The 62,493-nt window shown below is 54.8% G+C and overlaps 1 protein-coding gene and 1 long non-coding RNA gene across 15 annotated transcripts; both read left to right on the top strand.

The window, feature by feature from the left end:
- Positions 1 to 21,212: 21,212 nt before the first annotated feature.
- LOC123636422 lies at positions 21,213 to 22,871 on the top strand. The gene is made up of 3 exons (XR_006734528.1): positions 21,213 to 21,379; positions 21,750 to 21,961; positions 22,577 to 22,871. It is a non-coding gene; the product is annotated as an uncharacterized LOC123636422 (long non-coding RNA).
- Positions 22,872 to 24,642: 1,771 nt separating this feature from the next.
- LOC123636638 lies at positions 24,643 to 45,756 on the top strand. Of its 14 annotated transcripts, none has more exons than XM_045549116.1 (7): positions 24,643 to 25,834; positions 25,951 to 27,040; positions 30,906 to 31,348; positions 35,206 to 35,404; positions 41,810 to 43,090; positions 43,594 to 44,811; positions 45,549 to 45,756. In XM_045549116.1, the coding sequence occupies exon 6, from the start codon at positions 43,716 to 43,718 to the stop codon at positions 44,718 to 44,720; it is 1,005 nt and encodes a 334-aa protein (XP_045405072.1). In that variant the 5' UTR covers positions 24,643 to 25,834; positions 25,951 to 27,040; positions 30,906 to 31,348; positions 35,206 to 35,404; positions 41,810 to 43,090; positions 43,594 to 43,715; the 3' UTR covers positions 44,721 to 44,811; positions 45,549 to 45,756. The 14 variants fall into 14 exon arrangements, with proteins under 14 accessions (XP_045405072.1, XP_045405069.1, XP_045405066.1 ...); XM_045549113.1 differs by having other exon boundaries at positions 30,586 to 31,348; XM_045549110.1 differs by having other exon boundaries at positions 30,568 to 31,348.
- The last annotated feature ends 16,737 nt before the right edge of the window (positions 45,757 to 62,493 follow it).

Below are 62,493 nucleotides of genomic sequence, written 5' to 3'. Positions count from 1 at the left end.
TCTCAGAATTCTGCATCCTTCCTTACTCTGGCTCCACTCGACTTGTCATTTTTGAGAGTATCCCACCCTGATGATGGTTTTGTCAAATCCTCCTGAGAGTTGTCTGGTGCCAGTCCTGGCTGAGGGTCCCAGCAGTCTCTGGCCTGGTCTCGGAGAGGTGCTGACGTCTCCTGTGACGATGTGACCCCACATTAGCTGAAGGAGCTGGCTTAGCAGGGAGCAGGAAGGTGCTGCTCATGGTACTGGGCTCATTTTTCTTTTTCTTTCTGTTTGTTTTTGTTTTTTTTTATGGTGGCTCAAGCCATTGCCTTCACAAAGGTGCCTGGCCTCAGGGGCATACACAGCAGGGCCGGTGCTTCCAGGATTCCCCTCCAGCTGAAAGGGGAAGGAGCAGAAGGTCCTGCCCACAAACAGGGTGGCCATGGCTTGCCAGCAGGCTCCACCTGCCACGGAGCCAGGGGCGCTGGAACACCTGTGTTTCTTGGATGGCCACCAGTTCTCTCTGGGCTCCTGCCAATCAGGTCAGCAAGGGTTGGGGTTTGTTTTCCCTGTGTCTAGGAAGACACAGACATAGCTCTTCTCAGCGAGCCTGACCTCTTAGGCTTCCAAAAGCCAGGTACTTTTCAAGACCTCAGTGTTTATAGGGTGCCCCCCTGGCTCCGTCATGCTCAGCCTATGGAAGAGGCCCAGGGGGAAAGATGCTGCCTGACGAGTTCCAGGTGAGTGAGGCACAGGAACTCCTCTAAACACTCTTAGTTTGAAAGATAGGGCACTTAACTGGGGAGTGGAGGGCAGAAGTGGGGACTAGAGGGTGTGGGTGTGGCAAAGGCTGGAGGAGAAGTGGTTTCCGTGGGGCAGCAGAGTGATCAAGGGCAGGAGCCAACACCCTGGAGACAGTGGGCAGATGAGCCCAGGAGAGTCAGGACAGCACTTGGTGACAGCCTGAAAGCTTTCCCTAGGATCAGGAACAAGACAGGGTGCCTCTTCTGCTATTTCTATGCAACATCGTATTGGAAGTTCTAGCCAGAGCAATTAGGCAAGAAAAAGACATAGAAAGCATCTAGATAATAAAAGAAGTAGTGAAACTATCTCTATTTGCAGATGACATGATCTCACATGTAGAAGAATCCACAAAAAAACTATTATAGCTAATACATGAATTTGACAAAGTTGAAGAATACAGTATTAACACAAAACTCGGTTATATTTCTGTACATAACATAAAAGGGAAATTAAGAAAATAATTCCATTTGCAATAACACCAAAAACAATAAAATGCTGAGAAATAAATTTAACCAGGGAAGAGAAAGGCTAGTATGCCGAAAACTATATAACATTGCTAAAAGAAATTAAATAAGACTTAAGGAAATGAAAAGACATCTCATGTTCATGGATTAGAAGACTAAATATTGTTAGAATGGCAATAATCTCCAAATAGATCTACAGATTCAATGCCATCCATGTCAAAATCCCAATGTTATTTTTTACAGAAATGGAAAAGTTAATCCTAAAATTCCTATGAAATTGCAAGAGACCCCAAATAACCAAATCAATTTTGAAAAAGAACAAAGTGGGGGACTCACCCTTCCTAATTTCAAAACTTATTACAAAGTTATAGTAATCACCACAGTGTGGTACTGGCACAAGTGTAGATATATAGATCAGTGGAGTAGAACTGAGTACAGATATAAACTCATACACTTGTGACACTTGATTTATGACAAGGGTGCCAAGACCACTCAATGCCGATAGAGAATAGCCTCTTCAATAAACAGTGTTTGAGGGGATAGTCACATGTAAAAGAAAAACAGTCCAACCCTACCTCATACCACATACAAAAATTAATTCAAAATGGATCAAAGACTTAAATAGAAGAGATAATGCTATAAAGCTCTTAGAAAAATAATATGGGGTAAATTCATGACCTTGGATTTGGCAATGGATTATGCTATATGACACCAAAAGCACCCCCCCAAAAAAGATAAATTGAACTTTATTAAAATTAAAAACTTTTGTGCTTCAAAAGATAACATCAAGGCCGGACACGGTGGCTCACGCCTGTAATCCTAGCACTCTGGGAGGCCGAGGCGGTGGATCGCTCGAGGTCAGGAGTTCGAGACCAGCCTGAGCAAGATCCCATCTCTACTAAAAATAGAAATAAAAAAAATTATCTGGACAACTAAAAATATATATAGAAAAAATTAGCCAAGCATGGTGGCGCATGCCTGTAGTCCCAGCTACTCGGGAGGCTGAGGCAGCAGGATTGCTTAAGCCCAGGAGTTTGAGGTTGCTGTGAGCTAGGCTGACGCCACGGCACTCACTCTAGCCCGGGCAACAAAGTGAGACTCAGTCTCAAAAAAAAAAAAAAAAAAAGATAACATCAAGAGAATGAAAAACAACCCAGAGAAGGGGAGAAAATATTTGCAAACCATATATCTTATAAGGACCTAGTATCCAGAATATATAAAGAATTCTTACAACTCAACAATAAATAACTCAATTAAAAAATGGGCAGAGGACTGAAATAGGCATTTCTCCAAAGAAGATACATGAAGGGCCAACAAACACATGAGAATATTCTCAATGAATGTCATTAGTCAAAAAAATACAAATCAAAACCACAATGAGATACCCACTTCTATCTACTTGGATGGCTAGAATTTTTTTTGAAGAAAAATAACAAATACTGGTGAGGATGTAAAGACATTGGAACCCTCACACCCTGCTGGTGGGAACGTAATATGGTGTAGTCACTCTATTCAATGGTTTGGCGGTTCCTCAAAAAGTTAAACAGAATTACTACATGACCCAGCAATTCCTCTGCTAGGTATATGCCCAAAAGAATTGAAGACAGGTGTTCAGACAAAACTCACAAAAGAATGTTCACAGTGGTACTATTCACAATAGCTAAAAGGCAAAAATAACCCAAACATCCATCAACTGGTGAATAAACAAAATGTGGTTTGTCCCTATAATATAATATTATCCAGCCATAAAGTATTAGTACACGAAGTACTGACACATGCTACAACGTGTATGTGTCAGTGGATGACACACGGGTGAGCCTTTAAACCATTAAGCTGAGTGAAAGAAACCGGTCACAAAAGGCCACGTATATTTATATGAAATACCCAGAATAGGTAGATTCAAAGAGATGGAAAGTAGATTAGTGGTTTCCAGGGGCTAGGGGGGAGGGGACTGGGAAGTGACTGCTTGGTGGACATCGTCTTTTCTTCTGGGGTGATAAAATGTTCTGGCAGTAGATAGTGGTGATGGTTGTACAACATTGTAAATGTACAAAGACCACTGAATTGTACACTTTAAAATGGTTGTAACAATAACTTTCATGTTATGTGTATTTTACCACCATAACCCCCCCTCCAAAAAGTATGTGTAGGGCATGATAAAACAGGCCCACAAAAGAAGGTGGCCTTGCCTGCCAGGCCGAGGCCACGGAGTCATCAATGATGTGGGGCAGCGAGTGACGTGGGAAACCTGGGGGATGTGGTGGATGGAGGGCGAGAAGCAAGTCGGGGCAGGGGCAGCGTGTTTCTGGGGCTGATGTTGAGATCCGGGTGAGGAGAGGGGCTGGGAGCTGCAGGCCTCCCAGGTTTAGGAAGCTTCGTGTGTGTTTGTGCATTTCCTGTGAATAATATGAGCTGGGACTTGTCTTTCTTGGCTGCATCTAAGCTGAAGACAAGTTCTCCCCTGGTTTGGCAGGAAACATCTGAAGCTCTTGCCAAGACATCTGTTTCATCGTTCTTGGCAACAAAAGGCATCCTGAGAGAGATACTCAAGGCTTAGAACTGGGAACATCCATAATTCCTTCTCCTTTCCTCCCGTGGGACTGTAAATGGACGCTCCCAGCCTCAAGGAGCCGGGCTGCAGAGAATCCAGCATTTAGAGAGGGAAACGGGTGGGGGTGGGAGGGCAGGCAGCTCACCAGGGGAGGCCCAAGAGTATCCTGAGAGTCCAGACTCCGGAGCAGAGCCCCCCTTGCAGGGACAGGGGCAGAGGCGTGTCCTCTTCTCTGTGCCCTGCTTGGCTTCTGACCTGGGAAATTGGGGGAATGCGTGCGTGTCAGGAAGGCCGGGCTGAAGCCCAGCTTGCTTACTTGGAGCGACCTTGGGCAAGTCTGTGTTCTCCCCTGTAAAAAGGGAAAATGACATCCACCTCAGGTGCATTGTTGGAATCAAGTGCGGGGACGCCTGTGAAACATGAGCAGAGTCTAGCACGCTGGCGGGGCCCTGGAAATGCTCCCGGAATCCTCTAGAGAACTGGGCTGGACAGGCCGCTGTAGCTGGGCCTGCAGGTCCCTGTGCCTAGGTCTCCTTGTCTCTAGCACGGCGGGGGGGGGGGTTGGGGGGGGCCTGACGCTGACTTTCTACAATCTTATGACTGAGAACTCCAGCCCCAGGGCTGTCCCTGGAGAGTCTTTAAAAGCAGGGTGCTTATTCAGAGGCTGAGAGAAGCAGGGTGCAGGGTGTAGACTAAAAAGCTACTGATTGTACAGCTGAGGCCCAAGCAGTTACATGACCACTGAAGTGTGGACGGCCACCTCTCAGACCATCCCCGAGGCCCCCTGGGGGATGGGGCAAAGGAGGTACCCTCAGCTATGCTGCAGCTCTTGCCTTCCAGAACCTTCCCTGTGTTTCCCAGACTCATAAAGTCTGATGAATCGCTATTTAAATATTTAAACATTAACAAGACCAATGGTAGTTAGTTCCCATAAAGGGACTCTGCAGGCCCCTCTTACGTAGGAAGTTTGGCCCCTTCCGAGGGCGGGGATCTTGCAGGACCCTCTGGGAAGCAGTGTGCTTGGCTCCTGCTGGGCATGGGACCCCCGGACCCAGCACGAGCCCACCGTGCATCAGCTGTCATTGTCTCCCCTTTAGGAAGGTGAGGTGCTTTGTCTGAGGAGGTGACACAGCTGGGAAGTGGCCAGACACATAGGCCTGGGTTCCCGGGAACACTCAGTCTGCTGAGTGGGCCAAGCGTGGAGATGTTCCAGGGTTTTTTTTAAACAGCTTTATTGAGATATAAGTCACATACCACACAATTCACCCATTTAAAGTGTTCAGTTCAATGGTCTTAATTGTATTTACAGAGTAGAACAGAGTTCTACAAGTACCACCATAAGAAGATTTTTATCACCTCTAAAAGAAACTCCACACTCCTTAGCTGTCACACCCTGTCCCTCTACCCCCCCAGCCCTAAGCAAATAACTAATCTGCTTTCTGTCTGTATATATCTGTCCATTCTGGACATTTCTATAAACGGAATGATATGTAGCTTTGGGGTAATTCTGACTTCTTTCACCTAGCATGTTTTCAAGGTCTATCCATGGTGTAGCATTCATTCCTTCCTATGGGCAAAGACTATTCCATTGTCTGGTTCTACTACATTCAGTAGTTGATGGATATCTGGGGTTTTTTTCCCACTTTTTGGCTATTATGAATAATGTTGCTATAAACATTCACGTAGAAGTTTTGGTGTGGACCTATGTTTTTATTGATCTTGGGTATATACCTAGGAGTAGAATTGCTGGGTTATATGGTAATTCTATGTTTAGCTTTCGGAGGAACTTCCAGAGTGTTTTCCAAAGTAACTGCACCATTTTACATTCCCACCGGTAGTGTATGAAGCTTCCTATTTCTCCAACCTCCTCACAAATGCTTGTTAATATCTATCTTTTTGGCTACAGCCATCAACACGACTGTGGAAATGTGTCTCATTGTGGTTGTAATTTGCATGACTAATAATGTTGAGCAGCTATTATGTGCATATTAGCCATTTGTATATCTTCTTTGGAGAAATGTCTGTGTCTATCTTTTGCCCATGTTTATATTGGGTGGTCTTTTTATTACTGAGTTTTAACAGTTCTTTATATATTCTAGATACAAATCTCTTATCAAATATATGACTTTGCAAATATTTTCTCCCATTTGGTGAACTACATTTTCACTTTCTTGATAGTATCCTTTGAAGCATAAAAGTTTTAAATTCTGATGAAGTCGCATTTATCTAGTTTTTCTTCAGTGGATTCAGACTTCCCAGTTTTTTAAATCAATGTTTAACATAGAGAAATTTGCCCATACCAAAATAGTCATTTGGTTTAAAAAAAAATCTACTGAATGAGCAAATCGTAAGGACTTGAGAATCTGTTCAAGAGCTTTGGATTTTTTGTTTTTTCACGCTCAGACATTTAAAAAATTATTTCATGATACTCCATTCCAAAAGTAATTTGATGGCACTTGCGAAAATTCAAATAAGACCAAAAGATACCATAAATAAAGAATTCTGGGCAAAATGAAAGTGTGCATCTGAGAGGAAACCAAGTGTAAAGTCAGTATGTAAAATTACATACACAGAGCTTCCCAGTGACCAAAGCAAAGAGGAAAATGCAGTTATCTATAAGACTTGCAAGCCCATGACATAAAAATATACCTATAGTTTAGGGGAGGCATTGTTCTTCCTGCCACGGAGACCAGAAATAAATTTCTCCCGTGGCTCCTCTTAAAGGGAGAATGTGTTTGGATTTATCAGCGAGAAGACAGCACTTATGAAATGCTCCTGATAACCTATCACAGCCCAATCTCCTTCTCTTTGCGTTTCCAAACCCACATGTCTCTGTCTTCCTGCCAACAGTTTTGCCACACATAAAAATTGTCTTTGTCACAGTAATCTTTTAAAAAACATAATTATAAGCACCTCACTTCCCTTCTTGAAGTTCTTCAATAACTCCCAACTGCTCTCAGGATAAAATCCAAACTCTTTAACATGACTTAATGATATTTTGTAATTTAGCTCCAGCCCACGAGAGCCATCCATCGTGGATTCCCCCTCACCCTGGGTCTCAGCTTGCTAGTGCCTTCACTTTGAAGGCTCGCTGAGATCTATGTTCGCTTAGTTTATTCACACTTCCAACAAGTATATGTGTTTTTCCAGGACAACAGAATATTAAAAGCACCAAACCAGAAAGAATAGAAAAGAATTACTGCAGGTGGAATACTGAGAGACTGATGGCTTATCAGCAGTAGAGGAAATTGAAAAATTATAAAAAGCAAAGCTAAATACTCAGGAAGTGGAATATCTGACAGCACTTAATGCAAGTACAAACACTTCTGTTCGTCCAATAGCCCCGAAGAGCAGAATAGTACGTGATACGGTAGAATCTGGACCCTTCACGATACTAAAGCTCGTGATAAACTATTTTTATTGTACTCTATTTTAAGAAGGCAGGAGAAAATGCAGTGTTGTTTTTTCTTGTACTCGTTAATGTAAAACAGTTTTTAAGTATTAAGACTTGAATTAATAAGATATTAGTTATAAAGAAAGCTTGACTCTTTAAAACAGTGCTCTCTCATGAGTTTCATTAAGTTTGACTCCAGAGGGAAAGAATAAACACCCTCTAATTCTCTGCACCAATTTTTAAGGAAATAAGTTTTTAAAAATACAAGAGAAATACAGGTTCATTATAAAAAATACAAATAAACCAAAAGAAAACGTTACACATAATCTCACTTTTCAAAGACAACTACTGCTAACATTTTGAAGTATTTTCTTGCACATTTTTACTGTCTATATGTATGTATATTGTTTTTTCAAAAATGCTGCTTATTGATATGGTTTTTGTGAATTTGTTTCCATGTGTTATGAGGATTTTCACGTGATGTATATAATCAACATCACCATCTGAATGAGCTCAGCCTGTGCTATCACGTGGCCGTTTCGTGCTTTATGTAACTGTTTGCCGGACATGTGGGTTGTTTCTAGCTTTTCACCTCCTCCTCTGATTCTGGGGTGACTTTGCGGCTGATGCTGGAACCATTCTCTTTGGTTTGCTGGGTTCTCTGTGACTTGAAAGCGTGATGCATCTCCTGGTAGGGCCGTTGTGACTTGTAATAATGGCGCTTTGTGGCTTAATGAGAACAGGGCTCTATGAATCCCTCTTTGTCTGACCTCGGCCAACCTCGCCCTCAGTGGAAGCAGGATTCTTAGGCCCTTGGGACCCCATTGAGCTGTTGTCATAGTGATCGGTGCTGGGGGCAGGGTCACTGGGCCAATGTCCCTAACCAGACTGTCTCTGTCTTAATGATACCCGTAGATCACGGCTGTTCAATGCCTGGCATGGGGAGAGCAGTCACTAATGGCCTTCGAGGCCAGCGTCTGGTCCGATGCACTGGGACTGGGGCACCCTGACGTTTCCTGGGGCCTAATGTAAATCTCCCAGGGAAGGAAGCTCTGCTGGCCTGGCCAAAGAGCCCCTGAAGCTGCTCTGGTCTTGCCCACGGCCCTGGAACCAGTCCCGAGCCCGTGAGGGCTGGCGTGTCAGAGGACCCTGCGTGTGAAATCAGCTCTCGCACTGCCATGAAGGCCTGCCGGGATCCCAGGCAGACAGGCTGTCACTTCCCAGAGTGAAGCCTCCTGTTGCCTGATGGCAGCGCTGGAAGGGCCTGGGAGATTATCGGGCCTGTCTCCTTGTAGTACAGGTGGGGAAACTGAGGCCTGAGGAGCAGGAGCTGATTTTAGACCATTCAGTAAGTCCAGAACTCAGTGTGAACCAGGCAATCTTCCCTGCCTCCCACCTCTGAAGAGGAACATGTTTGGAGTCTCTTGTAAAACAATTGGCATTTTTACAGTAAGTTCTTTAAATCTGATCTTTTAAAAAAATAAAGTGTTTTTTTTAATTACACAAGAAGTCCATAAACACATTTTTCTTGAAAAAAAAAAATAGAACATTGCAGATACGGCTCAAAGCCCCTTTGGCCTCTGCCCACAATCCCGGCACTCTCCCCAGGGACAGAATCCTGGTTTGGTGGGGATCCAAATCTGATTTTAAAGTACCTAAAGCTTATTTGCTTGGCTTGGGTGGGCTGGACAATTGGGGTGATGCAGGTCCATGTCCCCAACTGGGCAGGAGCCCAGGCAGCTCGCTGGGGCTGTGGGTGTCCCCTCAGCTGCCCGGAGCTGGCAGGATGGCCCACACAGGAGGTGCTGCCCTGGCCCTGGGCAGCGGAGGAGGGAAGCCACAATGGGGGGTGCTGGCGGGGCTTTGTCCTCACTCAGCCCGGGGCCAGGACAGCTCCTCCATCTTCTTGCCCCAGTTCCTGTTCCAGATCCTAACAGCCCCTGCTGCTGGCCTGGACTGGGTGCCGGGAATCTGAACAGAAAAATAGAAACTTTTGTACCAGGTTTAGCAATCTCTCCAGCGGGCTGCAGGCCCCCAGGGGCAGTGCGAAGGCCGCAGACTCCCGTGCCTGTCTCTGGTTTCCACCCCCTCGCCCCATTTCTGCCACTCCCCGTGCCCCCGCCCGACTTTCCTAGCATCTGTCCCTTCCCTTCCAGGCACCCGGGGCCCCCTGCCAAAGAGAAGCTCAGCCCACCATCTCAGTACCCTCCGGAGAAGAAAGAGCGTGGTTTACGAGAAGAGTTTAAAGAGCACAACGATAGATCCAAAGAAAGAAATTTCACATGGAAAAAATCCTGACATTGAAGCCAAGTCATAGGGAGGAAAGAGGCTTTCCTGGCATGCCAAATGGGGGGCTTTACCCCCAAATTTTGGCTGCCTGACCCCCCCAGCTGGGGCCATCTCTCCCTACCTGGGGCCGAGGCTGGCCCCAGACATTGAGGCATGAGTGGGAGGCAGGCTGCTCCCCTGCGGGGTCCTCTGACCGCAGCCTAGGAAGGATAATAAGAGTCACGAAAACAGCAACAGGGTTTATGGGCTGGGAAACAGGAAGCAGGTCTTCTTCCTTCAAATTCTCCTAGTCCTCATCTATGAGAACCTTCCGTGATTTCAGTGCATGCTGTATAGACAGAAATCATGCCAGCAGTTTTCACGTTTTTCTTTTTAATCAGTGAAAATCTTTTTTTTCTCAAGCAAAAAATCTTACCTAGAGCCTTAACACGTATGACATGTAAAATCCATGGGAGGGTTTCTCCAGGTGAGATGTTTTGCTTGGCAGAAGCAAACCGATGTTCTGTGGAATCTCTAAGGTTCCTACAGCACAGTTTGGTCACCTCTTGTCGAAATCAACTTCCTGTTTTACAGCTGAGAAAACCAAGGCTGGAGGTGAAGCATTGCTGAAGCCCCCTGGCAAGGCGGTGACAGAACCAGGGATGTCCAGGTCACCTGGAGATCCACCCAGGGTCTAAAACCAGCACAAGGCCTTGGTTAGCCTGAAAGGATGAATTTCGACAAAATCAGAGCCTTTGAGGTCCCTTTGCTAGTCCAAGGCTGCCAAGGGAATGGTGTCGCGGTGGTTACCCCGGCCCAGGAAGCCACCTTGCTCCCGAGTCCTGGAACACATGCCTGTTTCCCAGTGGGCTGGGGGGAATGGCCAGGGCTGTGGCCTGAAAACCCCGTGTTCTGAGGCCGTGTCATAAACACGGAGGGAGCCCGGGCCCTGGGGTGGGGGTGAGGCACCTTTGGGTGGCGGTCCCATGGCCCGTGTCTTTCCTGGTCCTCCCTCCCAAGGGGGATTAGAGACGACTCCGGCCCAGCCCCACTGTGTGGTCTCCACGGGGGAGCCGTGGCTGGGTCGAAACACATTCAAGTGGCCCAAATCCCACCCACAGAGTCCAGGGCCCCAAGACCCCCAGTGGCTACTGGAGTCTGCAATGGGCAGTTTTGATGTGGCACCTACAGGGGACGAGGGAACACAGGTGAAAACACCAGGCCCTGAAGGAGCCTAGACCAGGTGGGGGACAAACAGGGAAATGAGCACTTCGGACACAGTGGGAGGAAGGCTGGGTATAGGGAGGACGGAGCGCAGAGGGGAAGAAGGGAGCGCTTTGCCCATGTGTGGGGGAGGGGAGGAAGCGGTCAGGTGGTGTCTCAGTTCTGTCAGGCTGCTATGACAGTGCCACAGGGTGGGTGGCTTATCAACAATAGAAATTTATTTCTCACAGTTTGGGAGGCTGGAAGTCCAAGATTAAGTCTCCTGTCGATTCAGCGTCCGGTGGGGGCCTGCGTTCTGGGTCGTAGATGGCGTCATCTTGCTGTGTCCTCACATGGTGGAAGTGGCAAGGCAGCTCTCGAGGCCTTTTTTATAGGGGCGTGAATACTCCTCATGACCTGTCTGCTCTGAAAGGCCCCACCTCCTAATACCATCTCCTTGGAGATGAGGTTTCAGCATATGAATTTTGGGGGAACACAAATATTCAGACCATAGCAGCAAGCTTCTCGGGGAGGTGGTATTCTAGCTGGGGTCTTGAAGGATGATGAGGAGTTTTCCAGAAGAACGGGAGCAGGGCATTCCAGGATGACAAAACAGCTGGTATCAAAATACCTGAGGGTGAGGGCAGGAGCAGGGAGTGTCTGGTATGGCCAGAGACAGGCTGGAGAGCCATCGGGGGAGTGGAGGGAGGCTGTGAAGAGCTTTAGAAGTTTTGGCCACACCCTGTGGGTCAGTGGTTTTCAAGCTACTTGTGCCACAAGGAGCCCTTGTATTTGGTGGCAGCGCTTCCGGGCCACAGAGAGGTGGGCAGGGAGGTGAGCTCTGGGTCACTCTGCTGGGTACTCTGGGCTCCACACAGGAAAACCGTTGAACTAAGGTCCCAGTGATTAAGAAACAACCTGGGAAAACCATTCTGGAAGCTCTTGTTGATTAGTTGAAGGCTCTGCCTCCTGGCTGTGGCCACTTAGAGCCATCAGGCTCCCTGGGCAGCCTCCGCACCTGGCCGAGCCCTGAGAGAGAGGGAGGGCCATAGTGGGTGGATGTGACCATCATCTCTGGCCACTTCCCTGCCCAGCCAGGGACTGTGGGGACAACCCTGGCCAGAGGCTTCCTTGGCTTTGAAGTTGGTTGTCTCTTGTCATTTGCGTTTATGTCACAGAATAGCCAGCAGGAACCGAATGCAGACATAGAAAGAAAAGAAAACAGTCATGCTGGGAAAGGGCCACAGCCCCTTCTGGGGACAGCAGGCTGGCAGGCCTGGGCTATGGCCAGAATCACTGGGTGCTACGGGCCCTGCAAGGCCCTGCTCACTGCCCCCTCCTCCAGGAAGCCCTCCTGGGGCCTCAGGAACAACTCCCTCTTTCTGTGCTTACCTGCCTCTGTTAGAGCAGGAGTAAGTGTGAAGATGATGATGGTGGTTCTGCTCCCGGGAAGTGCCTGCAGGAGTTTTCTGTGCATGACCTGGAACCCCAGGGCTGCCACTAGCCCCCAGGGCACCTTTGTGCAAATTAGAAAAAGGTGCCCCTTCCTCCAGGTAGGCACAGCTCTGCCCCAGAGCATCGCCTTTCCTCAGGGCATAGCCACACCTGCCCAGCTGAAAAGTGGACAGCTGCTGTGATCGCCACTCCCAGATGAGAAACTGAGGCTCTTGTCACATTGGGGCGCCTCCTCCCAAGGCCACCGAGGCACTGACAACCCAATCAGAGCCCACAAGAATGCCTCCCTGGTCAGGGAAGCGTATGCTGGGCTCTGCGTCGGTCCTGAGCAGGTGCTACGGTCTGAGTGTTTGTGTCCCCCCAACATGCAGATGTTGAAATCTTTACCCCCAAGGTGAAGGTTTTAGAAGGTGGGGCCTTTCGGAAGGGATAGGTCATGAGGGCAGAGCACCCATGATCTGGATTAATGCCTTTATAACAGAAGCCTGAGAGAAACCCCCTGCCCCTCCCATCACGTGAAGATGCAGCAACAAGGCACCTGCTAAGAACAGAGTGCAACGACCTGGCCTCCAGGATGGAGAGAGAATACATTTCTGTAGTTAAAGCCACCCAGTTTGTGGTCACTTGTCATGGCTGCCTGGGAAACTGATACCGATGGGAGTGCCTGGAGGGTCTGGAGGGTCTTGGGCCAGGGACGTGCTCTCCCGTGTTTAAGGGAAGGGACCCTCCTGCTGCTGTCGGGGGAGTCTCAGCTGGGGCGAGGACAGAGCGGTCAGGCAGTTACTCTGGGACGCCAGCATCGAGCAGCTGTGACCTGGGAGGAGTGAGGAATGGAGGCGGTCAGAGGGGGGCTCAGTCTCAGCTGGTGAAAGCAGAAGTAGGACTGGGCCAGCCAAGCCACGGGAGGTGGCGACAGGGAAACCCACGAAGCCCAGGCCTAGGGCCCCTGAGAGAGGGCAGGGGCTCTGGGGCTCTGGGCGGCTGGGAGCAGGGAGCATGTGCGACAGAAGGGCCCTGGAGAGCCGGTGACCAAGGAAGGGGTCCTCCCAAAAACCTCCACACCAGCCTGGGAGCAGAGGACAGGGAGCAACTTCCTCCAGGGTGAGCTTTCTGGCCTCGGTGCCAGGGCTGTGGTGTCCTTGGACAGTCTAGGGGACATGATGTTGAAATGTCCCCCCAGGACCCACTAGCTGCTGTCAGATCTTACAGCCTCCCCCACACAGCTGCCTGTGGCTGTGTTCACTGCTCAGAAAGTCTCAGATCACTCAGGGCCCCGAGGGCCGAGGGCGTCAGCAGGACATTCGCCGTGCACGGCTTTGACAACAAGCACCCAGCCTGAGGGCTGCGGAGGCTTCCAAGTCTCAGAGCTCTCTGGGGCCAGTGGCCACGCTCCTGTCTGAGGCTTTTTGCAGTCTGGGGGAGCACAGCTTCAAGCAAGACTTAACCCTGTTTCTGTGAAGCAGAAGAGAGGCCTTGGAGTGCGCAGGGAGTGCGTGCCGTGGGACGGCTGCTGCCCATCTTGCCCGGGAAGACGACAGAAGGCTTCTCTTTCCTTGGCAGCTCCCACAGAGGAAAGGGCTGGTGGCACCACAGGGACAGGGGCACAGATGGAGGCGTCCCCCTTCAGTGGCCAGGGCAGGCTTTGATTTGGACTCCTGTGTCGTGTGAGCAGCTGTGAGCTATCAGAGCCTGGCTGGCTGCTCCTGCCGCCCAGCGGGACCAGCCTTCCCTGTGTCCTGGCCTGAGGCTGGCGTCCCTCCCACGGGCTCTGTGGTGCTCAGAGCTGGGGATCCTGTCGCCCGGTGAGCAGGGAGAGGAGTTTCCTGGGTCCCCCCCCTTCTTATCAGATAGGAATCTTTGCAGCAAGTCGGTGCAGAGTCCAGCGTGTGCTCTTTGTCCCCAGTCCAGTAGGTTCATCTCTCTGAGCCTCAGTTTCCACTAATGCAAAGTGGAGACAACAAACTGCAGTTCACAGGGCTCCAGCAGGGATTGCCAAAGGCAGTGTGGTGGGCTGTCTAGCCCAATGCCTGCACTCAGGAGGCGTCTAGTGAGTTCTCACTGCACTCAAGCCCAAGTTGGCTCTGGATCTGTGGAAGTACGGATCAGCATGGTTACCCAGCGGGGCCCAGCGCATGTGTCCAGCTCCAAGTATGAGAGGACCTGGCAGGTGGGCCATGCTGGGCACTGAGAAAGGGGTGGAGTTTGGGGTAGGGAGCTGATGAGGCCGAGAGAGCAGCGACTGGGACATGAGGACATCAAGAGGAAGGAGACTGAGGGGACACTTCAGGGTGAGGGATGAGCCAGCACCCCCACGGGCTCTCCACTGTGTCCCGAGCCCATTGTCCTTCTACAGAGAGCCCTAAGAGGCTGTCAACGTTCTTCAATAGAAGGTGGCTCCAGCCTCAGCAAAGAGCAAAAAGAGTTGCTACTCACACACCACTGCTCTCTCCGAAGACCCCAGAGAGCCGGGGAGCCCACAGCTGAGCCAGAAGGGAGGAAGACACAGGGGATGAGGATTAGGCCACAGCACACACAGAGCACAGAACCTGTGGTCCAAGTCACTCGGACAGGGAAGCCAGAGCCGACGGCCCCCGGGCATCTTCCTCGCAGCCCCCCTGTCTGCCCAGGGGACCACCGGATGGTCTCTGACTCATTAGCCTCATTCATCCATTCATTCACTCGCCGGATGTTGATGAGTGCTAACTCTCTACCAGGCACCTGGATACGCAGTGACCTGAGGGCCGCTGGGACCCCTTGGTCTGGTGGGAGCCTCTCCACACCTAGGGTGGGAAACCCTCCACTGCCCCACTCCCACCGTTCTCCGCCCAGCTGTGAGGAGTGTGTGCCCTACGGCTGGCAGGGCTCCCGTCCTGGGCCGTGGGGGGAGCTGTGGACCGGGTAGGTGAGTGATCTGGTGGGCAGACTCTAGGTGACGGCAGGTCGAGCCCTCATGCGGTGGCCACATGGCTGGAGGGAGGGTCTTGAGGCTCAGGCGAGTCCACGCTTCCCCTGTGGGGACAGCCAGCCTGCTGCGGCCGTGGTTACCAGTCAGCTGGCTCCCTGATGCTAGGGCACGAGAACGACATCCCTCCCAGCAGCAGAGGGTTAATGTAGACAGAGTGTATATGTAGTGTACACACACCCACACATGTGTTTTGGTGGCAAAGTCCAAGGAGGGGTGGTGACTGGGTATGTGTGAGCGTGCCCTGCCTCTCCATGCTGGGCTCCTGCTCAGATGAAAGCAGCCAACCTCCCGCCCACCCCCAGCCCCCCAGCTCTCGGGCCCCGTCCAGTACCCCAGACAGTCCTCCTGCCTGCGGTGGGATTTGGAGCCTCCAGGGCCCTGCCTGACAGCTGGCATCTGTGCTGGAGGGGAAGGGTCTGCCTGAGCCCCAGCTCGGCACTGAGCAGAACTGTGGAGATCAAGTGGAAGCACCTGGGCTTGGGTGGGGTGCATTGAGGGCTCAGGCCAGTGGCAGATCAATTTGGAGGAGGCAGTTGAGTCAGGCTCGGGTCCTTGAACGCTGAGCTTAGGGAGGTTCACGCCCATTCTTGCCCTCGTGGTTAAGGCAATGGCCCCATCGGCTCCCCACCCCTTCGTGCCCCACAGGCAGAGCCTGCTCTTGGCAGCTCAGGGCTGCTGTACCAGGCAGGGGTGGGGACAGGGCGGGCCCGAGGGATATGTGGCCGTGCTGCACGTCACGTGCACCTGGCACCTGGACACAGCAGTGACCTGAGAGCCCGAGGGCTGTGCTGCACGTCAGCCAGGCGGGCCGATGAGTCCAACAGGGCAGGCAGGGCGAGGAGCTGTGGTCAGGCTGTGTGCCTGTCCTCTGGGCAGCCACCCCCTCCCAGGGAGGCCGTGCAGGGCGAGTTCAGCTTGGTCTCCTCCCAAGGTCCTTCCCGCCCTGGGAGCCCGATCCTCCCTGCAGAGGCTGCTGTGCTTGTGGCCAACTCAGCTTCAGAGACTTGAGGACACGCCTGGTGACCCTCCCAACTCTCCTCACCATGGTGACGGGCCAAGTCCTTTAGAGAAAACTCGAGGACCCACAGAAGTGTCTCCAGCTTGCAGCCTTCCTGGCGACCTGGCCCGGGACCAGCAAATGTCCCAGCAGTCCTGTTCCGGGAAGGCACAGCCCAGACAAAACGTGCTGAGGTTACTGAGTTCCCATGTTTAGTTTGGGGTGACTGGCTCTGGCCCTTTGGAGAACTCAGCCCTGGTTCCCTGGTGACGGGGTTGCTTGGCTCTGCACTGGCCGGTGGGGGTGGCCCACCTCATGTCAAGGGGAGGAGCTTGACGGGACTGAGGAGGACAGCCAGGGGACGCTGCTCCCGAGAACAGATGTCTCAGCACCTTTAGATTGGAGCCACTTAGAATTCTCCACCCTTTGAATCTCAAGGTCGGGGGTGCTCACGATCCCAGAACTTGATATGTTTAGATCTGCAAGAGACCTTGGAGATACACAGCCCACCCTGGCACTGGGAAGGTCCTGCCTCAGCCACCAGCTGCTGGCCATGGGAGACCTCAGCCCTCAGTCGGCTCCAGGGCCAACTGGTGCCAGGTCTGGTCTGTCCTCCATCAGCAGCCTGTGGCAGTGCCCACCCCCCCCGCAGGGGGGCAAAGCTCAATGGGAGGGAGTGTGTGATGAGCCTCCGGGACATGCTTAATAGCTGTTTAGTGTCCAGACTGGAAGTGTGGCCCACGTCAGCACAGTTTCTGAGACATTGGCACCCCACAGTATGCTGAGATGAGAGCCTATATAGTGGTGACCGTGAGGAATGGCACTGTGTGGGGGAGATTATGGGGTGGCCAGATGGTTGGTGGGGGACATCTGGACACTTGGGCAGGGAGAAGCTTCCTTTCCCAGGACAGAACTGCCAGTGCACGATGTCCCCCCTGCCAAGGTACTGGCTCAGTGGCCAGGCTCCTCACAGCTCTTGGCCATCTGGACCGTGCCCCTCACAGTGGTCTGATTCTTGGGCCACTGGACCTAACACTGTGTGGGCCACTGACCTACCATGGGACCAGGGCCACTGTGATTGGTGGGACCCGGACATCCTGCTCTACACCCCCTGAGCCTCAACCTTTCTCCAGGCTCCTCCTTAATTCCCAGCCCCACCCCTATCCTTTGGAACATTAAGTGGTCTCCTGACATTCCTACCACCCGAGAGAGCAGGGGATGGCACCAGCTTCTGTGCCTTAGAGGTTGTGTCAGAGGGGAAGACATTGTGGCTTACTCTCTTGGCCACGATGGACATGGCTGATGGTTGTCATGTTTCTATACGGCCATGTCACTCATTCATATGCAGACGCTTTTTAAAATTGGGACCATATGCTTTGCAGCCTGCATCTTTCACTTAATATTTTATATTTCCTTTTCCTTTTCATAGACATTCTTCAAAAATACCATTTTAAATGGCAGTGTAATCATACAGATGTATCATAATATATTTAATTATTCACCTATTTTGGAATTTTGGAACATCTGAGCTTCCATTTTTTGCCGCTCAACATTCTCTTTATTGGTCATCTTTGTGTATAATTTTTGTCTGAATTTCTAGTTATTTCCTCAGAGAGAATTTCAAGAAGTTTATATTTTTTGGTTAAATATCTTTGCTAAGTTTTGGCGAAATGTTTCCAGAAGGGTTGCCCCTGGCTTATCTTCCAACGCCAGCCCAGGTTCGAGAGGGCCAGTGTCCTGGGCAAATAATGGAATTTCAAAATTATAATTTATATGATTACCAGTGACACAAAAATGTTCATAATTATTAAGCCATTTTAAATTTGGGGGGTCGATTATCTGTTTTCTTCATCTGGTTTTCTATCAAGGTTTTGGTGGATTTATTTTAAAATCAGTAGATGAGCTCCTCCCTATAAGTTAAGTCATTTTGGTATTTGTTTCGTATGTGTTTTACTAGTGTGTTGTTTAATTTTATTTTCACTTTTGGAGGTTTTTAATGTCCCAAAGCTTTATATTCTTATATTGTCAGAGCTATTGGCTTTTCCTTTTGCAACGCTGTTACTTAGAAAGTCCTTCCCGGGAAATGGCTTTTTAAATGGGTCAAGAGGTTGCCTTTTCCTCTTCTTGAGTTCTCTATTTTTGGTAAATTTTGAACAAACATCCTTTTCCCAAATACCATTTTCCCGGGAACATCTGGAATGTGCCTGCTTTTATCCCTTCCTCCCCAGAGGCCAGTGTGCTGGGCTGGGAAGAGGCTCTCACACACTGAGATGCTCTCTGGGTGCAGAAACAGAGGGGTGAGCTTTGAGCTTCAGAAATGGCTCCTTCGCTGGCTTCCAGGTGGCCGTGCTCTGTTCTGAAAGATGTCTGATTGATCTTTGCTGCCAAACAAATGAAACCATGGTCCAAAAGCCTCTTACATGTGACATATCTGCATCGTGAATACCATCTGTGTACACGCCTCGGACTGGCTCAAAGGACAAGATGGTCGTGGCTTCTTGGTAGGAGGAGGCACCTTGAAGATCTGTGGATCCACATGCGTGGATTCAGCCATTGACATCTCTGCCTGGGGCCACACGAACCCCATCCCTTGGAGCTCAAACAGCAGCCCATTGCTGGGCTTTGGTGGTACCTTCGCCATATGAAACTCTGTGGAGCGTTTGCTGGGCTCAAAGCTGGGATCTGGAGGTCTCGCCCCAGCCCTGCCTCCTCCCCGCTGGATGAACTTGAGGAGATTCCTTTCTGTGGAGGGAGGACCGTAACACCCACCTTGCAGGATCTGTGTGAGGGTCAGATGAGAGTGCCTGGTGCGATGCCTGGCACACAGTGGGCACAACAATGCCGCTGCTGACGAGCAAACCGTATTTGTACACACTGTCGCTCAGGAGAGCAGCTGGGCAAAGATGGCCAAGGGTGGGCTGGGAAGAGAGCTGAGATCACACAGGACTTGGTTATATTTCCAGCATTTGGCGATACCAGCTTCTCAGTCCTTCAAAGCATCAAAGGGTGTTAGGGCAGGAAGTTGGTATTGTGGCTAAGCAAAGGGGCTTTGAAGTCAAGAGCAAGGTTCCTAACAGTTTTCGGATCCACCACTTGCTAGACCCTGGGCGAGTTACTTGTCCTCTCTCAGCCTCGGTTTCTCTGTCCTAAAAATGGGGCTATGAGCAGTGCCCTTCTTGTAGTGTGCTGTGGGGATTAAATAAAACAGTGCCTGTAACGTTATGGCAAATACATGTTATCCTTCGCGCTGGGTCGCTCTTGAGAGTGGAAGGAGGCACTGCAGATAGTCGTACCAGTGACCCAGGGTTGTCGCGGGCGAGTGGGGCAGATGGGCGCACGGTGGGAACACCTAGTGCAGTGACCTGAGCCGTGCTCTGGGCTCCCTCCACAGCTGCAGAGGCCCATCCTGGGCTGAGCTAAGACCCAGCGAATTGTCAACAGAGAGCCCTGGCTGGGGGCGGGGGCGGGAGCCAGGAGCAGCCAGGGCCTCAGCAAGCTGTGTCCTCCGTTGGGGGGGAGGGGTCATCGTTGGGGGAAGGAGGTGATAAGGGAGCATGTCCCTCTCCCAGGGCCACTGCAGGGAAGGCCCTGCTTAGACTGGCCCCTCTCCATTTTCCGTCCCCTGGGAGCGAGTTAAAACCAGCTCTAGGCAAGCGGAAGGCAGTGTTTCCAGCCTGACTCTGCCCTCCCCTCATCTGCTCCTCCGTGGCCCCCGTACAACAGCATCTCGGTGGCTCCAGAGGTCACAGCCTCGTCCCTCTCACCCTGGACAAGAGCCCTCATCCCTCAGGAATACAAAGTGAACAGACACGTGGTGGTGTGTTTGTCCTTCCAGCCCCGTTAGCATAAACACATTCCTGAGCCTGAGCAGGAACCAGGAGTGACTCAGGCCTCAGGAATGTGCAATCAGATCCCCTCTCCTGGGGGCAAATTCCTCATCCTAAGGTGAGCAGCTAGCGGGCCAGAGAGGGCCTCAGCTTCTCCCCGGGACAGCCAAGGTCTGGACAGGCTCCAAGGGGGACCATCTCATGCCATTGTCCCTCATGGCTCTGCTGCTCCCCTGCAGACCCCCAGAGCCTTATGGCATCGGGGGGATGAGTGGTGCGGGACAAAGGAAGTGTGAAAAGACCCCATTCCACGTTCAGGTTCGGTGCCCAGAGAGACAGAGCAGGCAGGCTGAGTCAGCACGGGCGGGAGGCCGGGCAGAATGGTGGCAGGGACCACGCACCCAGTCCTTTCCCGGCCTGGCCCTGAGCGGTGGGAGAGAAGAGATGTCTCTGGATCCGGGGCTGAGAGAGCATCTCTCTCCTGCCAGCGTGGCTGGGCGGAGGAGTCTCGGTGGCCTCCCAGCATAGCCTCTGGGCTGCCGGCTGCCTCTCCCTGGGGGCTGCAGCTCCTGTTACCCACGCCCTCCCCAGCCCAGCCTAGGCCAGCACTCTCTAGGGACACAGCTGTGTCCTTGTTCAGTGCCACCAGGCAATTTAATAGGCAATCTTTTACAATCACAGGAGAAATCCCACCATGCTGCCGGAGGGTCAAAGCACTAATTAAGCCTGGGTCTGCGAGCCCAGACCAAATATGGGCTACTCAGAAACCAAGCAATGATCACAGAGATAGTAAATACCAGACTTTGCCCTGAAGTGAAGATCTTGCTCAGCATGGTGGGGGGCCCAGTTCTGGAGCTAGACAAGGCACAGTCACTCACCGTCGCCTCGTGTGGGACAATGGGCAGGCACATGCTGGCCAGGTCCCAAGAGTGACCTGCCTTCCAGGTGCCCTCAGACTAGGCAGGGTGCCAGTACCCCGACAGCGTGGTCGGCCAAGCACTGGCATTGCCGAGCCCCCGGAGTCATGACAGGGGCCCACCTGAGGGCGTGGGGGCCACATTCTGGGCCCCGGCACCCGAACAGCTTCCTGCCCTGGAGTACTCAGGGGAAGCAGAGCCTGCTGTCCCCACTGCAGGAGGTGGTGTGGGTTGGTGCCTCCTCACTCCTCAGACGCAGCCAGGCCGTGACTTGGGCCTGACCAGTGCACCCTTCTCCCTGGACTTGGACTCTGGAAGGAGAGACGCAAGGCTCAGGGGGAGGCGCCGAGACTGGTGGAGGCTGAAAGGACTTGGGAATCCCCCGGTGTCCATCCAGAGATGGCAGGTCCCAGCGTGCTGTCCCCTCCCTGGCTCCTGCCTTTCCCTGCCTGGTTTCCAGGCTTCCTGATAACCCAGTGAGCCGCCCATATCCTCCCATTACATCCTGTTCTACCTGCGCGGGCCAAGGCCGGTTTCTGTGGATTCCATCGGAAGGTGAAGGTCCTGGGTGCCCAGGCCTGGGTGTCAGAAGCCAGGCTCGGGACAGCTCAAAGGGCTCGTCCATGAAATCAGGGCCCACCGTTGGTGGCTTGGGCCTGCTCTAGAATCCTGCTTGCTTAGGGCCTGAGCAGAGGCTAGGGGTGGCTGAAGGTCTAGGTTGTGGGTGGAGGGCTGGGCCTGGACTTTCAGGTTAGGCTGAGCAGCAGGTGGGCCCAGGACCAGGCCTGGTAAGTGCAGAGGGCTGGGGCGGAGAGAAAGGCTCACAGGCACTGCACACTCTGACCCTGCCGAGAGGGTGCCTGCCCGGGTCTGAACCCCGCGGGCAGGAGACCCAGCACAGTGGGTGCTTGTTCCCGTTTGACAGTGTTCCTCCCTGGAGCCGCATGAGCTGAGCCCAGCGAGCTGAGGTCACGTCTGCCCCTCGACAATCCTCCCACTGTCCTTCGGAGGAGCATACAGCGCCATCCCAGCTGCCCCTTAGCTGACCTCCTAGGTGCCTGCTACACCCGAGTGGAGGGGGGAGATGGGCTCCCCTGAAGCCAAGGATGAAGGTGCAGAGGAAGGACCGACCACAAGGTAAAGTGCTGACATATAAGGGGGAGAGGTGCCTGTCTCTGGGGCCCTGTCAGCTGGAAGTGGAGGAAGGAATTCAGTGACTACCCCAGGTATCCACAGGGCACCCCCAGGGCCTGCCACCCCTGTGCCATCCTCATTTATCTATGGGGCCTGAGAGGCCAGCCCTTTCTCCTTTCCCCTGCACCCCTCGGGTTGGCCAGCATCCAGCTCCCTCCCTGCTGGCCCTCCTTCCAGAGGCTCTGAGCCCTGCACTGGGAGCCTGTGTCCCTCAAGGGTGTTCTGTGCTGCCTGAGGCTTGACTTTCCCTTGGGCAGAATGGGAGCCTTTACCTTGCAGAAGGCACTCAGCAGTGTGGGGCCCCGTGGTCCCCCACCCTGGGGTTCACACCCTGTATAGATCCTCCCCTTGAGTGTGGGGGAACCTGTGACTTATTTCTAGCCAATAGAATATGGCAAAGGTGAAGGGATTTTGCAGGTGCAATTCAATTAAGGCACCAAATTAGTTGATTGGGAGTTAATCAAAACAGAGATGATTCTGTGTGAGCCTGGCTCAGTCAGAGCAAAACCCCTGCGGGAGGGACTGGGCCCTTCCTGAGCTGAGAGCTTCTCCTTGCAGGCCCGGCGGAGCCGGCAGCTGCCTTGAGGAAGCCCACCTGGCAAGGGTTAAGGGTGCGCAGGCCCTGAAGGCAGCCTACAGCTGGCAGCAGAAAAGCTAGGGCCCCGCTGCAAGGAAGCTCGGGAGCTGGGAAGCAGATTCCTCCCTACTGGAGCCTTCTGGTGAGATCACAGCCCAGGGGACACCTCGACTACTGTCTTGTGAGAGCCTGAGCCAAGGATCAGGTAGGCTGTGCCCAGCCTCCCCACCCACGGAAACCGGGAGATAATAAAGATGTGTTGTTTTAAGCTGCAAAGCTTGTGGTAAGTTGTTACGCAACAGTAGAGCGCTAATAGGCAGTGAGGTGAAGGCTTCAGACTGTCAGGCTGGAGCTGGGAGAGGGAGTGGATGTCCCGCCTTCTCCGGCGTCAGAACCCCCATCCAAAGCCCCCACGGGCCAGAGTCGGCAGCTGGATAGTGGGCGGGCTCTGGGCTGGGGGCCTCCGCTGGGGCCTGTTTTCCAGGTTTTGCTGAAGACAGCCTGCTAGCTGGGAAGGGCGTTGCCTAACTTGTGTTGGCATCTGCGTGGGACCCTGACCTGGGGCTCCGAGCTCAGCAGCGGTATCCTGGGGCCTGGGCCAGTATCCCTGCGTGAGCTCAGCAGGGCCGGGACTCCCGTTCCCAAGTCCCTGCACCTGAACTGACATACTGATTTTCAGTAAAAGCTGCCGGGTTGCTCCACGCTTGCCTGCCTGGTGGGGGTGTTCACTCCCACCAGCAGCTCCAAGGGTTCCTTCCGCCCCACTTCCTTGCCAGCACTTGATATTATCTGACTTGGTAGTTTTTGCCAGTCTCATAGGTGTAAAATAGCACCTCACTGTTTTAATTTGCATTTCTCTGATGACTACTGAGGTTGACAACCTCTTCTTGAACTTGTTAGTCATTTGGGTTTCCCTGTCTGTGAAGCCTCTTTTCATAACGTTTGATTCCTTAAAAAAAAATGACTTTTTGCCTTTTTTTCTCCCTGGAGGTTTCTAAGGGCCTCCAGCCTGTTGGAAACCTAGGGCAGCCCCCAGCCTCCCCCTACTATTGCTGCGGCTCTGCCGGGCTGGGCCACCAGGCTCTGGGCCTCCTGCTCCAGCTCCCAGCCCCTGGGGCTGTGCCCCCACGTAGGGTGGACTGGGTGTGAGCTCAGGGTGCTCCTGCCCCAGACTGTCGGTATGATAGAAGCAGATCCGTAGCCATCTCTTCTGTTGAACTAAAACCTTTTGACTTATTTTTTAAAGCCAGGAGGGAGAGAGAAGAGGTGGGAAGGACAGAACATGGGCAGAGCCCCTGTAGGTCCGAGGCCTGTGCTAGGGATTTTGTGTGCCTTACCCGAGGTTGTGCTCACAATAGCCTTGTCTTTTTTGAATGATTTTCTCTGTTTGATTTTTGGGTTTATTTTATTTATTTATTTATTTATTTTTGGAGATGAGGTCTCGCTCTGTTACCCAGGCTGGAGGGCAGTAGTGTCATTACAAGCTCCAACTCCTGGGCTCAAGCGATCTTCCTGCCTCAGCTTCCCAAGTAGTTGGGACTACAGGTGTGCTCCACCATGCCTGGCTAATTTTTTTTTTTTTTTGTTATTTTTTGTTGTAGAGATAGGGTCTCACTATGTTGCCCAGGCTGGTCTCGAGCTCCTGGCCTCAAGCAATCCTCCCACCTCGGCCTCCCATAGGGCTGGGATTACAGGCGTGAGCCACGGTTCTTGGCCAATGTTCTCTATCCAAAATGAGAATTAATGAGTCTTGGAGATTTAAACCATGGCTTAAGGTTTGATACAGGTCTTCTGTATCAAGGCTGTGCTTGTGGGACTTGTGCGTAGACGACTGCAGGGACCCAGGCAGCCAAGGGGGGGGTACCCCCACCTCCCAGAAGGAGCACAGTTACAGACAACTAAGGAGAAAACACAAATGACCCCATTGAGCCTGCCCAGCCAGTGGGGGCATCCGGGCAAACAATGGCCTCTGTGTCTGGTTTTTCCTGAGGGCCGGAAGCCCCCGTGCGTGGCCCACCGATGAGTCATGCAGGATATCTCCTGGGCCCGGCTTTGTTGTGCCGGAGGATCTTTCAGCCCAGCCTGAAATGGCAGATGATCTCATTGGGCTGGATCTGGGGAAGCCCTGTCACTCGCAGCCAGGCAAGTTCGCCGCCCACGAACAGCTCAGACGCTGGATCCTCCGGCCTTGAGAAAGTTCCTGTAGGCGCTGGGTGGGTGCTGGCAGCTGCCCCCAGCCTCGGCCCCCCGCCGGCACACAGGGAGCCGGCCAGGAGGAAAAGACCCTTGTGCGCCTGGAGCCCGGGGAAAGCCCCGCTTTGTTTTCTGTGGACACAGCGCGTGTCTGGTGGCCGCCCAGCCTCAGCTGTGTCCTGTGGAGTTTCCTGGACTCAGGAGAAGCCCCCAGATGAGTGCATCAGCAGTGTCCCAGGGAGGGTTGACCTGGGACTGGCAGGACGCCGAGGGCTGGGGTGGCCGCCAAACCTGGCTAGAGCTATGCAGCCTGGGGCAGAGCACGGGCTGGACTTTCCACTTGGCTGGCCACCACAGAAACTTCAGAAACAGAAAGCTTTGTAGTACGGAGGCTACTTTAATTCTTTGGACTTGGACATTGCTGTTACTTGTTGTTGGTGTTTAATGTATATGTGCCGCATCGCAGAGTACAGCTCCGGAGTCACAGCCACACACCCAGTAACTCTGGCCTTGAGCAAGTCACGTTACCTTTCTGAGCCTCAGTTTCCTCCCCTGTTGAAGGGGGCGGCGGTACTGCTCCTAGGGCTGTCGGGAGCATGTACATCACACGTGCCAGGTGCCTCACACGTGGCCGGCCCTCAGTAAACGGTGGTCCCCTCTCTTCCCTTCATCCCCCGGGAGCTTTGAAGAGGCTCTTGGTCGGCCTCTATTCTTGTTCACCTCCCAGAGGTTCCTGGCTTCTTGGGAACACCCACCTTTCCTCGGGATGCAGGTGATGTATGGGCCACCTGCCAGAGCCTCCAGGGAAGAACTGCCCCGGTTGTCCAAGGGCCAAGGATGGTGTCATTGCCGTCCCACACCATCGCCGCCCTACATCCCGCTGGTTGCCATGGTGAGTGACAGCTCTGAGGACAGCCCAGGGAAAAACACTAGGGCTGTAAAGTTGAGGCTCTGCCCTGGAAACCACAGAGACCAAGGCCCCTCCTGTGCAGACTGCAACCCGCCCTGCCTGGGAGGACAGCCCTGGAGCCACTGGGGAGTCACAGGTAAGACACCAGGTGCGGGTCAAGAGAAGCCATTCCCACCTCTGCCCCTCGCCACTCCCTCGAGCCCCGATTCAGGAGCACTGCGGCGTGAGCCTTCTTTCTGCACCCCTTGCCAGGAATCAGCAAGTTACCTGAGGGGAAATGATGCAGCTCTGAGTGTCCCGTGTGAGGGCTTCCCCAGCTTGCTGGATCATCATGAGACACTGGGAACATGCTGTAGCTTTTGCAGGTCTGTGGTCACCCCTGGCCACGACACTACCCAGCTGCGAAGGGAGCTGAAGAGTCACTCTGGACAGGTTTAAAGAAGGGGCCACCTTGGGGCGGGCCTGGAAATGTCTTTGCAGGCGGCACTGACGTGCCAGCACATGGACTGCTGATCTGGGCAACACATCCTGGAAGCCCAGTCCCCACCCAGCCCAGTGCTGGGAGTGTCGTTTGCACAATACCCCTCATACAGCAGTCTGCTGCTGCTCCAAGGATGTGATCCAGCTGAGGTTTGAAAGCGTGGTCACTCCAGCTCAGGCGCCAAGGCTTGGTGGGTCTGGCCGGTTTGCCTCCATGTCTTGCCGACCTCTCCCTCCCAGACTCCAGCCCCAGAGAGGTGCTGTCACCCTCCCCAGAGGGGCTGTGCTGTGAGGCGCCCCCCTTGCATCGCTGGGCCCCACCGGGAGACTCTCTCTTCCTAGGCCCGTGGTAAAGCTAATCAAAGGCACCTCCAAGCCCCTAACATATCGCAGGAAACGCAAGGAGATGGGAAGACTGCATGGACTAGGACTTCTTTTGGGGAGAACACTGCACCTGGTTCAAGGGAAGTCTTGGACAAAACTTTTGGGGTGGAAGTGAGGCCCCCAAGAATCATGCTCAGCCCCAGCCCACGGCTGGGGAGCTTTCTAAGGGGCTGGGCCTGTGGGCCTTTGGTCTTTTGAGGAGCTGGGTTTGGGCTGGAGCTGAACTGCTCGGTCCATCAGGGGTTCCTCCTTCCCACCCTCTTCCCACCCAGCGCCCAGGCCCTCCCCAGTCAGAAGTATTGACTCAATGCTACAAGAACATCACCTTGTTGTGTCCCCAGTTCTTAATCTCCCTAGATCCTCGTGTCCCCAGCCTGCCCTGGGCCACAGCACATCTGCATCCAGGCCCAAAGCCAACCCCTTACTCACCCTGCAAACCCAACTGAAGTGGCTGGTCCTTTGGGAAGCTCAGTGCAAGGTAAGCACTAAACAAATGCCACGTTTCCTTCTTTCTCCACACTTGGAGCGGTGCTTGGCCCACTGGAGGCGCCCCAGGGTGCTGGCTGGATGACGGCAGGGCCCTTACCCCCAGTCGGCGGTGACACTGCATCACACACTCTCAAGGCTGAACACGCATGAGCTCAGGGCTTAGCCGTGCACACAGAGAGAAACGTGCCCGACACCAGGCTCCTCCCTACTCCTGCACAGACATGCTCCCTGCCCACGTCCCAGAGCCTGGCCTGGCCCTGGCGGCCTCTCGGCCCCATCTGGGCCCATTCACAGCCACTGCGGGTCCAGCAGCAAGTCCACACACCCTGGGTCCTCCTCACCTCACCGTGGCTCCCAGGGCCCAAATTCACCTTCCGGCCCTCTTTGCTCAGGGCCCTCCTGGGCTCCCCGCAGCCCCTCCTACCAGCCGGCCCCAGAAACAGCCAGGTGCATAGTGTCCAAGCCCAGCCTTTCTCAGGACACGCTTGGCCTTGCGGACACAACAGCAAGCCCACTCCTGCCGCTGCCCGCCTCTGAGGGCCCCTGCACCGTGGCCCCGTGTAGCCTCCTTGTCACACAGCCCTGCTCTGAGCCTGCTGGCCTCTCCCTGGCCCACACAGTCCCTGCTCTTTCCCACATCTCACCCTACCCCTGACTTTTCCCCACCTGCCACGTCCTCCTCCTCCCCCTCTTGCTGGGCCCCCAAAACCTCTGCTGTCTCCAAGGCCCATCTCAGCTCTGAGCCACCCGCATCACCCTCTCTGGCCGATAACCCCCATCCCGCCCTCTTCTACACCCCTGTGAGCTTCATTATTCCACAAAATTAGGGTCTTTAGTACCTCAGGCCAATTCACATAATTGTGAGCACCTACTGTATGCAGTCACTAACCTAACCAGGCCCCCAGAGTCAGACTGCTCATGGCCTGGTGGGTTGGGGACTCTGGGTGTAAGGTTCTCTGGGACTGGTGTTGCCACAGGGCTGGGGACCTTTCGGGACACTGGCACGATGTGTGATTCCAGGCCTGGCCTTCCCTCTGGAGTGGTCAGATCTGGAGCCAGAGCCTCAGGCAAAGCGGTTGTTCAGAGACTGTAGACCCCAAGCAATGTCCCAGGGAATTCCCGGGAACCGCCAATCCTGGACATCCCAGCGGGAAAAGGTTCCTTAGTGGGAATTCTGTTCCCTTTCATTGTTTTCCACTGAAAAGGATATGACTGGGTGTCCTTTGATTCTTACAAAACACCCGCCCTACACATAACAGAAACAGAAACTTCAGCCGCCATTCTCCTTCCGGGGGTAAGTTCTGTTTCCCAGAAGGCACGGGAGACCCCAAAACAGTGTAGACTCTGTGACAGGCCTGCTTCCGTTTCTATTGTGGAGTAAAAAGTCCCCAGATTGTGGGGTGTGTCCCTGCTCACCCAAGGGCACCATTCAAGGCCTCCCTCTCCTGCAGAACTTCTGGGGGCAGCAATACGTGTTGGCACCTGCCACGAGCCCGGCACTGGACAGCATCGTGAGGGAGGCCATACCGTCCCCACTTTAGAGGGGTCTCAGAGCTAGAATGTGGCAGAGCCGGGACACCAGCCCAGCCCCACCCTCAGGGCGGTGTCGGGCCAGTGGGGAGAGGAGACTGCCACACACAGAAAACGGGACGCTGGTGCCAGAACTGCAGTGGCAGGAGGGGTTGTGCCAGGCAGGCTTCTCGGAGGAGGCGATGTTTTGGTTGATTCTCTGAGCACAGGGAAAGATGAGGAGCAGGCAGAGTCCAGGTTAAGGGAATGACATGAGCAAAGAGTGAGAGGTGAGAAGCCTTTCAGGTCCTTCCGCCCAGCCTCCTTCCCCCACAGCCTGTCGGGGACATTTTGATCATCCCTTTTCATAACCAGTTACCTTCAAAAGCAGCTCCCTCTTGTAGGTGGGTGTCAGGTCTAATAGTCATTCACACCTTAAATTAACTTCTCAGCTGCTTGTGTCCTCCCTGGCTGGGGTGGCCTGGCATGGAGGATACAGAGGGGTCGCTGCCTGGGGACCCGTGTGGAGGAGCCCAGGCTTGGGGCCAGGCTGTGGGTGAGTCGTGCCGGGCGTCAGGGCTCGAACCTGGACAGCAGAGGGGGAGGAAGCACACTTTGGCTCCCTCCCCAGCACCCAGCTCTCCCCTTGCCCTGCGGTGGGGCCTCCAGGGAAGGGACAAGGGCTTACTGCCCTAGGGCAGCCTCCGTGTGGGGCGGAGTGTGGCTGGGAGGCCAGGGAATGACCATGTGTTGAGGCCAAACAGCACCTTGGAGTGTCAGAGCTGGAGGAGGAGGGGGTCAGCCTTTCTTGGCATGTTCTGACATTACGGGTCAGCTGACGGGTTAAAGTAAGCCCAGAAAGCTTTGGACTAGGGCTTCCAGGCGCAGGGCTTGACACTAATGTATCTCTGGGCTTCCTGCCCCTAGCCCTGCCTCTCTGGGCTGCTGCACGGATTCAAGTAAACATCCAGCCAGGCCCCTCACCATTGGAACATGGCCCTGAGCTCAGCAAATGCTTCCCTTGGGGATGTGAATAGCTGCAGAACCAACCCCGAGAACCCATTGTACTAAAAGTTCCAGAGAAACCAAAACAAACTCCCAACAACAATGTAGGGGTGAGTGGGGAGTGCAGAAAGGGCCAGGCTTTGTCCTTAGGCATCCAGACCTCAACATTTTCCACATTAATGAGCCAGGAAATGGCTTTCTATGCCAATAATAACAACTACCACCCCCTCCTTGTTCTCATTTAATCCATAAAATCCAAGCAAGGCCAACATTATCATCCCAGTTATAAAGATAAGGGGTTTGAGGTTCAAGGAGGACCCATGATTTCCCCCAGAGTCCCAGGGTTAGTACATGCCTGAGCTGGGACTTGAACACGGGGTCCTGACTTCTCCCCCCCTACCCCCTGTTCAGTACAGCAGAGCCTGCTGCACCCACCCAGGGCCTGGGTTGGGCTGAAGGCTTTTGCCTAGTCCCCCACATAGACACAGCTGGAAAAGGAACCAGACTCTTTTGCAAGGTGTCTGGAAAGCCAGCCTTGCCCAGCACTGCCTGCTCGAGTGCTGCCAGGTGTAGCCAGGTGCCAGCTGAGCAGGGCTGGACAGGTCACTGTCATCCCATCGGCCCAGGCTGACCGAGCTCCCCGCTATTCAGTCACTCATTTTCCTGGCCATGTGGCACTCATTCCTTCTCAATGATCCCCTGGCCCCTTGGGGCCCTGAAATGAGGGCCTCCCCTGCTTCGTCTCCAAGGCCATCTCAACTCTGCACGCCAAGCCTAGGCCCCTTTGCAGTGGTGGGAAGAAGAGAGGTAGCCACGGATAAGACACTTGTAGAAAATGAGCAATTGACTGAGTCTCAAACACTGGAAGATTTTCATGAGCTAATAACTTTAGCAGAAAAAGAAAAATTGCTGAACTCATAAATTGTGATTTTGCATGCTCATCTATTTCCACAGCACGTTGCTAGATAACTAAGAGCTTGTTCTTTGATTATGGCCATTTAGTGAATGGAATTCTAACAGGCTTGTTTGAGTCTCACGAGCCTTGCAGTTTGCACCAAGAAGCTGTGCGTTCCAGCACTTCCATCTGGCAGATGGCCTCCCTGCAATGCGCTCAGAAGTCAGGAGAACCTCAGCATCCACAGAAGCGCGATTCATCAGGGCAATTGTTTTCCCTGCTGTGAACATGACACCTCCCTGGGTTTCTGAGGGCAACCCACACAGGAAGGACCTGGTTTCGCATTCTCTGTGGCATTCAAAACCACATGGAGCGTCCAACATGCTTTTGTTTCTGACATTGATCTTCCTGCTCACTTTTTGTCTCCCTGAAAACTCTGCTGCAGCCACGAGCCAGCCCACGTGCAGTGTGGCAAAGCCCTGGGCTATCCTCACCCCGGTGGGGACTGCGGTGTTGTGTCCCGTGAGAAGCCTGACGTTCCCTCAAAGTCTGAACACTGAACACCAATCAATGGTTCTGACCGGAGGCTGTCTGGAATCAGGCTTTGCTAATTGTTATTTTTATGAGAAAATTACTTGTTTCTGTTCCTTGCGGACCAGAAGAAGGAAAACAACTTGAGCCAGCAGCTGAACGGGAAGGCGAAGCCCATTAGCTCCCTAATGAGTTACGAGTAAGAGCTGCGACTTGGTGCCGCCTCCGGAAGCAAAGGCGCAGGAGGCAGCGGCTCCGTGACGACTGCTGGTCCAGCCCGAGCCAGTCCTTTTTTGGGAACTTCTGCATCTTAGGTTCTCAGTCCGCAAAACGGAGACTCGAAACCTGCTGAATTATGTGAGTCTCAGGATTGAGTGATTGAGTCAGGGGCTCGGGGGGTCTCCCTGGGAAAACAAGTTACAAAGAGACCTAAGGCGCTGTTCATTGGGGTGGGGATGGGGAGCCCCAGAGTTAATGAAGAAAGGGTGGTAAACAACAGATTTATTCTCTCACAGTTCTGGAGGACCGAAGTCCAAAATCAAGGTGTCGGCAGGGCTGGGCTTCTTCCAGAGGCTCTGGGGCGGGGGGGGGGGGGGGTCCTCTGCCTATTCCAGCATCTGGCGGCTCCAGGCATCCCGTGCTTAGTGGCAGCATCTCTCCAGTCTCTGCTTCTGTCTTCATGTGGCCTTCCTCTCTGCATGTCAGCTCTCCTCCTTTCTCTTATAACGACACCAGTCCTCAGATGTAGGGCCCACCCTAAACCCAGGATAATCTCTTTCCAAGATCATTAACTTTATTATGTCAGCAAAGATCGTATTTCCAGATAAGATCGCATTCCCAGGTACCAGGGGTTAGAACCTGGACATATCTTTTCGGGGATGCAATTCAACCCAATACGGTACCATTTGCAGACTCCAGGGATTGGTATCTGCTATCTTTGAGAGCCATTATTCTGCCTCCCACATCCTCTGAGTTTTGGTGGCCACCAGTGGGCTCTGGCTCTGGGAACTGCAGAGCCGTGGGCTGTGCTGGGAGACAGGCAGGCTGCCCAGGCCCCTCTGCTCCCTTGGGGCGTGGCAGGGAGCAGGGCAGCAGCCCGAGAGCCGTGGCTCCCTGTGCCTGTCCACCTTCCTAGGCAGGACCCGTGAGCCCTGGCAGGTAGGACGGGCTGGGAGCTGATCCCGGGGCTCCAGCACCTGCTGGAAACAGGAGGAAGGAGCCCGTGGTGGTTATAATAATCACTGCTGTTTATCGAGGACCTTCCGTGTTCTAGGTGCTTTTCTTCATTACGTCATTTAATCCTCATAATATTAATAATTCTGATCACTCTACAGTTGAGGGTACTGAGGCTCAAAGAGCTTCTATAACCTGAGATCTCACAGCTACAGAATGATGAAACCAAAATAAGAACTCAGGTTGGTTAGAGGACAAGGTTTTTGGTTTTTCATGACATCACACTGTCTCTCTGTGTCCAACTTCGAGTTCCGATCACAGCATAGGCAGGAGTAGAATGCAGGGAGACAACGCCAGAGTCTTGGGGTAACTCCGAGACCTGAGACAGGAGTCCTGGTAGCCCCATGGCCTGTGTCATGGACGGTGGCGGTGGGTTCTGATGGGAACAGAGAAGTGGCCCCAACCTGGGAACCATGGTGTCCTGGGCTGGAAGGAGGCAGCCGAGCCTGGGAAGGTCCTGACAGGAGCCACGCAAGAAGGTGGCAGTAGAGGGGGGCCTGGACCCCACCACGCAGGCTCTCCCAGGGCCTGCCCTGCCCCTACAAGGAAGGGCTTCAGGACCGAGCCAGTCTTGACCGAGGGAGGAAGAGCACAGGGCATGACACCTGGCTCTTACCAGCTCTGTGACTTTAGAAAATGACTTAACTTCTCTGAGCCTGAAGCCCTTGGAAGCAAGATAAGGTGAAAAGGAGCAAGCAGGTGGCATCTGTGACGTGGTAGGGAACCTCCAGCCCTGTCATCCTCAGTGGCCCTGGCCTGCAGGACAAGAGCAGGTGGGGCCATGTGACTTTAATGACCTCCTGAGAGCCACACTGGGGAGGGGGCAGCCTCCATTTCAAGCTCATGAATTGGCACCTAATGTCAGCATGGAGACCCAGGGACATCCAGCATTTGCCGCCCCAGGGCACTTAGCTGGCTCTAGGGACAGACTCCCTCAGGAAGCTCCAGTGAACACGGCCCAGGGCAGGAGCACAGCAGTCCCGCGGTCAGGGAGGGGGTCCAGCCTGGCCGGGGAGGTCCAAGGGGAGGAAGCAGCTGGGAAGGTCTGTCCTGTCTGCTATCTCTTCTCTGGAGGAGTAGGTCCCAGGGATCCGAGGGACTCTGTTTTTCCAATCTGTGGCGCCAGTCTTAGTTTGGCAAATGACCTTTGGAGGGAACCAGGGCAATAAAGCTGGAATAGCTGAGGCACAGGAAAAAGGACACAAAGGCGAACAATGTGGGGAGTGTTCGGCAGGAAGAGATGGGGACTGGGGCCCCGGCCACCGGGCAGGCCTCGGGCTTCGGGAGTCTGGAGGTGTGTGGGGACCTGGGACTCAGGCCACGCCACAGGGGAGGGGCTGTCAGGGCAGATCCAGCCTGGACCTGGGTGGAGAAATGCAGGGGGGGTGGGGGAGGGGGGAGGCCTGCCAGAAGGGGGTGCAGCCTAAGGAAGGGGTGCTGGGATACCTGGCCTCAGGTGTGAAGAGTTGAGGAACAGCCGTCTCCAGTCAGGCCTTAGTTTTTGCCTCTATCTTCAAGGGCAAACTCTTAGCAAATGTTAAGCCTCAAGGCCTAGGCTATGCCCCAGAGCAGGAGAGGGAGGCGAGGCCCCTGCGCAAAGAAGCTGGACCCTCCCCGTGTCCTCACTGCCTCATCTGAGGTCTCCGTCACCTCTCTGCATGAGTGCTGCCATCCTTCCTAGCCTGCTGTGGCTCCCCAGTGCCTTTAGGGTAAAAGCCAAGCTCCCAGCTGGCATCCGGGGACTGTCTTCCTGGATTTAACACCGCCCCCCCCAACTCCTCTAGCCCAGAGAGCTACTCGCTTCCCAGCCTCCAGGCCTTGCCTGTCTTGCTGGCCATTCCGGAACACCGTTTCCTCTCCTCCACCCCAGCAGAGTCTTCCTGACCCCTGGGAACCACCCCCCTCACTCTCTCGGCCTCAGTAGCACCCGAACATCCTCCGTGGCGATCCTGGAAACACTGTAAGGTGATGAGACATTCACCCGTCTCTCTCCCACCATCCCGAGCTCTTGGATCTGTAGTGGGGACTCCTGCGTGTCTTGACTAGCCCAGGACAAGTTCAGCCACGTGAGAGCAGGAGCCAGAGAGTGAGGTCAGGTGTCAGATGAGTGAGCCCAAGACCTCCGGTTCAGCAACCTGGGTCGATCTTTTGAAGGCGGCAGAATAAAGAGAAGTGTTTTCCCTGCTCTAGGGTTCTATAAAGTTGATCCGGGTCACGATAAAATGTTTTTAAATGGAAGTAGAATTCCATATTCTGGTGTTTCTGCCTAAAAAAGAGGCAGGAAACTCCCTTCTCAAACAGTACCATGAGAAGTGGGTACTGGGGTGAGAGGGGCTGCTGTGGGGTGTCGAGAGCCCTGCAGAGTCCGTGGCCAGGGAGCAGGGGTGTGGGACTGACTCGGGTGGGGTCTGGGGCAGTCCCTTGTGCAAAGGGTCAGCTTGTGGCTGCCTCCCTCGGGCTGAGGCCAGAAAGCCCTGGACGGGGCTGGGGGACGGGGCAGAGTGACTCCTATCGAGGACCGGGTACAGGATGCGGGTCCCAGGGAGGGAGACTGTGTGGCTGGGGACAGCATACCCAGTCCACCTCCTGACAGTGCTGCAATGCGGGGGTGCAAACGGGGAGCTGGGCGAGGTCTAGGGGTGTGCGGGGCTGTGGGTTCCTGGACGACTTGAGGTCCCCAGATCCTGACTCCAAGAGCGCAGACCATGGGTGGGAGTTTCACTGGGGTTGGTGGAGTCGGAGGGTGACATCAGGAGCCCATGGGGCTGGGGGCCAGGAGAGGCAAGGCCAATGGGGTTGTCGGTGGACTTATGGGCACGGTTGCCGAGTAAAATGCAGGTTGAATTTGAATTTCAGATAAATGAATATTGTTTTGCTCTAAGTATGTCCCAAATATTGCATGGGCAATAGAAAAAAAATAAGTATTTGTTGTTCACCTGGAATTCAAATTGAGCTGGGTGTCCTATATTTTTATTTGCCAGGTCCGGCCACCCTACTCAGGGTCAGCCTGTTCTGAGAGGCAGCCTGTCACAGACCAATTACAGGAATGTTTCTAAAGCAAACAAAAGCCCAGCAATTTGCACTGAAAAACAAAACACGTAACTTCCTGAAGATACGTTATTGTCTGAAGATGGAAGTCTGTGATTTTGAAGGAAAAAACAAAGTTTTCTTCAAGGAAGGGTGAGTCACAGGCAAGCTGAGCGTGTTCTCTGGCTTTGGGGGTGGGCGGCACACGGGCCTCCCTTTCTCCCCTCTCGTGTCCGTTCATTCAGCCGCCCTTGGGCAAGGCCCAGGCTGGGGGTCCGGGCTGAGCCCTGCGGCCACTGCCAGTCCTGATCTTGCCATTCCCGCCCACCAGCACCACTGGCACCTGATGTTGCCCCGGACTCCACTGACCCCAGAGAGTCTCCAGCCCACTTGGGGCTCAGGTCACAGACCAGGCTGTGGTCTAAGCTCTAGAGTGACCACGACGGCCTCTTGGGCGCAGGGGCAGGCTCTGGGCCAGAGGTAAACAAGGAGCTGGAGCGTCCCCAGGGAGGTCCCAACCCAGAGCTAGAGGGGGCAGAGGCCACCTTGGCCTGCCTGTCCCCTCCTGAGGTGGGAGCTCTTCGAGAGAAGCACCGTGTCTCACGGCTCTCTGTCCTGCCCCAACACAGGGCCTGGCCTGGCCTGTCATGGGGGGTGTGGAATGGGATGTGGGCCCCAGGCCGTGGATGGGCAGAGTGTGCAGGGTGGCTGGGCCGTGGTGGGGCCTGGGAGCTCCTCACTCAACCCGTTTGGTGACCGCATGGCAGCAAAGGCCCCAGTGAAAACCCACAATTCTGTTCGTGTTGCTGCTCTGCTCAGAGCCCCGCAGGGCTCCCGTGTCACCCAGAGGGCACACTGAGCCCTGCCACGGCCCCCACGGCCCTACCCTCGGCCCCTTCCCCAATACCTGCCTGACCTCAGCTCCTAGGACCCTTCCCTTGCGGACTCTGCTCTTCCCGCTGTTCCCTGAACAAGCAGGGTTTTGCACTTGCTGTTCCTTTGTTCCAGAATGTTCTTCCCCAGATAGCCACAAGGCTCCCTGCCTCACCTCCTTCAAGCCTCCACTAAACGCCTCCTTTCCCGACCACAGTTGTAGGCTGGCGATCCCCCCACCATGCGCGCCTGGCACCTTTCTCCCTCTCCCTGCCTCTGCCCACCGTCTGTGATTTGCTTAGGTTTGTGTTCCGCTGTCTGGCTCCCGCTGGAACGCCCTGGGAGCCAGGGGTGCTTATCTCCTCAGTTGTAGGCCCCCAGCTCTTAGGGCATCTGGGCACCCGGCAGCTGGAGGGTCCCTGAGGCACTGAGAGAGCCCAGCCCTGGAGGAGCAGGTGAGGAGGGGACTGGACCTGCCCCAGCCTAGGGGACTGGGGTCCAGATGGCCTCCAAGGAGCCTCTCGTAGCCTCCGGGCTGGGCCTGGTCCCGTCTCGGGGTGGAGGTCACCTCTTGGAGGGCTGGGTGTGTGAGCACACGTCAGCTGGAGCTCCTCTCTTCTCTCTCCTGAAGCTGCTGCAAACTTGGGGTCAGGTCCCACCGGCATGGAAAGGACGTGCGGGTCCCTAGAAGGGAAGCCCAGCTACCCGCAGGGACTTGGGTGAGAGGGCAGGGTCACAGGTCAGGGAGTGACCTTTCTAGCCTGGGGTCAGGCATCCAGGCACAAAGGCAGCCTCTCCTCTGTCTGCATGAGCCCGGAGACTGTCTGGCCCTGCGACATTCCAGGCATACTCTGGGGTCCTTGGTGGGGGGGGCTGTGTCTGAGGGGAAGCAGGGCTTTGTGCCGTGAGGAAGTGTCTGACTGACCGCAGACCCCTTTGTTTGGCTGCCAGCACCAGAGCACCACACGCCTTCCTCAGGCCTCCCTGTCTGGCCAGCGGGGCCCAGGGTGGGGGTGGGGACAGGGGTCCCTGGGGCTGGGCCCTCCTGCTGCCCTGCAGGCGCATAGTGGGAATCAGAGGGGGAGGGCCAGGCCCCGGCCCAAGCTCTGTTCCTTGTTCCAGAAGCAGTGCCCTCAATGGGACGTGGCTTGGCCTGCGGAAGGAACTTGAACCCTGGGGTCACCCACATTGGTATGAACCCCAGTGTTGCTGCCACTTACTGAGGATGTGACCTCTTCTCAGGGACCTCAACTCCCCAAGTCTTGGTTTTGTCATCTACACAATGGACTAGTAATCCTCCCCAGACCGTGTTGTCGTGAGATTAAATGAGTCTTTGTGACGACACCCAGGCATGCGGGCCAGGCACCCACCCATCACTGTGAACCCCACGGTGGCAGGGGGCGCTGGGAGGGCACAGAGTGGGGAAACCCAGTCCCTGTTCTCAAGGGCTCACGGGGTAGAGGGGCAGTGAAGAGACCCCCAGGAAAGGAAAAGGAGCTCTGGGACAGCCCCCCACAGCCTCACAGCTGCGTGTGGCTGCTGCCCGGGAGACGGGCCCACAGCCAGGGTGAGCAAGTGACAGCTGTTCCTCCTTGTCTTCCTGGACTAGTGAGCCGGGGGGCAGTGGGGCAGGAGGCCCAGCGTGACTCCGAAGGGTCCAGACACACAGGCGCTCAGGCCACTGGGGCAGGCATGCAGAGACCGGGGGCACCTGCTCTGGTCCGTGTGCCGCAGATCTCTGGGCAGTTCAGGGCTGGGCCAGGCACAGTCTGTGACTCCCTTAGAGGTGTACCCAGGCACGGTGGGGGCCCAGAGGGGTGACGGGGGCAGTTGCAGGGAAGCAGCTTCAACTCCACCGCAGGGATAAGTCTGGCCGCCAAAGGAAGGGCTCCCTGAGGAGTGAGCTCCCCGTCAGCCAGCAGCGGTACGAGGCAGAGCTGGTGAGCGTGGCCAGGAGCTGCCGAGGTCCCCTTGCTGCCTGGGAAGAGTTCCTAGGGGGACAGCAGGAGCCGTTTGCTAGCTGTGACCTTGGGCAAGTTCTTTAAGCTCTTTCTTCATGGTCACATAGGACGGTCATGACCACTGTGCCGAGCACAGTGCTGTCATCAACAGAGGACAGCTGCTCTTTCCATAGAAAAGCTCCTTGGCTATGAGCAGAGCACACCAGTTCCAGCCCTGCTCTGCCTCCAAGTCGCTGTTTGGCTCCCGCAGGTCTCTGGCTCTCTGAGCGGCCTTCCTACCTCTGTATTCCGAGAAGAGTGACAAACCCTTCCTGCTCTGACCTGCTTGGTGGCTTTGGCTTGTCCCTGGAGAGTCTTGCTCCCTGCCGGGGGAACGGGGTCGGAGGGTATGCATTTATCTTCCATAGGACAAGGGCAGCTGTTAGTAGAGGTACCCCAGCTGCAGGACGTGCTGCCTGTCCCCAGGGCACGGCTGGGGCATGGCTCTGCCCACTGTTCCCCATTGTGGGCCTGGGGATGCCTGCCAGGGTCGAGCCCTGGAGACCTCCTGGGTACCCCCAGGTCAGGGTGTGGCATGTGGCAGGCAGACCCACTCCATCAGGATCAATAATGGTGGGAAGAGGCTGGCAGGGGCTGGAGGACGGTGCTTAGAGTAGTCCCTAGACAGTGGGGTGAGTGGACAGGAGTGTCAGGAACCAGGGGCCTTGGAAGTGCCTGGTCCGCTGATGTCCAGGCCAAGCCCCATTTTCATCCCTACACAGCTCGGCACTGAGCCGGGGGCCAGCCCTGCTCCGGGCCTCACAGGCTGTCGGCTCCCTGCGCTGGGTGGGAAAGGCCAGTCCTCCCGCTGGCGTGAAGGCTTGGCAGTGAGCACCTGTCCTTGGCTGTCCCCGCAGCTCTGTGTCTCCCCACAGAGTAAGTGGCTAAGCTGCTCTCTGGAGCTTCAGTGCTGGGCAGGTTAGGCCATGGCCGGGGCTGGGCTGCCGCTAATGCCCCTCTCCTCCCCCTGCACCCCCAAAGAGCAGGGTGGCACCTGCGTGTGCCTGCTTGTCTGAGAGGCAGAGGAGGGGATCAGGGAGGTGATGGTCCCCTGAATCCTGCAGTGGGACTGCTGCCTCCATAGGGGCCTCTTCAACCCAGTGTGGCAGCAGCTCCACGCTCAGTGAAGAGAGACCCATAAAATGACTCTCCAAACACAGAAAGCCGATTTTTAGAACTAGAAAAAGAGTAGAGTGACAAGGAGTAAAGACGAGATCAGAAAAGGACGCATGGTCACCAGCAGCCCCGAGGAAGCCCAGGGATGGAGAGTGGTCCAGTGGGGGCCACAGAGGTGGCTTCTGTCCACATCAGAGCCACAGCCGTCCACTCTGCAGTGGGCTGCCCGACACGTGGTGAGCTCCCCGTCACGATGGGAGCCCAAGCTGGGACTGGAAAGCAGCTGTTAGGGAGACTGGAGGAGTTTGCAGCCTGAGGAAGGGGAAGGACTGGACAAACACTCACACCCTTTATTTCCCCAGATCCAATCATTCTATGAACCTCCAAGGAGGCTGAGCAGCAGTTTCCACATTCACTCTGCATTTGCCACCCAGGGACGCCTCCTTTCCTGTTCCAGTCCTCCTTGCTCCCCTCCCAACTAATGAATTGCATGATCGTGTGCACCTAGTCGCACGTGTCACTGCCAGGAGACCTATGCTCCGTGGCTCCGGGCCAGTGCTTCTCAGACTTCACTAGGCAGAAGAGCCCCTCCGGGTTCTGGTTCAGCAGGCCGGGGCGGGGCCTGGGGTTCTGCATTTCCAGCAAGCTCCCAGGTGATGTCAGTGCCGCTGGGCCCAGGACCACACTTTGGAAAATAAAGCGGTAGCTGCCGTGAGATCCCTGAGGATTCTGGGGTGGTGGGGTGGGCAAGTGCCAAGACCTCCCTGTGCAGGAATGTCAAAGGAATGGACTCCATCCTGGTGGGCTCTGTGAAGCAGAACTTAGTCCAAACCCACCACTCGCCATCTCACGGGCCACTCCTCTCCCCTGCTTGAGAAGCACAAGCCTGCCACAGGAGGGCAGCTCCACCGTGGCCTGGGGACACTTGTGTGGCCACCTCCAGCCCCTACCTCCCAGCCGGCCCCAGTGGGGCTCCGGACTGAGGAGCCTCCGCCCTCCCCAGCCCTCTGGCTGCTGACCGCAGAGGCAGCACTCTGAAGAGCCCTTCCCTCTCTGGGCCTCAGTTTCCCCATCTGTAATGTGTGGGTGAGCTGGAGGCATTTTCAGAGGCATCTGGCTCTGCACCCACCGATTCAGGCTTCCAGGGCTCAGAGCAGGCGAGGACGGGGACACAGAGGAGAGGTGAGGCTGAGGGCGGCCTGGGCAGCCCCGGCTCCATCAGGATGCACACGCCTTCGCAGCCTCTCTCTGCACAGAGGGTTCTCAGATATTTTAGGAAGTTGGTGCCTCTGGGCTGTGATTCATTAATGCAGCTGAGAAAGATCAGCATCTTTTGAAATCGCAGTGGGAAGGTGAGAAGGTTCCGTGATGCTGCTATCGGGTTTGGGGGAGGGGGAGGCGAGGGGGGTATGCGTGTGGGAGTGGGCAGGTATCAAGGACAGGAAGAAAGCAAAGTGCTTTTCCTGCTCTCACACAACTGAACACTTCTGACACCAGATGTGTCGGGGATGTTTCCCCACAACCAAGCAGTTCTCCAGCAGACATCGGCTGGGTGTCCGTCCTCTGATTCAACTCAGTTCTGACACTACCTGGAGACAGTGTCCAATACTGCAGGCTGAGGGCTCAGTCCCACAAGCCTGCCCCACTGACCATGCCAGTCGCACGAGGCCCAGAAGCCAGCCTGTGCTTCTGATTGACCGACTGGCCATAAGCCAGGGGTTCCCATGACCATTAATTTGCTAGAAAGGCTCACAGAACTCAGGGAAACACTACTTATGCTTACCCATTTACTATAAGGATATTGCACAGAATTCAGATGAACAGCCGGGCGGCACAGCATGTGGGAGGGGCTTCCATGCCCTCCCCGGGTCCACCACCCTCCCAGCACCTGCCAGCACCCCCCAGCTGGTGGGTGAGCCTTCCAGAAGCTAGTCCAAACACAGTTCTTTTGCATTTTAATGGAGGCTTTATTACGTAGGCATGATTGTCTACATTATTGGCCATTGGTGATCAACTTGACTTTCAGCTCCTGTTCCCTCGCTGGAAGTTGGGAGTGGGGCTAAAAGTCCCAACCTTCTAATCACGTCTTGGTCTTTCTGGTGACCAGCCCCCTCCTCGAGGTAACTAGGGGCCCACAAGTCAGGAGTCACCAGTCACTCATTAGCATAAAAAAGACACATTTCTCTGGGATCCCAAGGGTTTTCGGAGTTGTGTGCCAGGAACCAAGGAGGAAGACCAAATATATATTTCTTATTACATCACAATATTAGAGCAGGGGCCTGAGTGTGCCTTTTGAGTGAGGGGCTTGGTGCTCAGGGCAGGACTATTTGGCCCTGACAAAACAGGACCTCCTCAAAGTGTTCCAAGTGTTCTGGGGGGATCCCATGTGTGTGTGTGTGTGTGTGTGTGTGTGTGTGTGTTTGTGTGTGTGAGATGGAGAGGAGCCATCGGGGACATTGTGACATTGTGGACCAGCTTTCAGGGCCTCTTTTGCTCTATTCCAATAAGTACCTGTTGAGGCCCCTTTATTTGCCACTCTTCTGTCCATTCACCCATTTATTCTCCAAAGGAGTATGGGGTGCCCGCCCTGCGCGGGCCCTGACCAGGCGCTGGGGACGTAGAGGAATCAGCACGGTGCCCGCCTTCGGGCTCTTCCTGCAGTGGGAGGAAGGGACCCCGTGCAGCCAGCTCTGAGCCACAGGACGGCGAGGACATCCCCAGGGAGCAGGCACTCGGCAGGACCTGCAGGTGTGACGGAGAATGAGGGCACCGCTGGGCCAAACCCAGAGGCTTGTGGGGCGGTCATGCAGGGAGATGGCACAGAGGAGTGGGTGCGGGCCCAGAGCGGGAAAGACCTGGGGTGCCAGGCGGGGCTGGGTGTTCTGGCTGCTCTCTGAGTTCACCGCCACCCTCCCATCGTGGGGCCCCAAGAGGCTCCTGTTGCCCAATGTCATTCCCAGACTGCAGGGCACTGGGCCGAGCCCCAGGGCTCTGGCCTCCACTTCATCTTCCTCGTCTGTTGCCATCTCGCCGCTTCTCTTCATTGCTGCTCTAGTCCACAGTCCCCAAGGAAGTGTCAGTGCTGAGGGGACAGAACAGCACATGTGCCGCTCTCCACAGGGCCCCGCCACGGTGGGACCTGCAGTACAAGGCAGTCGGGTTGGGGCAGGAGCCCAGCTGGGAGCTGGGAGGCCTGGCTCTGGCGGTGACTCCAGCATTTCCTGCTCTTTGACCTTGGGTGAGTCACTTTCCCTCTGGGCTTCGGTTTCCTCTTCTGTCAAATGAACATGTGTGTATATAGTCATTTCTTTCCTGCCTGCCTTGCTATTGACATAATAGAAGTCAAAGCATTTGATAAACTCCAAAACATACGTCTATTCTTATTCCGGCAGGACACTGCCACGCCGGGGGATTCAGCATGCTCAGGGCAACTGCCCCCCGCCTCCCCAGGGATTCCATCATTAGCCGTCTGGGAGGACCACGGCAGCTTCATGTGGCCTGGCCGTCCCCACAGGGCCTGGGCTGGGGCGGAGGAGGCAGGTGCCACAGCAGACATAGCTCTGGGGCAAGGTCGCAAGGCTGCTCCCCAGGCCAGGGTGCTGCCAGATGCTGCCACCTGCCCACTCACACATGCAATAGTGGGCCTGGCCACATCCTGACCCTAAGCCCTGGGACATGCACCTTCCCTTAGCCCTGGAACTACCTCCCCATTGCCTTTTTCTGGCCTGTGTGCAGAGTCTAAAAAACTATCCCCAAGAGCCAGCCTGGCTGTGCCAAGGTGCGAAAGCTGCCCAGCATCCGTGGGGTCTGTGGCTTCCCCCGGCCCTGCCTGTGCCTGCTGGGCTGCCAGGTGAGTGCAGGGACAGCATCGCAGGACACTTCCCCAGGATGCGTGCTGACTTAGAAACAGGTCACCCACATCCCCACTGCTGAGGACTGAGAGACTGAGTCTGACATTTCTTTCTCTAGAACAACCTCCGAGCTGCCTTGCAACCTTTCTCAAGCTTATTCACAGTTTAAAAATAGCACATGGCGCACAGCTCAGGTGTGAGGGAGGCCCGGAGCCGGCCTCCCTGGGCACGGGGAGGAAGGCTGCTGGCTGGTGAGGACGAGCACGGGGCCTGGGCAGGGCCTGGACGCAGAGAACAATGCCATTCATTCACTCTCCCATTCATTCCTACACCCCACAAGCGCTCCCTGAGCTCTTCTCCAGGCACTGGGGGACCCTGTAGACAGGACCTCACCCCAGTGGGGGTGGTCAGTGGGTTGCAACTCCAGCCTGCCTGGAGGATTACAATGGGTCCCAAAGGAGAAGCCTTTTGCTGGCCCTGAGGGCTGTTGGGGTTTTTCCAGGTGCCACGGGGTGAGCTGTAGAGGGAGGACGGCAGTCACCCCACTCTCTGACCCCAGTTCCTGCATCAACAAAGTTGGCGTAGAGGCGCTCCAGGGCCTGCCACGATCGCACGTTTACAGTAATGAGTTTCCTCCCTGCACGCCTGCTCCTCGTGACCGAGCCACGGGTGTGCGGGGTGAGCGAGCTCTGCTCTGAGGCCAGCCTGCTTGTGATGCAGCACACGCGGGTGACGCGGCAGCTTCAGGCATTTCTGCAGACCCTCGGATCTCAACCCGGCCTCACACTCCGCAAGGCCCAGGCTGCCTGCAGACCTGCCCCCAGATGCCGGCCCAGCAGCAGCCCCCACCCGGGCCCCGCCTCCGTGGTGGTCAGAAGGCCCCCAGCCGAGCCGCCCTCCCCTCCCCCACGCCCAGAGGCTGAGCCTGTCTCTGGCCACCCCGGGGCCTCCTTGCTCCAGCGTATCCCCCACTCCAGGAAAATCTGTTTCCGGTGCTGCAGGTCAACCAAGTCCCCTGTGCACGGCTGGGCCTGTGTCTTCTCTGTCCCTGTGGGTTTGCTTCCTCCTTGGAGTCAGGATTCAGAGTTCTTCACCCCACCCCTTAGTGCCAGCCTAGTGCCTGACATGTCCCCTCACTCAGTGTTTCTAAAGAGGGAAACCAGGTGGCAGAGGCACCTCTGGGCCCCTTGCCCACGGCTGTGTTCTCCTCGCACCCCAGAGCTGAGATTGGTGCATCATACGCCCCTGACCTCAAAGACTCGCACTAAGGGAGGGTACACGTGGATGGGAAGTGAGGAAACTGAAGCACAGAGGTACCACTTGTCCAAAGAGGAGGGGGAGAGGGACCAAAGCGGTTCAGCCACGTTGGAACCCAAGTGGGCTGTTCTGAGCCACCCCACCTCCCCTCTGGCCAACCTTTCCATTTCCCTCCCCACCTCCCTGCAGCAACGCCTGCCCAGAGCCCTTCACTGCTGTTCCCTCTCCCACCTCTTCACCTCCAAAAGTGTCCCACACTTCCAAATGCTCTCATCCCCCCTCCTCACCCCCATGCCCGCTCCCGGTGTCGAGAGGAAAGCAACCAGCTCAGCTAAATCATGTGGCGATGTCCAACGGGTCCTCACAAAGTAGCCTCATCCAGGGGACGCGAAGTCTGGAGGGAGAGGGAGGCACTCTGCGGGGCAGCTAGCCGCCTGGTGGCCTCTGCTTCCTGGAACTTGGGGTAAGGCAGAAACCGAACCAAGCCAGCTGAGGCTCCCCCAGCGGTCTGGCTCCCAGCTTGCCTGGCCCCCAGCTTGCCCGCCTTAAGGCTTTGCTGGCCGCCTTGGGCAGCTGCCGCTCCTCTTGTTACCCTAAACCCTGCCCATCCCTCACCCATTTCTGTGGACACCTTCCTTCCTAAATGCCACCTTGGCATCTGGCCCCTGCAGTGGACTGCGTCCCTCAGCAGGCTGACTTCTCAGAAGCACAGAGATAGCTGATGCTCCCCTTAGGCCTCTGCAAACCTGCTCGGCACCCCGCCCCCCCCCTTTCTTTGCTACTTTTCAGCTTTTCTCAGAAGGACCCAAAGCCTTCCAGGGGGGAGCATTCCATTCCAGATGGCAGGCAGAGTATAGCTTCCCCACCCACCAAAATGCTGGTAGAAATGTACATGCACAGAAATCCCTAGCAACATGACAGAGAGCTCTCAGTGTCAGAGACTGAGTAGATTTTCTAGAAAATGGGAAGAGGATTATACGGAACTGATGGATAAACCAGATCAAGGAAATCACCACCTCAAAGTGGCCCAGGAGAGATCCGTAGTCTCCACAGAGGGCCAGGTGGGATAGGGGTGGGGGCGGCTCTCATCAGAGTTCCAGAAAGAGAAAACCAAGAACATGGAGAAAACAACCACTGTTGGAAAACACGGGTCTTTGTCTGGAAGGCAGGACATGCTGAAATGTCCTTTTGAAATTTCAGAAGGCCAGTGATGAGGGGATCGTAGCTTCAGAGACTGAAAAACACCTGCAAGGAACGGGAATCAGAAGCGTCCGCGTTTGCATGAACGGCACAGGGGCTGGACATCGTCGCGTTCAGAGGGAAAAGGGGTTTGGTTTGTCCAGTTATGAGATTTTGAACCTTGTATCTTATATGTAGACAAACTACTAATTAAATACCCTTTCAGACAGATTATTTCAGTGCATACTATATGATAATGAAATCGGAATCTAAAAGGAGAAAGGCACAGGGCAGAAGAAACAGTGGAATTAGCCCTAAAAAGGAACCCTAACCAGGGGGCTGCACAGGAACCCAGAAAGCCAATTAAGAACCTTCCACAATGATTAGAAATCCGGGTGATTTTAGGGATATGGGAAAAAATAACAGCACCAGAGGGAGCCAGGAAAAAGAACAAGCTGGACAGAAAGTCACGGCCCAAACAGGTACAAGCACTGGTGGGTTTGGGAGACTGACAGCGTGCGCGGTGAGAGAATCCCTCCGACCCCAAGGCTCGAGCCTTTCTTCTTCAAGCAGTCTAGGCTTCAGTGACGTGAGAAAACATCCCTGCTCCAAAAGGCCCACGTGGATAATGTTTACGTTGTCATGGTATTATAAAAGCTATGTTGAAACCAACCTACAGGCAAAGCCCAGGAGTCATAGCTTGTAAATGCTGTAATCTGGATCATGTAAAAGAAGTTGATAAGGTAAAAGAGCTAGATTTTTTTTTGTTGTTTTGTTTTTGGTTTTGAGATAGAATCTTGCTCTGTTGCCCCGGCTGGAGTGCAGTAGCTTCATCATAGCTCACAGCAACTTCAAACTCCTGGGCTCGAGTGATCTTCCTGCCTCAGCCTTCCAAGTAGCTGGGACTACAGGTGTGTGCCACCACGTCCGGCTGATTTTTCTATTTTTAGTAGAGACAGCGTCTGTCTCTTGCTCAGGCTGGTCTTGAACTCCTGAGCTCAAGGGATCCTCCCGCCTCAGTCTCCCAGAGTGCTAGGATTACAGGCGTGAGCCACCCCGCCTGGCCATTGAAAACAATAGAACAAAATTAGGAGAAGAGCTGAAAGCAAAATGGGGGAGAATTGCACTAGATTTATGACTTCTCATAGCAGGAAGTCAATAGACAATGTCGAAAGTTAACAAACCGAGAAATAAAGGTCTAAGTGTATTTAGAACCACGGCGCTAAGGACCAGCAACTGTAAACAGAAATAGTTGAATTGGCTTCCCCTGGGTAGTGAGATGGGGCATAGTCAAAAGACTTACTTTTGACTTAATAACATTCTTTACTCCTTGCATCTTTGTTTTGCATTTGTCTACAGTACTTTTATCATTAGCACATAGTCACAATATATTTTAAAGCCTGAACCTGGGGACAGGGAAGGGTCTGGGGGGTGGTCAGGTATGTATGCAGACGTGGGCTGGGGAATGGGTGGGAGAACTGGGTTCCTTTCATTCCTCTCCTGCAGGTGTGTAGGGAAGCTCCTAAGGACCAGGGCGCCCATCGCACTATACCCAGGTCAGTGCCCACAGAAGGTGCCCAAAGAATTTTCACAAGTGGATAGAAGAAAGAACTAGATAATGTCAATGGTATGCTCCTCCCATACGTGAAGGAAGGAAGGAAGGAAGGAAGGGAGGGAGGGAGGGAGGGAGGGAGGAAGGGCACCATATATAAACCCAAGGTTCCCCAAATGCTCTGTTGGGCTGGTTGCTCCTCTCTCTGGAGCTTTTGCCTTTGTAGGGTTCTCAGGGCACGTGAAGGTGCCTGATGCTGCTGCCTCTCCATGTGGCTGCTCCTATAGTCAGGGCTGGCTTCACGGGTATATGACCTATGTGGGTCACTGGGGCTTTACACTTAGAAGGGCCACATGCTGGGCTTAATGCTTGGCTGTCACCATCTTGTGAGTCTTAATAATTTCTGAACAAAGGACCCCACATTTTCATGTTGCACCGGGCCCCATGAGTTAGGCAGCCAGTCCTGCCTGCAGTCCCCTGACTGGTCGGATAGCCATCAGCTCACATCTTAAGCCTTGGCCCCCGCCCCAACCCAGGCTCATTCAACAGAAATGCGTAAACAAGTCAAGCAAAGGCCTTGTTTTGGAGCCATTCCCAGTCTAGCATGCAAGAAAGTCAAGAAAACATTAAATGAGGAGCTGTACCCTAGGGAGCTCAGCAGGATGGGACAGTGGGTGCATGGAGGGAGCAGTGGGTGGAGAACAGTTAGCTCCGCAGACCCACAATGGGTGCCCCACGCGGCTCGGGCCGAGACTGGGGTGCATGTTGGGATAGGGTGTGTGGAGGCACCAGAGAGCACAGGGCGAGGTTTCCGTATGGCAGAGGCACAGGGCACTGGGCTAAGAGGAGCTGGAAGTTGGCCACAGCAGGGCCAGGGCCAGGCTAGCGAGCTGGAGCTTTGCCCTGAAGGCAGTGGGTTTTACATAGAGAGTGTGCGTGTTTTTGTACTTGGAGTCACCGTAAGGTAAATGCAGAGAATCGGTCCAGGTGGAAACACAAGCTGAGCATTCTCTGTTCATACAGGGAAGACCAGGCACTGTCCCAAACCCGGCCCGAGCACTTCCTAAGCCTTGTGTGTTTCTGTACACACTGGGCTGTGTTCATGTGCTGTGTAAATGTGCACTGGGGCTGTGTGTTGGCCTGTCAGCAGACCATTCTGCATGGACCTCTTGTGCACATCTCACAAAGCCAGGCGCCGACTGCCCTTTGTTCTGGATTATTAATATTTTTTTCAAGGATGTTGTATGATGAGCAGCCTTGGTAGATAGAATTAGTGCCTCTCTCCTGAGAGAAGGGCAGGCATATTTCCTGCTTATTATAAGACTCAGGAGTCCTAAGCTCAGAGTTCCTCCTCTGTAATGTAACACAGGTGTCATCTAATCATCTGATATCACCCTGTGGGAATTAGGGACCAGGGACCTGGCACCAAAATGCTGACGCTCTGGCTACTGTTATTGCTGTGAATACTAAACTGTCCTTCATCCCTGACCCAGGAATCACATTCACGTCTTCTACCAGCATCCTTGAAACCACAGCTTGCTAACTTGCTAGCTTGCACATAGGATAAGATCTGAGACCATTCACAGTTCTTGACATGTTTGTAAATATGTGCATTTCAGGGAATCTGGCTTTGACCACATTTGTATATACATGCAAGGATTAGAAAAGATTGTGGTGTCTGTGGGAAAGATTGTTTCAGAGCTTGTACGTGTTGGGAAACCAGCCCTTGGATGTTTGAATCTAGGCGAGAAAACAATGAGCACATATTTAATACGGGACTGTACCAGCTCCGCTCGTTAAAAGATAGGAAGGAGGTTGGGACCGCTATGGTTTGAATGTGCCCTTCAGCGCTCATGTGCTGGAATCTTAATCCTCAGTGCAACAGTGTTGGGAGGTGGGACCTTTAGGAAGTGATCAAGTCGTGCGGGCTCTGCTCTCGTGAACGGATTAATGCTGTTATCGGACGACTGGGTTAGTTACCCATGGAATGGGTCAGTTACTGTGGGAGTGGGCTCCTGATGGAAGGGTAAGTTTGGCTTCCTTCCTCTCTCTGTCCACATGCTCCCTTGCTGTCCCACCTTCTGCCATGTGATGATGCAGCAAGAAGACCCTCAGTGGATTCCTCAGACTCTGGGGCCCTGCCCTTGGATTTTCCAGCATCCAGAACCGTAAGTCAAATAAATTTATTTTCTTCATAAATTACCCAGTCTATGGTATTCTGTTATAGCAGCTGAAAACGGACTAAGAAACCTGGAGAGACAGAAGCCTATCCCTCCCCGCACCCACCTGCCGCCTGGGCTTGTGGGGACCACCGGGTGCTCTGTCAGGTTCAGGAGCACTGGATTTGCCCGTGGGGGACCATCAGAGGTTAAGAGGTAGCTGGACTCTTATAAAGGGCCCCTGCTTTGTGCAGTAAGATCCTCCCAACCCTATCTTCAACCTCTATCAACTCCTGGCCCATTCTAGACCTTGAATTAGACTCTAGGACATAAGCCCCAGCTCTGGTTTTAAAAAAATACACTCTGGGTGTTTCTTCTTTAGGAGCTAAGTTTGCAAACCACTCCTCTAAGGTACTTATTATCCCATTCCAGCCAAGAAAATGGGATAGGGCATTCATAAATTAACTGTCTTATCAAGTGGCTAGAACAGGAACCTGAGCCCATCCCCAAGGGATAGCATCTCGGCCTCCTCCAGTTTCCAGTTACGTGTTTTGCTGGCATCTCCATCCGGTCGGCTTGGTGGAGGGAGGGGCTGGGTGGCAAAGAAACTCCACCCGAGCATTTCCTGCCCTGAGCATGGTGCTGGGCGCTGGGCGCTTCACCTGTGTTACCTTCTCTGGCTTTTCAAAACAGTGCGCTGTGGTCAATGGTATTGGCCCAGTTTGAGAGGAGAAAGCTAAAGGCGAGAGGAATTTGGCCAGTGGTCCAAGTTCACACAGAGGCAGAGCCCAGAGGTGGTGAGGAGGGATGCAACAGGAAGTGAGAGGAGAACCCTCGCTTTCAGAAGGTGCTGACAATGCAAAGGCGCCAGAAAGCTCGGGTGCAGGGGGACGGGCAGGAGGGGCGTGGATGTGCTGAGAGGTAGGCCGCTGGGGTCCGGAACCTTGCAATGGATTGAGCCGGAAGCGGCTTCAGGCTTCAATTACAGCTCCACGTTGACAGCCCTCTGCGTCAGCCCCCTAAGCTAGAAGTCAGGCTGCCCCTATTCCCATTTGCACACTGCCCCTGAAATCGGCAGATAGGTCCCCCTAGGCAGGTCGGCCCCCCAAGGCCGCTGGGGAAGTCTCCCAGGCAGACAATGGCCTCACCCCCTCCTCTCGGCTTCTCCCAGCCCCTCTTATTAGCATTCAGACAGCTCCTTACGCCATTCATTGAAGGCCACGGAGGAGCTGAGATCTGATCTAGCCTGGCTGGGCTGCATTAAAATCAATTAAAAATGAGAGATAAGCCTCTTCTTTCCGATTGAAAAATCCACAGGCGCAAGAGAAAGAGACACACAGCCCCATCAATCATCCAGGCTCTGCTTTCCTTGGGACTGTCTTCCCCCGAAACAGCTGCAGGATGAGCAGAAAGGTCTTCTTGCCACGGGGCTGTGGCCCGCGGCTCCCAGGCTGGGTCTCAGCTGCCAACAGGACGTGCCTGCTGTCCTGTGGCCGGCAGACAGCCCGGCAGTCTGACCGCAGCCCGGTGAGCAGCCCAGGGAGAAGTCCAGAGACTGTTCCTTGGGTCGTCTTCAGAGGCTCGATGCCGGCTCCCAGAATTTAGACCTCAGGGAAGCCTCGGATTCCAGGCTTATTTTATTAGCTGTCTCTCGAGAGCCGAGTAGAATTAAATTTCTGTCTTGTTCTTATTTGGAGAATTTTCACTGCAGTGATGATTCCTGCGAAACTGTAATTCCTGATTTTTCAAAGGAAAAATGGGGTGTCTGTGTGTGCTTTATGCGCTGGGGCCTGCACCCACACAGGGCCTAGCGCATCAGCAGACGCTGAGTAAACATTTGTCAAATGAATGAGAAAAACAAGACTAAGATGCATCTGCTATCCACGGGCCGTAACCAATCAAGCAGACAGCATTTGGTGCCAGTTTAGTTATTTTCAATCACAACTTTATCCATTTAAGTTCTTTGTTAGTTTATCTATTTAACTGGTAGCTAAGGCTTTGGTAGCGCTCTCGACACACTGAGAAAGTGTTCACTCACATAGGCACACCCAGCCCCAGCAGTGTCATGCCCAGGATGGCAGGCTTCCTGGAGGAGGTGGGCTTGACATCTGCCTTTAAGGGTAAGTGGACTTGGCTAGGCAAGGCTAGAGGAGAGAGCTTAAAAGATCATAATTGCCAGGGAAAGGAATCTGAACTTGCTCTGTGTGGCCCACTCCTGTTCATACTACAGATGGCCCACCCACACCTAAATGACTATTTTGTACTCTCCCCTGGGTGACCCTAGAGAGTTGGCTTAATGGACAGTGAGAAAGAGTGTCTTGATCTAGAGCCACTGGGGTTTTACTGGGCATTCCAACATGGAAGCAGTGATTGGATTAGTTTTGGAACACAGTTCTTCCTGGTAATTTATGGAAGGATATTGACTCACATACACACTTGTTTCAAGTAATTGGAGCATTTTGCAATTCATTCATTTAGGAGCTTAACCTGTAATGCAAGTTGTTAAGTCACATTTGCAGACACTGAGGGTTCAGTAATGCCTCTGGACCAAGGATGACCCCGACAGACCCAAGTACTGTAGGATGCATTTCCTTGTAGGGCAAGGGTGTTTTCTCCTTCTCATGGTGCGGGTGTGTGAAGAGCCAGCTGGTTGAAAAGAGATCGTCAGTTGAAGAAGTTCAAACTCCGATTATTTGCAATTGTGTAGTTTGGAAAAAACTATCAATTGGCTGAGATGCTTGGACCTCGATGGTGCAGGCTGTTTACAATGCAAGGCTGGTGATGAAGACGGGCCTTAATCACCAGCTCTGAGATCAGGGGTTCCTAAAGCAACTCCATTGTTCCACAATGTTCCATTGACTTCACAAGTCGACCCTATTCAGTGTAGGAGGGGCTCTGTAAGGACATGAACACAGGAGGGGCCATGCGGTCCAGCCTGAAGTCTGGGAGACACATCTGTCCTCCCGGTTGTATCTTCAGTGCCTCACTTGGTGCTTGGCATGTTGTAGCTACTCATATAACACAAGTTTTGAATGAATGACAAGGGTTTGATTAGGTTATCTCATTCAAACAGTGAGGGTGGGCACAGGGAGCCTGCTCACCCCCCTTAGCATTTCCAGCAAATTCTCAGGGATAATTAAGTCCCAGCCCTTGCTTTGCTACAAAGACTGGGTATCAGCATCCTACTCAGAGAGCTAAGGGAGCATTGTCAGGCCACAGCCAGGGCGGCAGGTGGCTGAGGGTGTGTTTCCTGAGGATGCCCCCTGGGCAGCTGCTCATTCCTCAGGCGCTTGGATCAGAGGAGCAGTGTTTGAGAGAACTGGAAAGTGGTGGCCCCACCTTGTTAGCTTGTTCCGTGTCAGCTGCCCTCCCAGTGAGGGTGTGGCCACAGCTCTGTCAGGGGCCTATTTTTAGTGGCCCTGCTGGGTTACAAGGCTCTAAGTACCCAGGAGCGAGGGAAGCAGGTGACACTCCAGCCTGCACTCCGGATGTCTCCCAGAATGTGTCTGCCGCTGAAAACCGGCTCTTCAATAATGCATGGGGTTATTAGCACCGAGCTGAGGATCACTCTCCCCTCCCAGCGATCAAAGCTGCCGCCTGGGAGCGAGCCGGTGATCAGATTTCATGGACTCCTTATAACCGCTGCCCCTTCGTATGAGATTAGAATGGGCTGTTTCATGTCCAAGGATGAAAGCAGCAAGGATTTGGAAGAAAATCCGGCTTCCCAGAGAAATCAAAACGCTTCCATTTCATTACAAATGGATGCATGACACAGCTAATAGCTCCTGAGAGAGGAAACGCCGCGGGACCAGCTGTCTCCACCGGCAGCTCCTCTCGGAGGCTGTGTAAAATGCTGGGACGCAGGACCGCGGACACCACTCAACTTCCTTACGTCCACGGCATCTCCCAGACCATAGAGACCTGTTGCAAATCCCTCGGAGTTGCACCCCCATCCTGCAGCATTTGCAAAGGTCAGAGCAATCCGCCCCAACGTGACTGAGTGACTGCAGCAAGGACCGCCAAGGAGGTGGCTGCAGCTGGCAGCTGACACAATATTAATAGCTGCCCGTCACCCTGCATGCACATGTCCAGCGCTCGGCATACAGTACCCCTAATCCCTGCAGCAACTGGCAACGTATTATTAGCTCTTGCTGAAATGCAGAAACCGAGGATCAGAGAGCCTTAGTGATCTTGTCGAGGCCACCCAGCTAAGAGTGCCGGAGCCCAGAGCGAACCCCCAGGGCTGTGCTCATGCCCTGGTACCGGTTGCTCCTTCAAGACCCTCCAGAAGCAAAGCCGAAGCCAGTAGCAAAGGGAGAGTCCCTAGAGGAGTGGCCTTTTCAGTCACATGAGGAAGGTGAAGCATTCAGCCAGCACCACGGTGGGAACCCCCGATCTGACCTGGGAGGCACCCACAGCCAGGCCCAGGCCCAGCCTTCCTCCCAGCCGCCTTCTCGTCCTCCCCAGGGAGCGAGCTCCTTTCCAGGCCAGGGGAGCTGCCCTGGGGATAGCACAGGCTGACGGCTGATCGCTTCCGGCTGCTGGCTCTGAGCCCCTGGGTGGGTCGTCTGTCCTCCCTGGCCTCGCTTCCACCACCTGTGCGTTGGAGGTAATGACGCTTCCTTGGTGCGGAGCCTGATGTGTGCTGTGTGGCCGGGGAGGCAGCGCCTTCACTAACTCTCTGGGGAACTCAGCAAGCAGGTCTCCCGCTGGGACTCAGTTTCCTCACTCATCCAGGGGAGTCAGAGCAGAGGCTCCCTGTGGAGCCCTCACTGCCCCAGAGAGGCCCCTGTGAAATTCCCTGCACTGCACCCCAACTCCTAACCCACAGGTGGTGAGCCCAGCCCGGGCTTCAGCACCCTGTCGGAACCCTGTCCTGCCTGGGAGAAGGCCCGGCATGCTTCCTCAGCTGCTTGCAAACTGCTCTTGGCTCAGGGACCTCAGGGGTTGTCTCTGGTGAACACCCTGTGTCCCGCTGGAGCCCGTTTCCAAGGGTGAGCAAGCTGACAGCTTTCTGAGATTTCTAAGAAGGTTGGGGGTGGGGGTGGTCATTGCTTGCTAGATTACTCAGTGTATTACTGGAAGCACACTAGTCACTTTTGCACAATCACAGCCCGCACTCTCAGCCTGTAGTCACAGAATGTTCTGGGCTCACCCTCCTCTCTGGCCTGGGGGAGTGAGGCTCAGAGCAGAGTCTGTACCCAGAGGCGCACGGAGGCCTGGGCCCAGGCCAGGGCCTGGGCTGCGAGGCCAGGCTCAGCGCGGCGGGGCCTGCAGGACTGCAGCTCGTTTGTCCACGCCAGGATCCCCTGCTGCGTGCTGAGCCCTGGGCTCACACGTGCCTCCTATGGTGGCCCCAGAGGACGGGGAGACCCCCTGGGCTCTGTGGGGGCTTGTGGTGCTGGGGGGAGCACCGAGGAGACCAGCGCCGGGGGCTGCAGGTGTGGTGCCGGCCGAGGCTGAGGCAGCTCATCGTGGGGGAAGCACCTGCCAAGTGGGTGGAGGTGTGGGAGGGCAAGGCAAGGCCGGGAAGGATGCCAGGTGTGCAGAGGGACAGGAGGAGTGTCCCCATCCAGGCCTCTTCTGGACAAGTACAAAACAGTGATGGAGGGAACCGCATCACAGAGTGCGGGGGCTGGACGGGGAGGGGGTGCCGAGGCTCGGCCAGTAGCCTGGGGGCCTCTGTGTCCCAGTTCCAAGCGACTCACCGGCTCCTCTGCCCCCACCCAGCCCCGCCCCTCTGTCCATAAGAACTCTGACCTCGGAAACACAAACCCTGCCCCCTTCCTGACAATGACATCACCGAGTGTGCCCTCTGTCCTGTCACCTGGCATTCTGGGAAGCTCAGAATGTCCCTCAACCCAGACACTGTCCCCTGGACACCACGCCCTCTCCTGCCTAGGCACAAGGAAAGAAGACAGAAACTGGAACAGACACAGCAATTTGATCCCTGGTTCTGACACATAAGGGCAGGCATTTCCTTAGCCACTCAGCCTCCATCTCCCGATCTGTGAACTGGGGAGAACTCACTAATCTTGCAGCTTAAGTGAGATTCAAGGAGACCCACCTGAGAAGGGTCTGGCACTGTGCCTGGCATGTCGTAGGTGCTCACTAAATATTCATTTCTAGTTTTCCTATTCTAATAAGTGCCTGGGGATAGGAGTCCCCCTCTAAGGACCTCTGCCAGCAGCCTGCCCTCCGAGCGCCGTGGTCAGTGTTGGGTGCCTGACCGCCTTGTGCTGGGAAAGCCCCATCTCAGGGCACTGACCTCCCCGTGCCCAGGCCCAGGTGTTGGCAGAGAAGCCGTGGGTGGCACCACTGAAGGAATGGAAACCAAGATGTTCACAAAGCGAAGGGGGCCAAGGACAAGGGAGAACCGAGGGTCCCGACTGTTTCTTGTTCCACCTGTTCATTTTCTCCTGAGCCCCAGCCCACAGGGGGTGGCCACTCGGCCCTGCCTCCCGCAGAGGGCCCGGCTCAGGGACCGAGGCAGAAACACACAGGCAGATCGGGCCATGCAGGCTAGTCTGTGTCCCTGGGGGTCCCTGCAGCCACCACCACGGAAGCTGCCACCTTGGGGACAGTCTCTCTTGCTTCCCGTTCTCCCTGGGGACAGAGACTTGCTGCTGTTCCAGGGTGAGCAGGTGCACTGGGTGGTGCCACCCGCCCAGAGCAGCGGCTTTCTGCTCCCCTGGGGGGTCTGGGAGGCATTTTGAGGCGTGGACTCAGCTGACACGCGGCAGGAGGGCGGAGCACTCTTGTTGCCTTCGGGTTTGGCTGAGCCCAGGGCCGAGAGGGTTTTCCAACAGATCCCCTCAAACACCTTAATCACTCCTTAATGAGACCTTCCTTGTCCAGGCCCTGAGCCGGGTCTAGGGGGTGCCAGAAAGGGGACGTGACAGCTGGTGGGAGGTGGGTGTGAAGACAAATCAGCAACTCCAGCAAGGCCTGTCATAAACCCAGGAGAAACCACCGAGGACAGAGTTTCACCTGCACCTTGAGAAACCGAATTGGAATATTGTGGAGATAACCTTGTAGAAGCAGCGGCTGGACAAGCCAACTGCAGGAGCAAGGCCCTGTGTGAGGCAGGCCCCGTGGGGCTGGCGTGTCTGGGCGGAGCAGGCGGGGAAGGAGGAGGGGGGCAGGCAGGAAAAGACCCAGTCGCCAGGTGACAAGTTTGAATTGGTTTTCAGCACCAGGGAGCATCTCTGGTCAGGGAATGGTATGTGCAGAGCTGCCTTCAGGAGGAGGCCTGGGCGCAGGGTCTGGGCGGGCAGTGCCAGGGCGGGGCCTACCACCGTCTGTTGTGATGTGTGGCCCGGTGAGGGGACCAGGCAGACCCATGGCCTTGACTGCCTGATGGGCCCACTCCGACCCCATGGGAGCGTGCTGAGACTTCCCTTTGGAGAGCAGAGACTCTGCTGGACAGAGGAAAGTGCTGGAACTCCAGGAGAGAGCTCACAGAGCGGCAGCGGCCAGGGCTCTGGCACTCCCCCGGCCCCCACTCTCACCCGCCTGGGCCTCCCAGGCCTGGCCCGTCCCCGCAGAGTGGGTGCCAGATCCTCCTGACAGCCCATGGCCAGCTCCAGGCTTCCCTGCCTTTCCCGGGCAGAGCCTGCAGCCCAGGTGCCAAGCCTGGGTCCCAGCTCTCCTCGGTGGGACAGACCCCTCTTTGTCATTAGGAGTTTTTTTACTTTTCATTTTGGAATCATTTTAGATTCACAGACAGGTTGCAAAGACAGTACAGAGAGTTCCCATGTACCCTTCACCCAGCCTGCGCTAATGCTAACATCTTACGTAATCACGGCACACTTGTCAAAGCACAGAAATTAACATCGGAACGATACTATTAACTCAATGCAGACTTTATTAGGATTTTACCTGTTTTTTCTTAATGGACATTAAACTGTCCTTTTTTGGTCCAGGCCCCAATCCCGGGTACCACACTGTGTTTAGTTGTCATGTCTCCTCGGTCTCCTTTCATCTGGGACAGCTGTTCAGTGCTTCCTTCCTTCTTATGACCTTGAAAATTATTTTTTCTTTTTCATTGTGGTAAAATAAATATGTAACATAAAATTTGCCATTTTACCCATTTTTAAGTGCACAGTTCAGTGGTGGTCATTGCATTCGTGATGTTGTGTGACCATCACCGTTTTCTGTTTCCAAAACTTTTTCATCATCCCAGACAGAACTTTGGGCCCATTAAGTGATAACTCACATTCCCCTTCTCCCAGATACCTCTTAGGAGTCTCAGAGGACCCTCCCAACCCCAGGAAAGAGGTCTTGCTGTTCTGGGCAGAATGGGTCATTCTAGGTCTCAGAGCTGCACAGAGAGGCCTGTGGGAGTTGCCTGTGGTGGGCACCAAGCCCCAATCCTTAGCAACGCACGTCCATACTAAGGGTGGAGAGAACTAGAAACCCTGCCGCCTTCTCTGGGAAGAGTCCTGCCGTGGCTTTTTTCTTTTCTTTTCTTTTCTTTTTTTTTTTTTTTTGAGACAGAGTCTCATTCTGTTGCCTGGGCTAGAGTGCTGTAGCGACAGGCCAGCTCACAGCAACCTCAAACTCCTGGGCTCAAGCAATCCTCCTGCCTCAGCCTCCCCAGTAGCTGGGACTACAGGCACAAACCACCACACCCACTAATTTTTCTATTTTTAGTAGAGACGGGGTCTCACTCTTGATCAGGCTGGTCATGAACTCCTGACCTCAAGCGATCCTCCCGCCTCGGCCTCTCAGGCTGCTAGGATTACAGGTGTAGCCACTGTCTGGCCCTGCATTGGCTTTTTAACAAAGGCTAAGACACCTTGAGCATCGCCACGACAGCCTCCTGGCTGAGCCCAGAACACTCAGCACTAACATTTCTCCTCTTGGGGCCGATGGGGGGCTTCCAGGGGAGTCTCTCCAGGCAAAGCTCCCCAGAGAGAGGCTCCCACTGCCCACCTGCTCCAGCCCTTGTCCCCCTCGCTGCAGCTCTGCAGAGGAGATATCGCTACTGCAGTCCTGACTCTAGGATGCCCTCCCTCAGCAGCCGGGCATGTGTGCTGTGTCTGTCACCCTCTGCCACCTTGTAACACACGGAACATCAGTGTGCCTGGCTTTCTGACCCCCACCTGCAGGCTCCGCCCTGCTGCAGATCTGGGTACTCAGGACCTGGCTGCCCGTTGCCAGACTCCTGTCATCAGGCCCCAGCCACCTGTGCAGACACACTCATGCACTCCAACTGGACATGCTTGCTGCCCACCACACCTGCTGCCAGGCCATCAACCCGGCTCCACCTGCCCAGCTGGCCTTCCTCCCACTGCCTGCTCCTCCCCGACCACCTGTGTCTGTTCTAGGCCAGGCTTCCTCGGGTCGGCCCGCTGCGCTGCTGTGCCTGTCTCTGTCGGGGAGGTGTGGCTGCCGCGTTCCCAAGCAGCTTGGGCTTTGGCAGCAGAGGTGAGCTGGACCTGGGCCTACGCTTACCGATCCTTGGAGCAGGGGGGTGCTACCTGCTCTGCAAGGGGAGAGCCTCCCCTGCCCCGGGGGCTCCTTCCAGCCTGTGACCTGCATGAGATGCTGGTTCTTTCTGCTGGGAATGGCTGCTGGGTGGCTGCCCCTGCAGGGCCCCTGTCAGTGACTGTGTGCCAGGCCAAGTCCCCACTCAACACTGCTCACTGAGGCCTGCCCTGGGATGGAGGCTGGGGACACAGAGGCAGGACACTGAGCTGGCCCCAGGCTGCTTGCTGGCTGTCCAGTGCCACAGACAGGAACCCAAGAGTCACAGTGCCCGCCTGTCTTCCCAGAGCCTCTGAGGCCCCATCGTCAGAGCAATCCCTGGCAGCCTCAGCTTTGGGGCCACAATAGCCACCTCCTGCCCGTCCAGAGCCTCGACCTGAGGCAGATGCCTCGGTGGCTCAGAGCACAAGCTTTGGAACCAAACTCCTCTGCCTTTGAAACCCAGATCTGCCACTTACTTGCTGTGTGAGCTGGAGCCAGTGTCTTACCTTCTCTGACAGTCAGTCTCCTCATTTACAAAATGGATATACTTATTCCCATCAGTATGGGGATAAAGTGGGCTTGGTTTATAGATGCTTCCTCCCCTTGCCCTTACAGAAATCCTTCTGTTACTCTTCATGGCTCCAAATTTCCTTCCAGTGCACTCAAAGCCTGTTTCTCTCTGAACCAAGTTTAGCTTTCCCAGTATAGTGACCAACTTACCCAGGACTTTCCTGGTTTCACACTGGAAGTCCTGTGTCCTGGGAAACCAGGATGGTTGGTCACCCTATTTCCCAGCTTCTGCGCCTACAAATCCCCGCCGTGAAAGCCCGGATTACTCACACCTGCAGCATGGCCGTCACTCCTGACCTCCAGCCTTCACCAGTGCTATTCCCTCCACCTGGAATGCCCTTCCTCATCTTCAACGGTCAAAAGCCAACACAGCCTTTAAGTCCAGCTCTTCTGTGAGGGCTTCCTGATCCCCACCCTGGAGTCAGAGCTCCCTCTCCTCACCCCACAGTAAGGGCAGACACAGCTGGACTTACAGCCTGTACACAGTAGGCACTAATAAATGCTGTGTTCCCATCACAACCTCCTCCAGGCAGGCTCACTGGCCCTGCCCACCTCGTGCCTTTGCTCTGGCAGGTGGGCTCAGCAGGAGAACCACCCCGGGGTGGGGTCGGGGGTGGAGGCCCACGTGGAGGCCCAGCCAGGACTGGCCTCCCCTTGTCGAGGGGATGCAAGCTCCCAGGGGCAGTCCCGCCTGTCCTGACACTGCCCCCAAAGGTAAGAGCCCTGGACAGGGGCCAGCCTGCTCCTAACAACCTGCGGGCCATCCCTACCTCTCCTCATCCACAGGAGCCTTTGGCAAGCTCTTGTTTTACAAATGCCACACAGTGCACCAGCTGTCTCCTGACAGCAATTAATGGTCTCCTACGTGGGCAGGCAATGGGAGGCTGGGTGCGGGGTTTGTGGGCAAGCAAGGGGCCCTCTGGCTCCCTGGACGTGGGAGCAGGGTACAGACAATTGGCAGGACGTGGCAGCAGGAGAAGAGGTCCCCAGGCAAGTATTTGGGCCTGCTCAAGTCGGGAGGCCCCTGGCTCCCAGGAGAGAGGTCTCCTCTCGGCCCTGGGGGCTGCTGGGAGCAGAGGTTGAGAACTGTTTCTCAGGCAGTCGGTTTGGAGCAGGCATTGCAGAGTGGCCAGAGGCCAAGGACGGCCGGTGCATAACTAAATCAGCAGTTGGGCTTTAGGGGAGACGGTGTGGTGTGAAAGGAGGGTGGGAGAAACAGACGCTTGAGGGGAACTGCTGTCCCAAGCCAGGAGGGGCAGCTGCAACCTGCATCCTGCAGGACAGGGTGGGGAGGACGAGGGTGGGCCAGGCTGTCGCTGCAGGGAGCCGGCAGGATTGACACGGCCCCAGCCCGGGGCAGGAGGACAATACCAGGCAGGGCAGGGCAGGGCAGGGCAGAGGGGTGACCCCAGCTGAGGTCTAGAGACCCTGCTTCCTTTGGGGAGACTCAGCTTTCACGGCACGTCTCAGAGTCTGGAGGGGCGAACAATGGAAGCTTCTGGCAGCTGCAGAGAACAGGGTGTGGTAACTTGGGCACAGACGGCCATCTTTGGTGAAGCTGAATTGGCAGCTGGGCTGGGTGAGGCTTGGCTCCCCTGGAGTGTGCGAAACGTCGGAGCCAGTGGCTGCCCGGAGGGTGGTGGACGTGGGAGCCGGGGGCAGGGCCCTGGGCACTGAGGGTGGCGGCTCCCGCTTCGTTTTGATTCTATGCCCGCCACAGAGCTATGTACTTCGCTTGCATTATTCACTCAACAAACACTTATTGGAGGCCAACTAGGCACCAGGGAGAGAGCAATGGACAACGTAAACATGACCTCTACCTTCTCATTTGTTCCCCCTGCCCGTCACGCGGTGCCAGCATTATTATCCATCTTACAGACAGAGGAATGGGAGCACAGAGGGATGGGGCACCCAGGACACTCAGCCCTGTGGCAGAGAGATCCCCACCCTGACCCCCCGCCAGGCCACCTGAGTCCTTCCTGAGGGCGTGTCGACTCCCAGCTCCCAGGGCTCCAGGGATCCTCCTCTGAAATTCTGAAGCCATCGAGGCCCATAGGTGGCCTTTTCCCTGCAGTTTCTGCAATGTGAATTGCAGCAAGACCGTGACACAGTGACCCCCCAATGAGTAAGCCAGCCCCCAGCCTCTCACTGAGGCGCCCAGCCCAGGTGCTCTTTGAGAATATTGTCATGTATTTTCTTTGGTTGCCTGGGAGTTGGAGGAACTGTATTATGGTTTTTTCCTGGGGCATTTGTTGAAGAAGGAAGACCCATTTTACAGATCAAGAAAGTGAAGCCAAGAAGACAAAGTAATTAGCTCAGCCTCACACAAACAGGCTGAGCTTGGGCCGGAGCCTGGGTCTCCTGCTCCCAGCCCAGGGTTCTCTCCAAGACACCAGGCAAGCAGCCAAGCGTGCTGTGCCCCCTGCCCTTCTGCTCCGGCCCCGGCAGGACCCCAGAGGCCTGACCTGCTTCAGGCCCCATCCCCAGGGACTCACTCTCACTTCTCCCCACAAAGGGCTGGCCATGTCACCTTCGCAGGGCTAGTCCCCTTGTTCTGGAGAGATGAGGCAGAGGGAGGCCTTCTTCCCCCAAATAGGGCTGTCCAGGGTTGACGTCAAGGGTGGGCAGGTTCATGGGGCTTTGGCTTCTTTGGGCTCTCAGATGCCCCTCGGTAGGTGCAGGTGGTCACTGCCCAGGTTGTGCCTCACCAGAGCGCCCCTCTGGGGGTGCCTGCTCCCACCCGACACCCAACAGAAAAGACCATGTTACCCCAACCTCCCTGTTCCCGCCAGTCAGAAATAAAAGGAAAATGCCCTCCAGCTGGCATCCGTCCTAAAAGTTCTATTTTCTGCTCTTTTCCTTTTCAGAATAAACAGCAACATAAAATTTGAACAGAAGGATGGGAGTGATTTCCACATGAGCCCCTTACCCAGTGAGATAAGAAATAATTAATTGCTCAGATACCGTGAGTGGATTGTCCTGGAGCCTCTCCGAGATGCCCTGACAGCTTTTGCGCCTGTTCTTGGCGCTGTGTCACGGGAATCGTGTCCTCCCTGTCCTTGTTGCTGGCCTATCGCTGGGGAGAGTGCAGTGCCTGCCAGGGAGTAGGGACTCCCAGGATTTCCACGGCACAGCTGGTTCCTGGTCCGCCTCAGAGGTCTCCCCAGAACCCAGGGTCTAGCCTGCCCCTCGGGAGCACGGTGGTCTCCAG

Source organism: Lemur catta, chromosome 4 (assembly GCF_020740605.2).
Source record: "Lemur catta isolate mLemCat1 chromosome 4, mLemCat1.pri, whole genome shotgun sequence".
In the NCBI taxonomy this organism is placed as follows: Eukaryota; Metazoa; Chordata; class Mammalia; order Primates; family Lemuridae; genus Lemur; species Lemur catta.
Note: the sequence above shows the minus strand (reverse complement) of the source record. Positions and strands in the feature narration are given on the sequence as shown.

Coding starts and splice junctions, on each gene's coding strand:
- LOC123636638 (XM_045549120.1), top strand. CDS start 43,716: ATGAGTTTCCTCCCTGCACGCCTGCTCCTCGTGACCGAGCCACGGGTG.